The following is a 55113-nucleotide window of genomic DNA, read 5'->3' on the forward strand; positions in this document are numbered from 1 at the left end:
CCTTTGAAAGACTCATAAATTGATGTGCCCCCAAAAGACAAAACCTCCAGCAGCAGCAGCAGGAGAAACACAAATAGATAAATATGTCAACGGCAATACAAAGGGAATCAAAGTAATCCCCCAGCAGCCAAGCAGCCAAGCAGCCCAGCACCCCGGTACTGCGGATGGAAGACGAAATCAGAATCGTGACAAGGCAATTACTCGTCCAAACGCAAAGCAAAAGGGGTGCCGAGGTGAGGGAGAAGCCAGATGCAGAGCCTTCGGGCCAAATACTCTTTCGGCCGGTCAGAAATGTGATTGCGGGGAGGAGCATATAGGATTTTATTGACCAGCCAAAGACCATAGAGAGCCAAAGACAGAGCTCAGCAATGCAACCGGTTCGGGAGAGGGAGAGGCCCGCCGACCCGGCCAAACCACACCCAAACAAGAAAGCGCGTTGAAGATTACAGGCCCGTGATTAGGCCAAACAAATTTTGTGTGTGTCTATGAGTGGGCAGAACTGCAGCCCCAAAAGAAGCCCCCACAGACCAATATAGCGCTGGACGAGCGGCTAAGCTGCAGAAATCAACGAAGCGCTGCAAAAAACACACAACGAATCCAGCAGCAGCAGCAGCAGCAGCAGCAGGCGATTGCGAAAGCCTGCGAAGATACTCCAAGACAACCCGAGTCAGCACAGTCACAGTCGCCTCCTCGAGATGGGCACGTGCGCCTCGGAGGAGCACGGACAGGAGGCATCGTAAGAATTGCGAGTCTTTGAAATCTATAAGGGAACAGATCTGTGGAGATCCGTATAGAAGAGATGTTCCTCTGAGAATCGCCAAAGAAAGCTACGCGCTGGAAGTGGTTTGCATAGATTTGATTCCTCCCATAGCTTATATTTCTTATCGTGATATTCCAACTGCTTTCTCGTTAATCACGACCCACCTGACGGCCTCCTCACGGCACGGAATCGCTTTCATCTCTAGTCGCCACTAAGTCAGTAAGTCAGTCTGTCAGCCGGCCCACGGTATGCGAGCTCTCCCCCATTCCAAGCCATACCATGCCATTCCACTCCACTCGAGCCCACTCCCGCCGCGGTCCCGCTCAGGTCCCGCTCCCGCTAGTCCCCAGCTGCCATCCCATCCCCAGTTTGGCATACATATTTGCTAGTAGCTAGGTTTTGTTTTGTTTAGCGCTTTTGGCCCGGGCCTGGTTATATCATCGAGCACTCTTACGACGTGCCGCAGCCAAATGGTCAACAGCTTGGCTGGAGCGACCGACTTAAGAGCTCGGCTTCAGGTTCGGGTTCGGGCTTGGACTTGGAATCGGGCTCCGGCTTGGACTCGGACTCGGACTCGGACTGAAGCTCGAGCGCGCGCTTTATGCATTTTCATAGCGGGACGGCAAACGGCGCTAAATGGCCGAATGGCCGAGTGGCTGACTGGTTGCTTGGCTGCTCAACGGATCGTCCGAACCCTCCGTCTCACTCTCACTATTCATTCATTCAGTTGTGCGTCGCTGTATTTGAATAATGTTTGACCCAAATTTGAGTTTTGTGCGCTGGCTCTGGCGCTGGCTCTGGCTCTGGCTTTGGCTTTGTTTTTTTTTTTTTTTTATATATTTCCGTCCTCTTCAGCGGACAAGAAAGTTACTAAACAAAGCTCCTTGTATTTTATTTTTTGCATTCAAAAGGCTTTTATCATTTGCGGTAACAAACAAAAAATCACCACCTTTTTGTGTTGGCTGCGTGTGAAAAGTTGTCAAAAACCAACCATTTCGTCTGAATAAGGGGGGCATTAAGATATCACAAATCTGACACCAAAATGCTCTAAACGGATTCGGTTCACCTGGCGGAAATATTCGAGAAACGTCTAGTCGCTGAGTCAAGCACTGAAAGAATGGTTAGGATAATAGGGTTATTAAAGCTGGAAAAACTGCTCAACATCAAAATACGATGCTATACTTAAATACTAATTTTTTTCAAGATCCTCGGCTCTAGAAAAGCTAGCATTGGGCTAAGCGTTGACTTTGAATTTCTGGAGATAGTATGACCCAAAATGTATTCAAAACGTAGCCCCACCTATAGAGCTATCTTATAACTACGAAACATACCGTTTAGTGAACGTTCACACCGTTTTTGAATACCCGGTACTCAAAGAGTACCAATAGTTCAGGCTGGAGGCTCTTTGCAATGTATCCATGTGATTCAGTTCTTTGCTAGACTTTGGAACTCTTAATATACAGCCGTTCCGTTAAGAAACAGCGACAGAAATCCGCATCATCATCGAATGCAGACATTTTTACATATGACATACATAAAATAATATAAGCCAAGAGTCATGTGATCGTGGTTAACATATTTGGCTTAACTTAATGTTGTGGTTGTTGTCGTTGTGTGTTAGCTGTTGACTGAGAAGGGAACACATTAAATCATGGAAGGAAAAAGAGAGCGCTCGCTGGCCTGGCCGGGCTCTTTACAGGCAGTTAAGCTTGATGAAAATGTCAAATGTTTGTAGTTTAGGACAAAGGCCACAAAGTGACAACAGCAACAACCACGAGAGCATTCAACATTCAACAATCAAAGGCGGGAGATACTCGTACGTGAGCTCATGAAGGTGGTGTGGTGGTGGCTCCGAGTGTCAAACGTCGGCCACTTTACGTACAAAGATGCACCGAAACTTTGAGCCCCAGAGTGGGTTTTGAATGAATCATAAATCAGGGGATCAAATGGAGTCTGTTACCCGAAGGTAGACTGAAGGGAAGTTCTGAATGAATGCAGGATTCGTCTTCTGGAATAATGCGACAGCTGAGTCGGCATTGGGTGAGTTGATCAACAGTGAATCAGCTGCTTTTAATATCCACCAAGATACTCCTCAAAAATAGTTACACAATCATCACCAACTCCCAAATGGCTTGGCCGAACAATTGATGGAGTCAAGCTGTAGTGTGTTGTGGTTCCTAGCGTTATCTGAGCAGAATAACTTATAGAAGCTGGAAACTTATATACTTGTAGGTTTATTGTGGCAAGGGGAGTTAACTCTTCCCGCGATTCACTTAGTGGGTTGTTTTCTGCCTGCCATGGGCTGGATAATTTCACATCACGCCTGAGATTGATGCCACAAATTGGTTCACATGGCATGCCTCGTACACGTACTCGTACTCGCAGTGACTCTGCCGCACACACACACACACACACACACACACTCGTATGTAAAGCTCTGCTCTACGCTACTGTTGTAATCTTACAACTTTAATTTCTGTTTTTCTTTAGTTTTTCTTGTGTATTTCTTCTTCTTCTCTTTTATTTATTTGTTGTTGCTGTTTGCTGTTTGCTGCCACTGCCGCTGTTGTTATTTTGGCTAATTTCGGTGCATTCTCGCGCATTGAAGTGCCGACGCCGTCGTATAGCTAATTTCGTATGTTTTTGCGATTATTGCCAAGCTCTTTCTGTTGTCTCTCCTTTTCTTTTAGCCAAGTTAGTCGCAGGTTTTACAGGTGTGAGTCGTCTGTGTTGATTGTGTGTTAATTAACTTTGGAATCAAGTGGCAGGCGGGGCAGTCACTCTGTACACTTATGCTATGGCTCATACAGTGGTTACAGGTTAAGTGCATCGATTGCCAGTATAAACTGTAGTTCGAAATTCCTAATTGGCATCGGCATAAGTCCACAAGTAAAGATTACCAATAAGATGAAGAACATATGTATAATGTTAAGGAGATCTTTACAGATCAAAAATCATCTTTGGGGGGTCTGTGGCATCTCTAGGGATTCAGGATAATCACAATTTACTATGTTCTTCCATTGTAGCAGTCGATTCCTTTGGAACCGGATTACTACAGTAAATATCTGTCTGGTGGTGTCTTCTTTTTTTTATCGCATGCCAATTCGTGGAATCTGTCCATAATGCTCGTAATGTTCGTCTGCTGTCCGGTGTCTGGATGGATGGATGGAGTGTCTGGACTGGTCTTTCGGGCGGCGTTTAGTTTTTGGCTGACCAGGGGTTTATTAACCGTTGACATTTGTATAACGCACGTCGCTGTCTCTGTCGCTGTACAGTTATCCCGTAATTTACTCGTAATTCGGAAGCCACAAAGTACTGCGTCGTCGTGTGCCGTTATGTCTGGCACATTTTCATGTTTTACGAGTACTAAATACAGATGTACAGATGTATGTACGTACTTATGTACATATATCTATCTGTGTAAGGTATTCCCAGGAAAGGCAGGCAGTATTCCAGCGTGCTCCAGTTTCTGCTGGACAGGCGACAGAGCATTACAAAACTGCGAGTGAGTAGCCGCAAGTGGAGATACTTTTGCTGGTTTGGCCATTTGTTGTAATTGGCATTGCTGCAAATCAATCAAATCACATCGGAGCCGGGCAATTTGTCTAATGAGTGTTGCCACAGGTAGCTGCAGTAAGTAGGCAACTGCGAGGTGCTAATAACCATTGCAAATTGAATTAAATGTCCAGTTCTCGTCGACGCAAATAGGACATACTCTACTCCAATCGCTCCCCCCAATCCGAATCGTTAGCACGGTAGCACAGCACCTTCTGCGCCTGTGCTGCGTTGCGTCGTCTCCTCCATTTGCAATGCAATTTGATGCAAATGCTAATTTGATTGCAGCTCAATGCACTGTTGCCGCTGCCGCTGATTGATTGCTCTGCCGAATAGATACATAGATATATAGATATGGATGAACAAAACCCCCACCGAACAATGAATGCGCATTTCAATGAGGCCGCTGCCGCCGCGTAAAAGGAAGCAAGTAGGAGTCGAGTTCTTTCCTTGGACTTATCTCTGGCTGTGGCTGTGGCTGCCATCGGCATGGCATAGATTGAACCTTTCGGCTGATAAACAAAATAGATATAGACATGGGCATGGTGCATATTTATGAGTGGATCACTGTATATATTTTAAGCCGCGCAAGGTAGAAGCTGCGGAATAACTAGAATTTACCAGAAGGAACATAACGTTTTGCTCACAATTCGGAATTCGGAATTCCATTTCACATATTTGAATAAATTACTTCTTGTAAACAGCCACTAGCCCAATGGGGAGGGGACTTGTTACGTCCTTGACTAGTGTTTGTTTGGTTTCCGATTCACTCAATTCCATTAATTTGCATGCACTGAAACAAAATCCTTTATCTACGACAGCTTCGAGGGTTCTTGGGGTTATTAAACACTTGACGGGCCGAAATCCGGCAACGCCGCTTAGTCAGAGCCCAGGCCCAGGCCCAACCCACCTGGGACTCCACCTGAAGCACTTCCGCTGCACTCTATTAAGCACTTGTCTGCCACACGGCGGCACTCGACTTCGACTTGGCCGCCGAGAAGAGAAACTTGGCAACGCCGCAAGTGAACGTCTGCTAACATGCGATGGGGGGCTTGGAGCTTGGTTATTTTTTTCGGTGCGGTCGCATCAATGACCAAGTGATGCGGCGCGCATGTGTGTGGGTCTCAGTGGATTTTCCTAGCTGCAATTTGTCTTGTTATTGTTGTTCTACTCGTGTTTGTCTGAAAACCACAAAAGACAACAGCGAAAATAAAAGGAAAAACACAGAAACACACACAAACACACACAAACACACACAAAAATGAAAATTGATGGCAGAAAATCAAAAAGCAAAAGCAGCAGCAGCAGAGTCAGCCCAGAGACAGAGCGTAGATCGGGTCTAGTCAACGTTGTTGTCTAAGTCCAATCTAAACTAGTCGAGGCGTTTGCGGTGGCTACCATAGAGTGCATTGACGTGTTGTTTGCATGTGCCTCTAGCACCATGCCCCTGCCACTGCCCCTTGCAGCACCAGCTCTCCCCACCACAATCTTCTCAAGCAAGTTTCGTTTTCAGCTTTCTGAAGAATCGGCAACTTGCAGAAAAAACAAGATTTTTTATTTGATTTTTGTCTGTTTCTTTCGGTCGTCGCTCGGCGAGTACATTGCACTTCCCCCAAAAGCCAGCTCCAGCTACAGCCCGAGCTCCAGCTCCCGAGCTCCCCAGCTCCCCAGCTCCCCAGCTCCCGAGCTTCAGAGTCAGTCAATGCTGAGGAGGATCGGTAAGGTACGGTACCCGAGTACGCTGTGGCTGTGACTGTGGCTGTGGATACTGGGGGCACGTACACGTAGGTAGGTTGTTGCCTCGGCGCGGTCGTTCGTTGCTTGTTGGTTGTTGCTGTTGTTGTCGCTGTTGTCGTCTTGGAAAACTGGGTCAATCACTGCCTCGCTTCGTGTTTTCTTGCATCTCTGGGGCCTCCTTTGGTTGGACTGGCTTTTTGGATGACGATGACGGCGCCAAATGAGTGTAAGTTGGTAACTTTTTATTGCTTTTCCATTTGCCTATTTCTTCTTGACGTTACTGCTGCTGTTGCTGCTGCATTTGTACGTGTAATTGCTGCAGATTGATGCCGATTTTGGCCCAATTTCTCGTTTGGGCTCGGGCGATGTGCGCATTCTCAGCCAAAGTCGAAGCACTTCCGCTCTGCATAACCTTTCCTTTGACCTACCCTCAGATGGTCGGCTTCCGTCTCAGTGTGCAGTGTGACATAACTAACGGTTAAACGCACTTTAGCCTGTCGGTCACTCAAAAGTCGCAGACGGAAGAACGTGTTGTACTGTTGTTGCCGGCTCCGAAAGGTTCTCATTCTCAGCCAGCTCTCATACGGAAAGTCATACAGAACGCCGGCCGGCTCCGGATCTCTCGATAAAAAACTGGTTCTCTCTCATGCGTCTTGTTCCGTATACGTAGGTATTGTGTGTGTAGTACTATGTTTGTTCTTAGCCGACTTTTGTTTTTGTTTTGTGTTTTCTCATTTTTTCTTTTTGTTCGGTGATTTTTGTTCGTTTGTGTCACGAGACCGCTGGAAGTCATTTAATGTCTTTTAATTCCACAGAATTTGTGGCATATGAGGTCTAGAGTCAGTTAATGGAAAGGTCTGTGCGACTGTGAGATTCGCTGAAGATACTCCGTCTGGCAGCCGAGCTTTTTGTTCGTATTTTGTGACAAGTCAAGTCAAGTAGATTCTTAGATGGAGAAGATTGCGGCTGAAAGATTGGGTTTTGTTTAAAGAAATCTACTCGGCCACTTATGCATCTATTATTCACATTACGGAACTTTTCCTAAGCGTAAATACATCTCAAAGACTACTGGGTTTGAGCAACAATTAACCGACTTTTCTCTGGAGAGGCTATAAAAGTTATATATTCATATTAGATTTACGCATATTCTATATCAATATATATTTGACCAATTATTCTATATCAAAGCATTCACACCCAGCGTTCATTTAAGCAGCCAAATCAATAAACTTTTTATTTAAATAATTACAATCGGCTTTGAATTTGAATAACCGCCAAAATACACACTGTTCTCGATAGACATATCGATAGTACTATCGTATTGCACAGTGGCACCATTAGCAAATACACAAACCAAACAAAAAAAACTGGTTGATGTCGCGGCTAATGTAAGGAAATGGCACAGTGTCGCCCCTGTTTTGAATTCCGACTGCGGATGTTTGAGGTACTATTCAAAAGTAACCACATTTCAAAACGTTACAACCTAGAAACCATCGATTTAATACTTTATGTGTGCTTTGTATGACAGATACTCTGATATATTTTCGGGAAAATGCCCTTCAAATTGGATATAATAGAGGGAAACCTTTTTTTTAATTTAAAAAAAATTATATTTATTATTTATCAAAAATGTTTGCCATCATTAGTTTATTTATTTGGGTAAAATTGTTTTTCATTCATGTTTGTATGTATGTAAAACTACTAAAGAACGATTTTGCACACGAATACAAATGTTAATTAATTTGTGCCCTAAGATTATGTAAATACAATTGCGGATGATTTGAGAAATTGCCTTCGTTACGAGTACGATCTGATCTCTTGAGAGTGTTTTATTATCTTTGGATGAGCTTAGTTCATTTCATTTCATATCATATCGTTTATATATCGTTTAGATATACATGTATTGCCAAACTGTTTTCATCAGTCTTGAGTGCAAATTTTTTGTGGACATTTCTCGAGAATTTCGTGTAAATTCGTTTTTTTTTATTTCAAAATACTAGATGCTTATTTGTGGTTTGCTAGAGTTGCATATATGTAAATAGGTATATAATAAAAATGGGAGATTGATTTTGTTTCTTTGTGCCCTAAATGAATGAAACGTTTGATTGAGAAGAAAAATTCGGGGACTTTTGGATGGAAAGTGGATGAAAATGGCTGCGAGAAATGCGATAGACGTGCCTCCGGTGTAGCGTAAAGTGTAGCGTAGAGGAGGGGTTTAGATGAAAGATGATGAAGATGAGAAGAGGGTAAGAGATGAGCATGAATTACAGATATAGAAAGAGATAGATAGAGTAAGAGTGAGAGTTAGAATAACACAGGGGCAGGGGTGAGTGAGATGGTAGGTAGATGGTAGGAGGAAGAGCTAGAGCTTTGGAACATTTCCGTTTGATGCTCTAACTACGCTTGACCTTTCCTGTCTGACTGTCTGTATGTTTGTCTGTCTCTGTGTATGTGTATATCTGTGTGCTGTGCTGTGTGTCAGTAGTGGTGATTGTTTATTCGTGTGTGAGTGTGTTTGTGGACTGTTTTCAGAGAATGCTGCAGTGCTTGGCAGACAGCTGTTGCCGCATGCCGCGCAGAAACACGCGCTCCCCCTCACGCACGCACCTCATTCCTCTGGCCACACCATTAAATACAATCGCCCTCGACCTCCTCCTGGTTAACATCGGGATCGAACTCGTCGTCGGCCGTTGCCTCCTGGTATTGCTGGTACTCGGAGACCAGATCGTTCATGTTGCTCTCCGCCTCGGTGAACTCCATCTCGTCCATGCCCTCGCCGGTGTACCAATGCAAGAACGCCTTGCGTCGGAACATGGCCGAGAACTGCTCGGAGATGCGCTTGAAGAGCTCCTGGATGGCCGTGGTGTTGCCAATGAAGGTCGACGACATCTTTAGGCCCTTGGGCGGGATGTCGCACACGGCCGTCTTCACGTTATTCGGTATCCACTCGACGAAGTACGAGCTGTTCTTGTTCTGCACCGCCAGCATCTGCTCGTCCACCTCCTTCATGGACATGCGGCCCCGGAAGACGGCAGCCACGGTGAGGTAGCGGCCATGGCGTGGATCACAGGCGGCCATCATGTTCTTGGCGTCGAACATCTGTTGGGTAAGCTCCGGGACGGACAGGGCGCGGTACTGCTGCGAGCCACGCGAGGTGAGCGGCGCGAATCCAGGCATGAAGAAGTGCAGACGCGGGAATGGAACCATGTTGACAGCCAGCTTGCGGAGATCGGCGTTCAGCTGACCGGGGAAGCGCAGGCAGGTGGTCACCCCGGACATTGTGAGCGAGACCAGGTGATTGAGGTCCCCGTAGCTGGGATTCGATACCTTTAGAGTCCTGAAGCAGATGTCGTACAGGGCCTCGTTGTCGATGCAGTACGTCTCGTCTGTGTTCTCTACCAGTTGGTGTATCGACAGGGTGGCGTTGTAGGGCTCCACCACCGTGTCGGACACCTTCGGCGAGGGCACCACCGAGTACGTGTTCATGATGCGGTCCGGATACTCCTCTCGTATCTTCGAAATGAGCAGCGTTCCCATTCCGGAGCCGGTTCCGCCGCCCAGCGAGTGGGTCAGCTGGAAGCCCTGTGGATCGTTGGAGTTGGGTTACATTTCTGTTCGATTCGGCTCGGGGTGCTGCACACTCACCTGCAGGCAGTCGCAGTTCTCGCATTCCTTGCGCACCACATCCAGGACATTGTCCACCAGTTCGGCACCCTCCGTGTAGTGACCCTTGGCCCAGTTGTTGCCGGCGCCCGACTGCCCAAACACAAAGTTGTCTGGACGGAAGAGCTGGCCGTAGGGTCCAGAGCGCACCGACTCCATGGTGCCCGGCTCCAGATCCAACAGGATGGCACGTGGCACATATTTGCCACCCGACGAGCGCGTCACAGCTGCACAGATACATTAGATATTATAAAACGAGAACTGTTTGGGTGGAGGTGGCGTCGTCTTACCTGATGCCTCGTTGTAGTAGACGCTGATACGCTCCAACTGCAGATCACTGTCGCCCACATAGATGCCATTTGCGTCAATGCCGTGCTCCTCCGAAATAACCTCCCAGAACTGAAAAGAAAGGAAATGGACGGCATTCAGATATGAGTACTTCCGGGCTCCCGCATCTTTATTATATCTCAGTCTTATCTGCCAGCCAAGAGACCACCAAGATGTCTTTATGGACCAAAGCCGACATCCACTATTTATCAAGCACTTGGCAATCGCCAGATATTTTAGCACACACCACACACAAAGTGTTAGTATGCTTCTCGAGTCGTTTATCAAATTGAATAATTGTGCCTACCCAGCCGTGTCAGAGTTCATGTTGGGCCTGAGCCCGCTTGACATATGGCGGCGGCCGCAGAGACCGCCCGAAAAAACAACAGCAACAGTAACGCCAACAACAATAACGGGGAAAAGAAAACAATTCTAAAAATGTCTGTTTTTGCCTCCTCCGATGTGACAATGTGACAAACAACAAGGCGCAGCCGCAGCCCATAAAGTTTGAGGTTTTCAAAAAAATATACTCGTACATTTGGAAAGTCCATATATGGGGCCCTGTGGCATCAAAAGTGAGACAGATTGCCCAAAAAACGAAACAAAAAATAAAAAATGAAAAAATGGGGAAAATAAATTTATGTTTAGTTTTTCAAACCGAGCCGTCAGTTATGGACGCTCGGGACATGCCCTGATTTAGTGCTAAATTTAAAAGATAGATACGTCCGGGCCAGTAAAAAATATGGTACGTATAGTTTCCCTCTCGATGTATGGGACGAAATTTCCAAGCAGAGTCGCATCGCTCCTGGGGTGCAACCTTAGGCAGCGAAAAATGCATTTAAAAATAGCTCAGCCCGTGGGATGGGATGGGACCGACAGAGAGGCCACGACTCCGGCTGCGACTGGGACTGCTGACTCATACACGATATATAGAATCTTCTGGCTGTGAATCTTCTGCAGGCCAACGACCCAACACGAGGCAGAGGCAGAAGAAGCATAGGGCAGGGGCCAGGGGCTGGGGCTGGGCATGGCGACAACATCATTAGACGGGGCCCCGGATTGAATTGCTATAAATTAAGTATATCATTCTGTATCCAGTAGATTTATTGAGGAAATGCTCTGCAATAGTCTTGCTGCGTTTAACAGAGCCAAATTGGGGAATTGCTGCCAGAGTTAGTTACACATTAGCCTCTCAAATTGGGGAATCGAATGGGGGAATCGAATTGGGGAGTCGAATGGTGTAGAGCTGGACTATTTTCGGGCTCGTCCACGGGGCTCCAGTGGAGCGAGACGTAGCCGGCCTGACCTGGCAACAGCCCAGAGTCTCGATCTCTTGGATACCATACCCCAAAAGTCGAGAGGAAATAATAAAAATGTTAGCGATTCCCCAACCCGATGTCTGAGATATTTCCCTTTAGCACTTGAACTTGACGGGTGAGACTATAAACAAGACAGGGACTGGGGACTGAGGTACTGGTGGACTGGTGCTGGTTCTTGTTGGCACTGCCCATGGCGTCTGCATTTCGTTGTTTGTTTAAAAATGAACGAGAAGGAAAGAAACTAAGAGCAGCAACATCTACAGAAAAATGAATCTCAAGCAACTGCAATCTTAGCAAGATCATCAAATTTAATTGGAGTGTGGCCGCTGCAATTATGGAGCTAAACCATGGCTGGGGCCGCAACAATAAAGCTCACTATATAAGGCCGAACGGACGGATGGACGGCCGGCAGAGGAAAGCCACACAACAACGAATATGAAAACTAAATTAGCACACAAAACTGTTGAAGTGAAAAGTCGTTTTTCATCTCTCTCTAGCTCTGTCTTTCCACTCACTTCCACTTCCACTTCTTGCCCGACAATCGCTGATCGCTTTACTTTTACATTCAACCAATTTTTCATTTCGGATTTTTCCTTTTGATGATAATGGTCTTGCCGGAAAATTGCCTTTTTTCGGTGAATGTTAACTGCAGTGGATCGTGAGAGTGGTGGGGCTTGGAGCTGTAAATGTGGCATACAGTTAGATTGTAATTATAGATGTATCGATGCTGAGGTTGGGATTGTTTCCTTAGTGGAAAAGAATTCAGCTTGGAGAGGGAAATTCCTGAACAGATCAGGAATCCCATTGCGTTTTTAACATTTGATTGTATGTATACTTTAATTATTAATTTAAGTTGAAAGGTGTTTCTCTTTTTCGTAGATTTTCCCCATCTCGACATCTGTTCCAAAAATTTCGTTGTTCATGCCGCTGTTCACGTCCACCTCCCCTCCTCACAAAGTCTATAAATTTTCTTTTGTAATTAATTTCAAAAGCTCTGCTGCATGGCAACTGTTGCAGTTGCAACTCCTATTCGGTCCCCTCCGCTCCCCGCCTGGCCCCACCTCTTCCTTTAAACCACCCCGCCCGCCGCACCTACCGCGCCTGCCACGCCTCTTGCATGCGATCATCTGGCGACGGGCAATTGAGACGCCCTCATTAAGTGTTGCATGTCTGGAAGCCGCCATGAAGTAGCCAAAGACTCGACTCCTCCACGGCTGCACTGCTGCAGATTCAGACCCCTCCGTCTCTCCCCATTTCTAGTTGTCTTTCTGGCTCTTGAAGAGAAAATCACTCGGGCATGAACTTGGAGCCAGTCTGAAGCAGAAGCTCCATCCAATCTCTCCCTAGCCCCCCTCCCTCCCTCCAGAGGATCACTGACTTCCCGGGCTGTACGAGTACTCGTAATGCCTCTTCTGCAAGTTCTTTCAAAAGAAAGAAATATACGTATGCAAAAAGACAGAGAAGTATTGCCACCAGATACAAAACATTTGGCATCAAGAGGAATTCTTTTGATTGAAGGAAGGGGGCACAACCGATCTTGGGGCATTTGTCTTTTCTCCAGCTGCTGTGGGGTGTCAAAAAGAGAGGCGATAAGAAAGAAAAAGCGAATGGGTTTATTGACTCTAGCAATCAGTTGCAGTCTCTTTCTCCCTCTTGAATTCAATATAATCTGGGCTTACAATTAATATGCATTTATCGTCGTATCATGTGCCAAAAACGGAAACGGAGAACCAATTCGGAATTGGTATGCAGCCCCGATATCCTGTAACAGTATACCCCAAAGGGTGACTCACTTCCTTCGCACTTGTGAGGTTTTCCTTTGGCCAAAAGCATTCGCATCTGTAGGCATAAAGCGCTGCCTGTCACATTTTTGAGTGTTTTAATGTCCACTCAGCTGTTCTTGCGGCTGTTTTTCTTCGGGCCGACCCCTTCATTCTTCTTGTTTTTGGGGTCTCACATTACGAGGGGGTTCGTTCCTCAAATTACCAAGTCAACTGCTCATCGTAGTCGCCTCGGACTCGTACTCGTACGAGTCTCTCCGTGTGTCTGTCTGCCTGTATCTGCTTAAGCGTGTATACAGCGGAGTATTGTATACTCGTACTGCTCCATAAAACCATTACTATTGCCGAAATTCCAAGAAGCACAAAAGGCAGGCGAAATTTACTTTTAAATTGACGCTGCCGCCGTTCTTTGCTGACTTTGAATCCGAATCTGCCTCTCGATGCCGCTCTGCCCCCCACATTCGCTCCTAAATTGAGTCACAACAAGTGATGATGATGATGTGGGGCCTAGGCCGCTTATCTTTTATTTTCTGTTTAGCCATACTTTAATTTGCTAATAATGTTATCAGCAATAGTTGTTGGCTGTTTCCAAACGTGACACACATTGCAGTAAGTATCTGGAACTGGATATTAATCAAAGTCCCAGACGGAGGCGCAGACGGAGACGGAGACGGGGACGGAGACGCTAAGCATTGACATTGATTCCACAGAAAAATCCACTCAACGGGGACCCACTTGTCAATGCCTCAAGCAAAAATGTACAAAAAACAAGAGTAAAAAACTGGTATTGCCAAAAATCAAAGAGTTTTGTGGCAAGCCGGTTACCTGGCAGTCTCCTTTAGCTGGTGGCAGAGCGGGAGGCTGCTGCTGCTCTGCCACCAGGGTCTTGGATTCGATGCGATGCACTTTGCACACTGCTGAGGCTCGTGTTTTGGGGCATGTCGATTGAGTGGACCGTAGGGTATATAGTACATACTCGCATGTACAGTAAAGGCTTTAAGGCAAATCGGAAATTGGACCGCATTATTTATTTGCTTTTACTGAGCTTTTCCGGTTTGCTTTGCAAACGATCTGCCCATGAATGAGGTTTGAGAACCTGCTGGAACCTTTGTGACTCATTGGGGTTTCTGGAAAACGATTCACATCTGAAAAACACCTTAAAACGGATCTCATTCTATCAATTCAGCTTTCCAACCAATATAATTTTTAGTATTTTCTGCTCAGTCTTTCCATGCTTATTTATATTGCAGTTTTTTGCGGTTTCTTCGGTAGTAAGTGGAGGAAGGAAGCTCAAGCACAGCGAAAAGATTTCACCGCAAAGATAATTCAACAGATTTCCCTTTGCCACCAAAGTCAGTGGCAGAGTGGCAAAGGCAGAGCTCAAAAAAGAAATCTCAAAAACGGTTCCCTGGCACTTTTCTTGCCGATTTGCGCCTTACATCAACATGCCATAATTCTCCTCCGCCTCCGCCTCCGCCTCCTCGGCCCTGTTCCTGGGCCTCCCTGGAAGTCGACAATGGGTTCACAATGAATCACTTTTCTGGATCTGCAGCCGGCCCAACCCGTTTTCTGACCATTTAGAAAGGGCATGTGGAGTGCCGGACAAAGTCGAAATACATTTCTTTACTTGATAAGTTTTTGTTGCACTTTGCATTTTATTTGAAGTCTGGCTTTTTGTTAATTTTCTTTCGCTTTAATTGCTGAATGCGCTGAAAAAGGCGGAGACGGCGCACTGGGTCCCAGCCCGATCATTTTGGAAACTCATTGAAAAACGTTTTCGGTCATTGTGCATAAATTAACAATCGAATCGAATTGGTCAGCAGCAACAAAAACAACAGCAACAACGAAAAAATGAGCCAAAGCAAAGGAAAATACAAAAATAATGAGGCTTACCTTAGCGCCAATTTGGTTGCCGCACTGGCCGGCCTGCAGATGGACAATTTCTCTCATTTTCCGACTGGGTGGATGGGGGACTTGTTGCTGTGGCTAACAAATGCGATTGGGGAGCCTGTGAGCCTGGAGCTGAATCTGCTGAGCTGCGATGTCTCTGGAGGATGCACACTGCTGTCTGCTGTTCCTTTGCTCTCTGGTTGCACTGGTGTTGCACTGTTGCACTGGCGTTGCTCTGGATGCTCTGGTTTGGGCAACTTTACCGCACAACGCACAAAACTCAACTGATCCACAGACGACGGCTGGCCGAAGTCGACGATGGTTCTGGCTGTCGACTGTCGACTTCAGGCAAGCGAGAGGGAAGATCACTCACACAGAAACACACAGAGTTTACAGAGGCGCGGCACACAGACGCACACAGGCACAGGCACAAGCCACCGTGACTGCGAGGGGCAGCAGTCAACTCACGCACGCAGCAGCAGCGGCCTGGAGCTGCCTGTAGCTTTTTATTGTGGCAGCTTTAATCGCACGAACACGACAGGCCAACAAGAATATTATGAGTCGGCTATTTATAATCGATGTGGCGGGGGAGGACAGAAAGGGAGTCCATAACTCTAGGGATGAGTCGATATTAACGAACTTTATGGCTTTCAGAGAGTCGTTCCACTAAATAAGTGGAAGATGTTAGTTTTCTGCAGGTTAAATCGAGTACATATAGTATTTTATTCTTAATTGGAAAGTTTAAGGTCCAAGTCTATCAATTCGTTTGGCTTCAATATTTATTTCCAATTCGCAATACGCTTTTTCTCTGTATCTGCATTTGATCTGCATGCCAGGCACAGAAGTAAGTATCTATGTATACTCGTACATCTCCTTGTGTATCTTATCTGTGTATATATTAAGATGTCTGTCTGGCACCCCGCCGTCGTTTTCCTGTTCCTAAGTTCACACATTTTTATGCTGTCAACTGCAGCGACTTTCACGTTCTAATTTTATCAGCCAGAATGCACAGGTATGCAACTCCTCTTCTCAGCTATTCCTCTGTATCTCTGTATCTGTGTATCTCTGTATATCTGTGTAATTGTATATGTGTATATGCATCAGAGTGACTCTAGCTGTGTGTGTGCGTATGCACGCTTCCACAAAAGTGTCACCGCAATCATTAGAAATGTTTCGTCCGTCTTCTTACATGTGTTTTTCCTTTCATTTTTGTACTCCTAATGCATTCGGAAAAGGAGAGATGTATTTATAGTCGGACCTCTAGATCTTCCTCTTCTGCTAACACTTATTCTACTGCTGCTGTCTCTGCTGCTGTTGGCTCTGGCTCTTGTTCGCCGGAGATTCTCGCAGCTCGGCGGCGTCTATTTTCCATTTTCTTGGGAAATCAATCAATGCCCCAGCAAGACAATTTGTAGTCGTTTTACTTTCAAATTGCATTCAAGTTGAAAGAGCAAGAGCACACAGCTTAAGTAGAGTGAAAAGTTGGAGGGCATAGTGGCTAAGGGGAATGGGGAAGACTGCACTGCACACTCCTCAAGTGCCTTCGTCAGGCCTTCTATTCCTATTTCCATCCGAGGCAGTCAAACCGCAAAATTCACTTTAATTTCGAAGGCATGGCACCAAGCAGACATCACTTACGACTGACTCTCCTTTACCGCTCTTCTGTTCTTGCCCCACAGCCTCTTGCTTGCTAAATTTAAATATGCCACAAAATAATCTCAAATTTACGACTCTGAATAGATAAAATGTTGTTTGCATTCAGAGCCGACACGATAACTACAATCTAAACGATCAATGTGGCTATGGCGACAACCACACAAAGGACATGGCCTCACCAGAACACAGCAGGACCCACCAGAGCAGTACAAACTTTTCCAGGACAACAAATAAGTTTGTATGTATGTACATATGTATATTTGGTGACATTTTTGGCTGGTCAAACGGGAGCAGGCGAGCGGTGCACATTTTTTTTGGAACAGGCGTAGTCAGCAAGGGGTCTTTTTTTGCAGGAAATGGAAAATTGATTGGAATTCTAATTGGGCAATGAATGGGCGGAAGATTTTGTGAATGAACTGCATTTGAAATGACTTTTGGAGATAAATCACTTCAGCAAGTAATATCCGCAGGTGGATGCGAAAACTTGCGACCTGTCTTATGGTTAGGATTCTCTACACATAGGGACTATACATTTCTGGAGTTCTTATTTGTTGTGAATGTAATAGTTTTGCTTCACAAATTCCTTCCGAACAAAAACATTTTCTGTTTCCCTTTTTCAAAAGAAATGAATTCCGTTTCCAAGAAACTATCTTAAAGTTTTCAAACAATAATAGAGAAATTTTGGGTTGGTTGCTTTTTCAGGGTAAGCTTTAAAGCTGTTTCCCATCCCCCTCCAAGGGTGGGGCTACGCCTATGTCAACACGCACATCCCTGTATTCTTATAAAGCCCACCATTGCCACTTGACTGCTTTGGCCTGCATCAATGGTGTTGTGTGTGTGGGTCTGTGGGGAGGGGGGAATCCTCCTCATTCCTGGGAAACCCTAACAAAAAGTAACAAATGTTTTTTTAGGATTTGTGCTTTGGGAATTTTTGCACTTGTGTAAATGTAAGAGCCGCACACACACACACGCACGCACAAAAACGATACAGGGCCTACAAAAACGAGAATACAAAAATATATTTTAGCAAAAATTATACGCCCCCAATGTATCTAGATTCAAATGTATGTGCATATCATGTGTAAACAGAAAAATTGTTGCAATCATTGTCACTATTTCTATTATTATTGTTGTTGCGCATTACCATAGTAGTATTTATCCTATAACCATACTCGTATGTGCGGACGTGTAATTGCAACTGTTATTAGCATGTTTACATAGAGGATTCTGATCCTGCCCCGCCCACTACTGCATGTTTGATTGATTTGGCCAGCGAAGAGTGGAATGAGTGTTTAATTTATTTTCCAACTTCTCCTGCCTCCCCTTTTTAGCCATTTTAACTATGTACATATCTGTAATTATCATTTTTGCATTTCTGCCACTGACAATCTCGTTTTGTTCTATCTCATTTTGAAATGAAATTAATTTTGCATAATTGCTTTTTGGTTTTCACGTTTTTCTAGCCGTTGTGCGGCTGATTTTTGTATCCTTTGGCTGCATTTTAATTGAATTTGATTGATTTTTGCTGATGTTGTTGATGGAAAAATAATATTGTTGTAAAATCGTTACCCCAACCCCACACCCTATTGTATCCTGCAGAGAATTGGCAATGCTTCGTTTGTGGGCAAAAGCCTGAGGCTTAAGGGCACATCGAGAAGGGCACAAACAGGTGTGCCGCAGAAGGGGATTGGATCTCACTCTCTCTCTTTCTCTTTGGGCTGTGAGCTTTCCAAATAACACGTGTGGCATGCCCTAAGACGCTTTTATCACAGATGAAAACCTGCCATTTGTTGCACTACAGAGTCTTAAAGAGAGATTTTAAGGAAAACATACATTCATTCAATCTTTTTGCTTCTCCTTTTCAGCTTTTACCTCAAATGTCAGGAACTTTTAGCTGAAAATTTATGCAACTAATTTATCTCATACTTTTTTATGATGCCCAGAGTCAGGCCTTACCCCTCCTTCAGCCTTCAGCTCTGCTTTCCTGCAACAGATGCTGCAGCGCTGCTTCTGGCCAATAGTTTTTGCTTGCCAATTAGTTGTTTTAATTGCAAAAACGTTGCCAGTTATGCAACACGAGGCGAGACAAGAGCCAGCAACAAGCGTTGCAACTACGAAATGACAATTTAATTGTCACCTCCCTGTCTCCCGCCCGCGTATCCCATCTAACCAACTCCTTTCCGCAATCACGTATACGCCATGTGGGCGATGGCTGATATTACCCGTGAGGGGCGGGGTGGGCAGTAAGTGCTTGCACCTTTTTGCCACGCGGCAATCTGGCAGATATCTCCAGCGTTTATGGACGATTCGAGCCGCAGCAATTTCAATAAATCTTGACAATGCCCTAAAAATATTAGCATAATAAAAGGCGCGACAACAGAACAGAAGGGTCAAGTCAATATTGTGGCAGCCTCCAGCGAGGCGGAGAGGCAGCGAGACACCGAGGGCTTCCAACGCAGTTGCCACATTTACACAGAGCACAGACAGCATCCCCCCGCAACAGAGGGGCAGCAGAAGCAGCAGCAGCAGCAGCAGTGGCAAATTTATGTCAGCAACAAGCTATCAGCCCGCACAGATACTACCCCCCAAACGACCTTAATACGCATAATTTTAGATGAGGGGGTGGGGGGAGGGGAGGTGAAACGAGAGGTGGCCGTGCCATATAATGTGGTGCAGGCATCGATCAGCATAAAAATTCAAATTTCGCACAGAGCGGCACAAAAATGTACGATGTCAAGCAAGGCTGGTCTTGAACGAATACCCTGGAGTGGAGTACGGACTGTTTCGACAGATAGGCATTTGGAGCAGAATTTGAGAAGTGTTTAAAAGGTAAAAGGACTACAGGGTGATGTTAATTTTCATAGCATACTTTTAGGAGTGAGCTAGAGGGCATAGAAAACACCATCATTGAGAGCGGACATTTGGCCCTTGTCTCCTTCCTTTCTTACATTAGATAATATATTTGATTGCATCCGAATATATGTGTGTGTCTGTGGTACATTGTAAGTATTGGCTGAGAGAGAAAGCTCTGTTTCGCTCAGCTGACTTCGTTTCCCCCCCTCTATCACTCTCTCTCTCTCTCACTCTCTCTCTCTCTATATATCGTTCTGTGGCGCCTTCACATTTTTGCCAATTGGCCAACAAGTGTTGCCAAATTGCGTTGCGGTTGCTGGTCATAAATAACGGTACTTTTGTCATTTATACACATAAATTGCAGCAGACGCTGAAACGCGAAAAGAAAAAAAAAGGAACAGCCGAGAGCCGGGCCTGGTCGTGCCTGGCCAGGCTTGGCCTGGCTCGGCCCATGTCCTGCTTTGGTATTCCGTTAAACAAAAAACGAAAGGCACAAAACACCGAGCACTCTCTGGCCATCGCATAGGCCTCCTGCTATCCATCCAGGCGATGCCCGATTGCTGCTGCCAATGCCACTGCCGCTGCTGCTGCCCACACTAACGACATTGGCGACAGAACGCAGCTGTCGCTTGCCATTTGGCAATAATTGTTTAATATGCGGGCGCATAAAGGCGGTCGGCGAGGTGGCTTCGGCCCATAAAAAACAACAGCAGCGGCAGCAGCTGCCCGAGAGCAGCCCAGAGAGAGAGGAGAGAGCGAGGGATTGGTCCAAGGCTTAGCCAGACCCACGTGTGTGCTCTGTCCTGTGTCCTGCCCACTGATGCAGTACGTACCCCCCCCAATCTGAGCAGCTGCTGCAGGCTTCCCTCCCCACCCCACACGTACTAAGTATCCAGCTCCCATTTCGAATGGAACTGAAGTTGGTCTTAAATATGAAATGAATGCGGAGTGGCGGGGGCAGGGGCAGTGGCAGTGGCAGGGGGAAAAGTTTTGAAAAGCAGGAAAAGCTAATTGCGTTTCGGAATGCCAAAATCTTCGCGGCGTTCGGCAATCGCCAATTTGTTCAATCAAGAGCCCGAAAGCATGCAGCACATTTTTGCTGATTGCTGCGCTGCCGCTGACGGTGTTGGCTGACATCGCACTGCCTGCCTGCCAATGCCGCACATGCTGACTGCAGTTAATTACAAAACTGTCAAATCCAAAAGGTGCCACGAATCAACGAGGCAGCCAGGCACTGAGGCAGCCAAGCAGCCAGGCAACCAGAGAAGTAACGAGGAAAGCACCACACCAACACACACGGTAAGCTGCTGCCACAAGCAGCAGCAGGTCACACAAGCAGAGATGGGGCAAGGAAGTGTGGGAGTGTGCCACGGAGAGAGAGAGAGAGAGAGGGAGAGAGAGAGTGAGGCACACCAAATAGGCAGATCAGCCAACAGCTGCCGAACAAACAAAAAACCCAACAAAACAAAGGCTGCTGCAGGAGTAGAAGAAGTGGCAGGGGCAGAGGCAGGGATTGGAAGTTGCATTGTGTGAAGTTTTTGTTGTAGGTGTGTGTGTGTGTGTGTGTGTGTGTGTGTTTGTGTATGAAATATAATTCTGGCGTATTTTTGTATTAAATGATGTCAACAGCAGCCGTCCAGCAGAGCACCAAGTCTGAGTCTTCAGTTGCCAGGCGGAAGTCGGCAGTCGAATGCCCGGACGGACCAAATCGAATTTAATTGCATTGCCGCCGCACGTTGGCTTTTAATTAATTTTTGCTGCCTTCTGCTGCTGCTGCTCCTGCTCCTGCTCCTACTGCAGCTTTTCCAGGATCCCAAAAAGGCCAAAACCAAACAAACTAAACACACACCGACACATGCACATTGGAAGCCCGACAGGGCAACATCAAACGTCATGCACAGGTGCAATGTAATTAGCACGAACTGACATCGCTCGCCAAGGACCACGCGGCGTGGAGTCGGGGGTCGAGCGTTGATGGTCGAGAGAGGGGCCGTGCAGTGCGGGTGGCAGTGGCAGCATGAAACATAAAAACAAAAGCAAGCAAAACCTTTAAGCCCAAATGCATACAAGCAAAAGCGAGGCAAGCCAAACCGATTCGGCCAGGAGCAGAAACACGAGAAGAGACTATGAACTCGGAGCATAGTCGAATCGATGTTACCCTAAATAATATTTGATTAAATTTTAGATAATAGCACATGCTGATCCTTAATCATCGCTGCCTTAGCGTAGCCAACAAGTATAGAAAACTAAATGAAATAAATAATACCTAGCAACAAGTAATAAATATTCATTTAGCCATACCCCTTTTTCTGTAAGTGTACATCAGTTGGAAGCCAGCAGAAACATTGGTGCCCGTTTGGTAGTAGCTCCACTGGCAGCGTTTTAATAGCTTTGAAATTCCAATGGCAGCTGTGCCACCGTCGCCATCGCCATCGCCATTCCCCTGCCTGGGCTTGGCTGGCCTTGCCTTGCCTCCTGTGTCCTTCCACCGAAAAGCTTTTCAAATGAGCCCAAAAAGGAACGGAAAGAAAGGCCAAGACCAAGGCGGAACAATGGAAGCCAGTGCCACACGATGTTCGTCGAACATTTCGAAAAAATTATTGAAAATTTTTTAATTTCCCCACTTACGCAGGGCCGTTGCACGCGAAGTTGCAACAACAGCAGTAACCATCTGCTAGCGGCCCTGCAGCTGCTGTTTCAGTTGCTGTCGTTGTTGGTTTTATTGTTATTAGCTATGCGAACGTACGAATAGCAGCAGTATTCATGCACTCTGCGCCCACAACTGCCATTTTGTTTATGACATCGACGATGGCGTCGCGAAAAACGGAAATGAGAGGAAGGAAAAGGGGCGCTTGGCAGCTGCTGCTACTGGTGCAACTTTATGAGCAGTTTTGGTAGAAAAAGAGCGAGAGAGAGAGACAGAGAGAGCAAGAACCTGCCACACATTGTTGATTGGGAGCGGAAATATATGTATATCTGGCGGATGGAAAACCCATACCAATTAAGATGCAGCATCTTGTAAATTATATTTAGATCGGGGAAAAGGTTTCGTTTCCCTTACCTTATTACCTTTTACCTCGTTTAACATTCTTGCCACACTCAAAATGCAGCCATGCTGCACCCACCCATTCCTCCCCCCTTTGGGGCGAAATAGTGCTCAGCTTTGTTTGCCATTTCTTCGTTTTTTATGATTGCCTGCCACAACTTTTTCGCCATTGCCATCGACATCGATATTGGTGGCCGTCGACGACGACGACGACGACGACGACGCTGCGTTGCGTTGGAGCAAAGCGCTGCCTGCGGTTGCCACAACGGTTCCTTGTTGTTGCTGCTGTTGCTGTTGCCGGAACCGTTGTTTTGTATGGATTTTGCACATCGTTTATCTTAGACGACGGGCAACGGAGTCGCAGCTGCCGCCAGCGAGCGGAAATGGCGTTAATGTTGCAACAGCAGCAACTGCAAAAGTAGCAACACCAATACCAACTCCTGCAGTAGAAGCAACAGCAGCTGCCAATGAGCGAGAACTTAATCTTGGGGATTTAACACTTTCGATATATCTTGCGGCGAGGGTGGATACTGGATAGTAATGGCAGCGGCAGTGGCAAAGGGAGCATCTTCTGGCCGTAAAACGTATTGGCTGCCATTATCGGTTAAGCTCTCACTTTATGGCCGAGAAACGCGCACGGCTTTCGGCTTTCGGCTTTCGGCTCTTGGCTCTCAGCTCTCGGCCCAGAAGCAATAGCCCCTTCATCATCTTTGGTATCAGTCGTTGGTTGGTTTAGTGTTAAAAAAACAATTGGACTCACAAAACATTAAATATCTTATATGTATAATCGGGATACCCCCGGATTCCCCCGCGTTCCTCAGAGTCCCGCTGTTCCCGCTTGCAAGGACTTATATTGATCCCTGCTCAAGTGCCTGTAGACTCCATCGCGATTCAAGTAAAATATTGGATCCGATAGCCGGGTCAGATCGTAGCCCTCATTGGCCAACTCGCGCTTCTTCAACTTGAAGGTGGCCGTGCGCGGAATCTCGTCCAGCAGCCGAATGAAGAGGGGTCGCGCGTAGGCCGGCAGGCTACCCCTCAGCATAATCGACAGATAATCCATGTCCACTTTGCGGCCAGGATCCACAATCGCCGCCATGCCAGCCTTGCCCTCCACATGGGGGATCTGAAAAGATAACGAGAATTTACCAACCAAACACGTTTTACGCGTATTTTGTGCGTTATCTGACGTTATCAGGCTCTGACTCAACTGTGGAGTGATCCGACCGCCACAACAGGCCCGCGGCATCAAAGAGCTGACTCACCTCCACGCCATAGACTACACAGTCCTCGAGGCCAACGCAGTTCGTGATGATGGCCTCCACCTCTTGGGTGGCCACGTTCTCGCCCCGCCAGCGGAAGGTGTCACCCGTGCGGTCCTTGAAGTAGAAATAGCCGAGAATATCGCAGACCACCATGTCACCGGAATTGAAGAATACGTCGTCCTTGGCAAAGACATTCCGCAGTAGCTTCTTCTCCGAGGCGCCCTTGTCCGCATAGCCATGGAAGGCGCTGACCGCGCGTCGGGAATCCACCTTGCCCACCAGCAGACCTGCCTCCCCGGGTCGACAGCGGATGCAGTGGCCCCGTGGGTCCTTCAGTAGCTCCCCCGTCTCCTCATCGCAGAGCAGCACCTGGACGGGATAGATCTTCTGGCCGTAGACGGGCACAAAGCCAATGGCGCCCACGCGGTTCGTGATGTTAATCAGATTGGAGTTTCCTTCCGTTGCGCCGTAGATCTCGCCTATCTGCGGTATGGAGAAGCGGCTGACGAACTGCGACCAGATCTGTGGCCTCAGCCCGTTGCCGTACATCATACGAAGGCGGTGATGCTGCTGCTCAGGGGTGTAGGGCGTGGCCAGCAGGTAGCGACACAGCTCCCCGATGTACTGGGCCACGGTGCAGTCGTTGCGGCTGCAGTCGAGCCAAAAGTTCTTGGCCGAGAACTTCTTGCGCAGAACAACAGTGGAGCCGTTGAGGAGGGCCATGCCCACGCCAACGATTCCCCCGGCGGTGTGATAGAGGGGCAGAGGATTATACACCACATCGTCGCGGTTCAAGCGTAGCATGTAGAACGTTCCGGCGGCCATGAAAAGGAAGCGGAGGTTGGTAATGACAGCCGCCTTGGGCAGTCCCGTGGTGCCGGATGTGTACACATACAGCAGCTTGGAGCGCGCTTCCTCTGCTGAGGATGAGGGCGGCAGGGCCATGGCCTGTTGCGTCGCCAGGGCGGCACTTAGGTCCACGGCTCCTGGCAGTAATTCATGTCCGGGAATGGTCCTCAGCTCTTTATCGGTGTACTGATAGACGGGAAGGCATGGCAGCTGCTCCTTCTCGATCAGCGATTGTAGAACATCCATCAGTTCGCTTCCGAGAATGAGGGCCTTGGCGTTGGCCACTTTGATGGAGTGCAGCAGCGACTCTCCCCGAAGATTCGAGTTGATCAGAGCCGTGATCACGCCCAACTGCGAGAGGCCGAGCCAAATGCAGGGATACTCCAGGCGTGTCTCCATCAGCAGGGCCACACAGTCGCCCCTCTGCAGTCCTTGCCCACTGAAGAATCCTGCCACCTTCTCGCTGAGGAGCAGGGCCTCGGCATAGGTGATCCTGCGATCGTCCATGACAAAACAGGCCTTTTGGGGCTGCGCGCGGGCCAGTTGCTGGAAGCATCGCGCTATGGTGAAGCCACCTCGATCCCGCCTCAGGAGATACAAATTGAGGGCCAAGAAGCGCTGCAGAGCCCTGCAAGAGGAACCATTTAGGTAAGTGTCTTGGTAACTTTCAAAACATACTCACATTATGTCCCTCTGGGCGGTCATTACCAGGGAAAACACAAATGTGGGACTCCGCAGGAGTAGACCCAAGAGCGCTGCGAAAATAACGCTGGCCACGGCACTATCACAGCAGAAGCAGACATAAACCAAAGATGCCGCAATCAGAGTGCCCAGACGGGTGGTAAGCTTTTGTTTCAGGTTGAGCTCCAGCTGTATCTCCATTTTCTTGCTTCCAGGCTGCTGGTCCTCCTGGTCGCCGAGTTCTCCGTTCTCACTCACTGCAAAGGCAAGGCATTAATGATTTACTCAACATTTTCATGTTTAGTCTGACAGCAATGGCAAGGCCAGACACCAGACAGCAGACCAGAAATCCCCACACTAACCCTTCGACTAACGCCTAGGGCAATTGTCTAGCTTCGACTGGAATAGTGATAGTGGGCCTCTGATAGCGTGACACGGAGCTTCCCTGATAGCGACTAAGTTTGTGGAGCCAAGTTCTTATCAATGCTGTGAGCAATGCATGGTGCCGGGGACGTTAAGGAGTGGGGTATTGACATAGTCTTAAGATAGTTGGGGCGTGAAAAATCAAACAAGTGTGAAATATACACTGTGAAACAGAGTTGAGCTACAATGTTGTTGATCATTGAAATGGAACCATTCCGCTGAATGAATTCTTTGTCATTCTACTCAAATTACAAATGCAATTATAATTACAGCCGACTGGCAACGAGTCTGCTTTACATTTCATTTAAATATACTATACATATACTGAAAAACCAGTTTAGATACCATGTATTCCCCTGGGTTCTGTTTAAGCCTATCTTATAGTCTCTTATGTGACAGCTTTTCTTGGGCAAAAGCGCTAATTGACTCGAACACAATTTATTCACTTAACTTTGACGACCTAACCTAATGGCTTACTAAAAATAATAGTGCGCGAAGGGGTAGTACTCGACGTAATCTCAAGACTTTAACCCATTTGGCTTGGAAACTTTTAGGTCTCAATGAGAGTGAAATCTTAACTAATCTCCCAACATGCCATTAAGATTAGCTGCGTCTGAAAGTGAAGTGGAAGATATCGGCAAATAAAAACTGCACTGGGTGACTGCCATAGAACCTGGGGCTGGCCCCAGCAAAACAGCTGATATCACAATGGGGCAGACAGCTAATGGCTTAGAGGGAAACATTTGGCAGGTGGGAAAAAGGAAAAATTGCGCTACCCAGAAATGAGTGATAAATCAAAGAGAAAATAGCAGCCACAGCTTTCATATGGGGTGCGAGCGTACCTAGTCAATTCTAGGTTTACAAATAAATTACTTTGTTTGCTTTTTCAAATGAGTCTATTGCTCAAAATTGGAGCAGATTTTCGTTTGTTTCGGGCACAGAGGTTCCCTACACGAGTATAAGGGTTAACGAAGCTAGCAAGCACCACGGACTGGGACCGGAGACAAAGTTCATTGCTACTCGCGAAACATCCAGTATGGACATGCCCGACTCTATCTCTATCTCCATGTTTACACAAACACTACTGCATATGCTTGTGACTGTCGCTGTGTGTATGTGATTGGGTGGCGTCTATGCTGGGACCTTGACTTATTTCGAATTCCGATCACAGAACGATCGCCACGCACTTCTTGGCACTGTCTTCCGCGGGTTACGTGAGCCCAGCCCATGGACTGCGAATGGGTTCTACGAGCATTATTCCACATTTACACTATTGTTCTGAGCGGTTCGTGGTTGTCAGCGTCAGCCCCCGTCATGATCAATGCAATTCACTTTTCAATGTCAGTGCAGCAGCGCCTACTGTGTTCTCTTCTCTTCTCTGACATACTTTTTACAGCACGAACGTCAACGGTTCTTTGGGACAAGCAGAAACACGCAAAATAACTCGAAAACAGTGATCGCGAACGCTAACTGAACGGACGGCTGCGGATCGTGGAATTGAGCAAAACAGAGGCCATCCGTCGGCCTTTTATAAGCGAAGTCGGGGAGAGAGAGAGAGCGTAAGCTCCAAAGTGGGAGAGTGAGAGCATGATGTAATTATAATATATAATATAATGTATAATTTCATCATGAGTGAGAGAACCCGCAGCATCAATTACCTACCCCAAAGCATATTAATGCACGGCGTGGCTTCATGAAAGACCGCTCTCACGACATTCGAATATGTTCTTTCAGTTGAGTTGTTTGTTCGGTTACTAGCGAGAGCCAGAGAGAATAAAAGTAATGAAGAGAGTGAAGGCCTTACCTTTCATAAATACACCTTGGGTAAGCAGTTAAGACTACTAAAACTCCCTTTACAAACACCTAAAGAAAACACTATTTGGATATCCAATGGCCAGCCGTAGAATTTCTTCCACCATTGGAGAATTGTTAATCACTTCCCAATCGCATGCAATCTTCAAAGTTTTTCCATTTCCCCAAACACCCGATTGACTGTTACCACGTGTTGCAGCACCTGCTAGAATTTTCCGGCTAAAATTCTCGCTTGTCGAATTTTTTTAATTAAACATTTTTTATACGACATTGGCATGGCCTGCGCGATGAAAAAACAAAGCGAAAACCAATTTGTCGCTGCCCCAACTTCTCCCTCCCCCTTAAAGAAACGCCTATGTCAAAATAAATTAACATAGAGCAGCGCTGCAGCAGCGGCCGTGGTGCCGGCAGCGCCGTCAGCGTCGCTTCGCTGTCAAATGCCGGCAGCAGAAATATAAAAAATATGTGCATACTTTTGGGCGCGCATATAAAAAGTGTGCGCATACTTTTGGCAGCTTTTGAGTTATAGACGGTGTGAGGGCGAAACTAAGTGAGCGAATGCATGTGTGTGTGAGAGTGTGTGTTTGAGTTGCGATTGTGGCAGTGTGTGTGTGGGATTGCCTGTAATTGACACATGTTACGCGCACAAAAGCGGCACTGGCAGCGGCAACTTGCCTCGCCGCTTCTCAGCCCAGACCGTGACCCGCACCCAGAGACCCCGACCCCCGACCCAGACGCATGGCTCCATCCCGGCCATCGTTATTATCGACAATGGCGCCGCCAAAAACACACTCTCATCTGGCGCTCTCTCTCTCTCTCTCTCTCCCCCTGCCACTGTCTCGCGTGTTCTCCCTGCCTCTCAGCCCCCATACTATACACTCGCATGCCTTTGCTGCACAGCCTTCAAATGCAGGCTCAGGACACAGAGAGAGGCAACCTCAGTCAACTTTGTTTGTAGCCGGCAAAAACAAAAACACACACACAAACTTACAGAGGACACACACAGAGCACCGTTTGCTGATAACGTTAACGTCAGCTGTGCGGCACTTTGGGGCACGGCACACGTGAGTTCTGGCTATGAGTCTGACTCTGGTTTCGGGGGATGAGGATGAGGACGAGGGCAGCCAGAGTCGTGCGCAGGCAAGCGTCAAACGTTTTGTACCTTGGACCCCCAGGCGACATTCACCTCCCTTCCCTCCTCTCCCCGCACTCACTTCGCCAGGCATTTGTTTGTGTTGTCAACAAAAGTTTCTTTGAAATCAGTAACAGATGTCGATTGAAATGGCACAATTGCTGCCTGCTCGGTCCCCGTCCCTGGTCCTGGTCCTGGTCCTGGTCCTGTGGCCTACCCATGCTCTGGCTCTGGCTTTGGCTCTGCGTTTGGGTCTGTGCCTGGTGGAGCATCGCCGGGCGCCCGGTACTTATGATGAATATTTTTACGCCAGACACAACACAGGCCCAAGATATCCCGAGCGGCGGGCACATTTTAATTAAAATTCTGTGCTCAAGTTTTAATGTTAATGCATTGGCATCGATGGAAGCTGGAAAACAATGGGACGGAAAATCGGGACGGGGTATATCTGATAGGAAGGGAAACTCTGAATAGTATGCCTTTGTTTGCAGCACGTTATAGAGTATCCCGGGTACAGTTTTAAACCCCAGGCTGCTGCTGCTGCTGCTGCTGCTCCCTTTCAGTGTCCCTTTATTGACATCGGACTCTGTACATCCCCATCCTTATGTGTGTGCACGGAGCGCCTTGTGGCTGCTGGCGATAACAAACGATAACTGCATGTTAAATAGAAGCTGACGAAAGGAAAGGCTAGCCCGCACAGGGAGAGGGCTAGGCTGCCTGCCAGAGAATGACAGCATATGCAAGTTGGACGCCGGACGTGCAGCCATTTCAATGTGTACAGGCATCCCTCTGTCCCTGCAGATCAAAGCGGAGGTTGAGGGGGTGAGTGGTGGGTGGTATGTGCGAGTGGGACTTTGGGAAATCACTCAGGTAGCAAAATGCCATCATCATCATCATCATTGTTGTGGGCTGAAGGGTTGCTAAAAAGCGCACAGCATCGAGACAAAAGCAAAGTTAAGGCAAGCTGCTGTCTGTCTCACTGTTCCAGTATCTGTGTATCCGTGTATCCGTGTGTATACGTGTATGGGTTAGCAGCCGCAAGGCAATGTGTGCGTGTGTGCAACAAATGTTGTGGGCGTCCTTCAGGCGGGAGCTAGGGAATGAGCATGGTGGTGGTGGGGGGCGGGGTCTAACGAGCTTTTACTTGCTGGCTTGCAATGCGACAGCAGCAGGTGTGCCATGCAGGCGGACACCCGCAGACACACACACACACACACGGAAGAGTCAGGGCACAGCTGAGTGACGATAATTGAAATTTCATCACAGTAGTTTGTGGTTTTGTAGCACTCACACACATGCACATGTGGAGACGCTGCCACTCACACTAATGCGCAATTCATGGCCAGTTCCGTTCCGTGCCTGCCTTCAACTTCTTCCAGGAGCCACAGCCACAGCCACAGGCACATCGAAATGTAATTTTCTAATTCGGATATACATATATCGAATTGGGTTTGGGTTTTGGGTCTTTTGTTTGGTTTAAAACACTTTATTTCTTGGGTTTTCTTTTGTAGCCTTTTGCTGGTTTCCGTTTTTTGTTTTTGTTTTCGTTTTTGTAGATGCAACATTTACGTGGTTTGTTTGTGTGTCGTTTATGGAAAAAGTACATTAGGTATTAGTTTAAGAGATACAATAAATACTAATCAATAAATTAAATACAATCAATAAATTAGCCATATAATAATTGTTACTTTATTGTAATAATAATAAAATCTACTATGTTCAGTTGTTTTCCATTACTTGCTTTGGGGTTTGCGGTTTGCCTAAGTACTTACAGACCTATGTTTTCGTATTTTTTTATTCTTTATTCTTTTACTGCTTTGAGAGTTGAGCCTTGAGTGTGGGATAACATTTAATATGGTCTATAATATTAAGTTTTTTTCTTCCGTTTGCGATTTCCAAAAGTGCATTAGCTGAAGTGTGCCGGAGATTCTTCTTGTAGACTGATTACCCTTTTCGATTCCATGTGGAATGCCCTTAATAAATTCCTCTAGAGGCTGGGTTACTCTTCCCTCTATATCCTAAGACCCCTCCTACACTAATTGTTGGCTGCATAAAACATTTAAATGTGGGCACATCTACATATGTATGTGGTATCTGTATCTACGGCTGAAGCGTCCTCCTACTCCGTGTATCTTTAATTGAGTTTAGAAATCTATTTGCTGACGAATTATTCTTCTTGCTTTTTGGATTATGTTTATAGTAACTGCATAATTATGTATGTAAGTGTGTGTGTGTGTTTGTGTTTGTGTGTATGTGTATATGTATTATACACTTCGCACCCCTTTAATTTGACTAGCACAAGTACTTCTTCTTGGGTTTCATCATGCGAATGCGTCATTTGGAGCCCAACCCATTGGCCACCAAGGCGCTGGGCGTGGCAGCGGCCACCGCGGCAGCCCCCGTGTTCCCCCCGCCCGATCCGCCGACGCTTGCGACACCACCACCCCCTGCCCCACCACTGGCCGCAACAATCGCCTCACGGGCACCCGCCGCCGCTGCTGCTGCCGCTGCCGCCGCCTGGAGATGGGCTGAAGGGGTGGGCGTGGGTGGGGATCGAGTGGCCATCGCAGTGCGGATGGTGCCGGCGGGGTGCAGATGCTTGGCACTCATTTCGCTGGCCCTGGTGTTGCCACAAACCTTGAAAACACAGAGAAACAGAAGGAGAGACAGTGTTAAGATCAGTCCGAGGCGGAAGGGAATGGAAGGGGATGGGAGGGGGTAAAGTGGACACCAACCTGGTGATGGCTATCCCAGTCTCTGTATTGGCACGAGGCGCTGCAGTAGCGAGCCATGTTGCAGCCCGAGCAGGTTTCGGTGGCCTTGCGGCCGCAGTTCCAGCACTGCTGCTGCAGAGTCCCGTTCTGGAAAGCGAGGAAGGGACAACTTCGGATTAGCGAATAACTTCACTGCTTTGGAGGAGCACTCTACACCTACATTCTGTGCCGTGGTGATGGATGGCGACTTGTTGTCCAGATCTCGCTCGCCGCTCGAGTGGCGACTCATTTCCATGAAGAACTTCTCCATGCGGAGCCTCTCCTGTGTCATGATCTCGGCGGCCCGCGTTTCGGCAGCCACCACCGCCCGCTGGATCTCGATTACCGCCTGCCGCTTCACCTATGCAAAGAAAAGGGTCTCAAAATTGAGCCTTGAGCGTCAAATGTGGGAGACCCACCTGGGTGACTGCGTCCTCGGCATTCCGCTTGAACTCGGAGACTTTCTCCTCTGTCTGGCGGCGCAGTTCGGCGAGAGCCGCTGGCGTTATCTCCTGGCCGCTGTTGGGATGCTGCGGCTCGATGCCCCGCTGCTGGAGGATCGTGATGGCGCGCTTCGTCTTGTCCACCATGGCCGAGATGCAGTTGAGCATTGTGTGGATGTTCTTCCACTCCTCTTCGCCACCAGCAGCGCCTCCGCCTGAGGCAGGATTCGGGTTCGGATTGGGGTTGGATTGTGGGTTCGGATTGGGATTGGGATTGGGATTGGCAGGCCTCTGGGGAGGAGCCGGATGCCGCAGCTCCCTCTCGTCGCGCTGCATGAAACCAGCCGCCGAGGGGAGACCCTCAGCCACCGCCACAGTGTAGTCGCCGTAGGCCATGACCGAGTGCGCGGGATGCAGGGTCATCCGCTTGTTGGGCGGTGGGGGGTACCCGGAGGCGGGCACACCCCCGCCGCTGGCCATATACTCGCTCCACTCATGCAGTCCGTTGTGGCCGCCGTGCTCCATCATGGAGTCCGAGGATCGCCGCTTGAAGACGCCACTGGCACTGCCGCCGGCCCCGTTGGATGTGGGCGCCTCCAGCTGGACGAAGATGTCGCCGAAATCGGCCCCAAACTCCATCACCGCCTGCTCGTTGTTGGTCACGTACTGGAGGGCGGACTGGTTGGTGGCCCTGGCCAGAGCGAGGACCTCGCGCTGCATCAGGGTTACGCTGTTCTTTAGCAACGGCATCACGTAGGGTCGCAGGGGCAGGTTAATGGCCTCCTGCAGGGCCAGGCGGAACTCCTCCAGCGAGATGGTGCCGCAGCACAGCGACAGGACCAGAGCCCGCACCCGCTCGCACACTTCCGGCTGGCCCAGCTCCTGCGAAAAGTGCACCAGGGCGCCGAGGAACTTGCGCATCTTGCCCACGAGTCGTGCCTGCTCCACATGGGCCGCTGCTGCGGCGGCGGCTGCGGCTGCCAGCGAGGCGGCATGCTGGGCCCCCGGCGTCGGCGAGGTTCCAGACGAACCTACTCCTCCGTTGACCACGGGGGAGACACTGGCATTGCGCTGCGGTCGATGGTGCAGCTGCAGGGGTGAGTGGGGTGAACGGGGGGCGAGACTGCGTGCGGAGTCTGGCGGGGAGTCGGGTGGAGTGCGACACAAGCGGTCCCTCTCCCTCTCCCTGTCTCGACTGCTGTGGGATGTGCAGTTGCTGCTGTCCTTGCTGCTGCTCGACGAGGATGAACTCTTGTCGCCATTGCTGCTGTTGCTGCTGCTGCTGTTGGCTGTTTGGGGAAGGAGAAGGAGAAAGGAGAAGATAGTACAGCTCGTTAGTTGTGTGTTAACAATAAACAAGAGAAACAAGTCCAAGTGCAAGTCCAAGTCCGAGTCCTGGACGAAACATATCACAGGATGTGCAGCCCAGGCGCATTACAAATGCATTAGCAGGAACTTGCCAAAGGGGCAGGGCCGAGGGCGCAGGGAGCTGGGCAGAGGAGTGACAGAGGAACGGAAGTTGCCACAAATATATATGTACATATATATTCCACCGACCACAACACGCTACGGCACTTGTCCTCCTGCCACATCAAGGAGCGGGTGCAACAACCAACTGGCAGCATTAACAAATTTGTTTGAACATGGGAAATAAATTAGCAAACATTTTTGGTCCACGTCCTCGTCCCCGTTCTCGTCCTCGTCCTCGTCCTCGTTCTCGTTCTGGTGTGGTCTTCTGTGCTGTGCTCTGCTGTGGCATGGGAGGTGGGTGGGGTGTGGCAAGTCAGGCAAGCAAATCAAGCACCACATAACGCACTAATTGCATGGGTAAAGAGGGATGCCAAGGGGCAAGTGGGGGGAGGGTCTCTACAGGCAGTGGCTACAACACATTGCGGTACGTGCTGTCCCATCCGATTTCCCATTTCCCATCCGCCGGCCCCATTCCATGATCCTCCTGCCAAAGCGATGCTGTAGCTCAAAAATGAAAAGCTTAACGCAAATCCGCACTGCGCAGATGGCCGGAGGAGCCGCTGGGGCCCAGAGTGCCAGGCGGCAAACGAATGCCAGCGCGATTTCGTTGCTTTCTTTCAAAAGTGAGCTTCAATATGATCCAGGGCTACCTTTGTTTCCGCGACTAATGTTAGTTTAGCTGAGACTTCAGTTCGATTCATTAAATATTCAAAAACCATCCATGGTTATAAATAGGAACCTATTCTGGAAACATTTGTAGCCTGTGCCGAAGCTATAACGCCCAAACACAGACACACACACACACACACACACACACAAACTTTGTTTGCACAAGCTAATGGAAATTGTTTATGGGTCTGTGTGTGTGTGTGTGTCCTCCAGTGGGTGGCTGACAGACACCCAGAGAGGCGAATGTTGCTGCTGACGACGACGACGACGATGATGATGATGATGATGATGACGATGACGACGACAACGACAACGACGATGGGAAATGGCAGTCGGTTGATGTTGCCGCTACTGTTGCTGCTTCTGCTGATTCTGCTGCTGCTGCTGCTGTGGCTGGTGCACAGTTTGCTTTTGTGATAATGATTGTGGATACAGCTGCAACTGGGTGTGTTTTCACAGCCATTCAGGCACGCCACCGCCATGCCAATCGAAGGGACACACAGATACAGTGAGGCACACAGCGAGACAGACAGATATACGGACGGACAAGAGATACGCAGCACATAGTCGCAGTCGCAGTCGCAGTCGCAGTCGGAGGCATCACTCACTCCGTCGGCGGCGCTTATCAAACGCCAAACATAGACAATGATGGATCACATGAACGTCTCCACAGCCCACTAACGAACCCATCTCGCTCCACCCAATCCCACCCTGTTTCGCCCCCTTAATTGGCTGCCTGCCTCCCTGCCGTTCCCAGTCCACCCGCAACCCGCAACCCCCCACCGCCAACCCTTCCCCGCCTATACTCCTTTCTGTGGTACAATTGTAAAATATTGCACTTGACCGGGCTTAAAAGTTTTCGGTTTGTTTGGGTTCTACTCATATTTGTTGCTGCTGTTGTTGTTGTTCTTCTTCTTGCTTTTTTAGAAACCTCAACTGACCAAAAGTTGGTGTCCAGAGAGTCCAGACCGAGGACCAGAAGCAGCAGCAGATGTAGCAGCTGTGGCAGCCAAAAACCCACGCAAAACCCAAAAAACTATTTACGAAAATTTTTGTGTTGACAATTCACATATTTTCTAAAACATTATGTTCGGGGGATCGGGTGTGCCCGTGGCTGTGTGTGTAGCATTGGGCGGCTCCAACTGCTGGCTCAACATTTGCCCGCAGCATGAGGCTTGCTCCGGTTGTGGCATCGATTTAAGGTTACGTATACGCAGCATGGGCCAGTCTGCATCCTCTGCTGCCACTCGTCCCAAAGACTCTATATATGTGTGCTAATGTCTGTGTGTATTGTGTGAGTGTATGTGTGCTAGTATGGGCAACAGAATTTGCACAGCTGCGTCCCATAGATTGCAGTCGAGCGTACAAAACGAAACGTTTGCAAGTTTAGTTTGTTGTTGCTGTTTCTGTTGCTGTTGCTGTTGCTGTTGCTGTTGTCATTGCTGCCACTGGTGCTGCTGGTGCTACTGGCACTGCTGCTGCTTCTGCTGCTGGTTGTGGCATAGTCATTTGGGAAAACAATCATTTTGGCAAATATTCATCATGCGCTGTTTGTGATTATCATCAGAAGAGGCACAGACTGACTGAGATAGAGACAAACAAACAAAATAAGAGAGAGAGACAGTCAGAGACATCACGAGTTTCGGCTCTGTTGCCCATTGTTTGGGGCTGTGGCTCCTCCTCTTTGTTGAACAAAACTTTGCTCAAATCCCACAAAAATGCTAATTAGCGAACGGAACCTTAAGCGTCTTAAATGCAAGGCGGCCACACATCATTTCCCCCTGGGAGTTGCCACAGGTACAACGCACGCACAGCACAGCAACAGCAACAACAGCAGCAACAGCCACAATAACAGTGGCAATCAAAGCAAAGCGCACAGAACGGCGACCATCATCCTCCTCCTGCTCCTGCTCCTGCTCCTGCTCCTGCCGCCTAAAAGCAGGCAACAGAATGTTCGCCTGCGTGCGGGCTGCTGCTGGGAACAATGCCAGCAGCGGTTTCTGTGTTTTTTCTTCTTGTTTGGTTGGCTGGGGGTTGGGGGTTGGAGGTTGGGGAGTGACGGGAAGAGAAAGGTTTTTTGCGGAGCATAGGGCAACGGGGGCCAACTAGGAAATGCTTTTGGCCTTTTCCATTCGTTAGGTTGTTGCCTGCTGTGGGATCTGGGGTCTGTGGCACTGTGGCTGAGGTTGTGGCCCCTGCGCAGAGACCAGTCTCCAATGCTCTCTGCTCTGTGTGGAGAGAGTGTGGATCCACGCTCAGCTGATTCCGTAGTTCTCCTTTCATTTTATATACACTTTGAGGAGGGGCTCGACTCCTTTCTGCTAAAACCATATCGGCAAGGAGGCTGCACCCAGAGGCTCACCCACCGCACAGACACACGCAGACAAACAGCTGCTGGCATTCACACCATCAATCGCCTGAGCCGTCAGCTGGTCGACGCCCGTCCGCTCGCCTCTGTACACCCAATTAAACGCCTTAAAGTATGCTCCACTTCCACTCCCATTCGACTCACCTTTAAGCCTTCGGCAAATGCCTGCCGCTGTGGCTGCTGTTGCTGTGTTGTTGGTTGACGCCGCTGCTGCTGCTGCTGACGCTGCTCCCGTCACCGCCGACACCACCACGGACGATGATGATGATGACGATGACGCGGGTGGCACTGGGACACCTGCTGCTGTGGCCACCGCCAAGGCAGCGCCAGCTGCCACCGCTGCCGCCGCCGCTGCGGCTACGTCATATGAGTCCTTGTCGGTAATCTCCTCCTTAATTATCGCCTTTCCATCGAGCGCCATCTGGAAATAGTCCAGCAAATTAGTTAAGAAATACATATATGTATAAGCAGCAGGGCGGAAGAGGGACAGGGACAGGGACAGGGACTGGGAGGACGAGGACGAGGACCCGCCCACGACCACGGCCCGCGACAGGCAGTCTGCACGGGTTCCCACCAGCGACGGCGATAGACAAAAACATCAAGTGACAAAGTTCTCACATTATGTTTTCAACTTATTTGATTTCAATTTGATTAAATGGTTGTCTGACATGCAAATTGGGTGTGCCCGCACACAGCTACAGAGTCCTTGGACTCCTGGCCAAATGGGGAACCTCAAGCAGCTGTCGCACTTATGTGCCTAAACGGGTTCTCTTAAACAAAAAAAAAAACCACATTTAAAATTAATGCAAAACACAGTGCAACTTCTTCCATATAGAGGGTCTTAAAATATAGCAGCCAGAACATATATTCCTAAGAATTATTCAAGAATACTCGGGGTATTCTTTCTTTGATTATTTTTCAACAACTGGGAATTTTGGAAATTTAAATTCCTCGAATATTTTCAAATTTTCCCGACCGACCATCCATCCTGCCAACAACTGGGCACAGGCCGCACGCTGTGGACACCTGTTCCGTAATTGAGTTGGAGAACTTTTGCCCCGCAGACTCTGCAGCGCCTTCGACTCAATGAATTTCCACGAGGAGTTCTCGGCTATTTTTGCCGGAGGGCGACTCGATTGCTCTATTGGGTGGTGGCCTTGCTAATTGACTCAACAAATGCAGTTCCTGTTTATTGGCAGTGGCAACCAACCCTTCGCCTGTGCAACCCACCAATTAGGACCCCTGCCTCCTCCCGCCTGGCCGTATCCACGCCACCCCGTATCCCCCGCCGCCCGGACACAGCATGTTCATGTCCAGAGCGAAACATTTTTCTGTTGATTTTTATCACTAAAATATGTAAATACCTCTGCGGACTGTGGGAGTTTGTGCAGCTTTGCGAGGCAAGCCCCTGCATAAACAAGAGGGTGGTAAGGTGGTAAGGTGGGAGGTAAAAACAACAAGAAACTGAACAGAAGGCTGTGTGTACGATGGGTGTATCCGAGAGTGTGGTGCGGGCGGGGTGGGGTGGGGTGGGAGGTGATGGGCGGCTCGGAAACCTGTTCATTTTCATTCATGTTTTCGATCAATCTTTGCGGCCTTTTATTTCGCTTGAGGTGTAAGAATCGGTGGAAGCATCATCGTGTGTTTAAAGTCCATCGTCGCCGCACTGGCTAATATGTACGTATCCGAACAATTAGTGCCCCACACAGACCCCTCCTGCACTCCCTACAGCCCCCCTAACAGCTGGAGCAGCTGTTTGGCATCAGAGCAAAAATTACACACACACACACAGCAAATGCTGGCTGCAAATGAAATGAAATTCTATTGAAAACAAACACTTGACACGGCGGCAGCTGCCGTTTTGCCAAATGACGACGAGAGATGGCCCACAGATCGGTCCCCCGTCCCACGTGCCCCGTCCCACGTGCCCCGTCCCCCATGCCCCGTGCCCACCCTCTTCAGCATATGGTAGACATAACACTTGTCAACTGTTTTTCCAAGCTCTTTCCGAATGAAGTTTGCAAAAATACCAACAAAAGACAATGCGTACGAGTGTGTGTGCACACATACAGGGCGGCTGATTAGATTAGATGAGGGGCAAACAACAAGTGTTTTCAGGTGAGAGGGGAGGTGCCACAGGCAGAGGCCAAGGAACCCAGCGTTGCCGCTGAGTCACTTAATAGCCCCAACGTTGCCTGCCACCAGCTGCTGCCTCTGCCAGTGCCTCCTGTTCTGCCACCGCCTCTGTTCTGTTCTGCTCTGCCACCGCCACTGCCTCTGCTGTGGCCCTGGCTATGACGAATGAATCAAATGTCAGAAGCAGCCGTGTCGTTGTCGCTCAAGCAGCTGTCGCCTGTCGTCGCCAGAAGGCGCCCCCAGTGCCTCAGTTAACCCCCAGCCAGCTGCCACCGCCCACACACCGCCTCTCGTACCTCCGCAGGCACTTCAAAGAGATGGCAGCCTCACAAGCTTCCATCGCAGGAAAATGGAAAATGTCGCCCGCAGAAGTTTTTCCCACAAAACTTGGGCCAGCTCTGAGGCTGAAGCTGAAGCTGAAGCAGAGACTGAGGATGGGACTGAGACTGAGACCGAGACAGCAGCGTCTGTGGCAGCAGGGACTGGGGCTTGTGACGGCTGCAGGCGAAATTGCCAAGAGGAAAAGTAATTATTTAAACGGAGGCAAGCAGCAGCAGCAGCAGAAGCAGCAGCCGGCACAGTGGGATGAAAGACTCAATTAGTTATATATTCAACCACAAACTGCAACGGCATTTCCCTGTCTGACATTTTACCTGTCATTATGTTTTGAATTTATTAATTTCCGTTCTGATTCACGCGATATACAAGCTGACACAAGCTATTAATTTCCTTTCCAATCACTGGCCTTTCCTTTGCCACAGTGACCCTGCAGTGAGGCAGGGGCGGGGCGTGGTCACTACTTGACAAGTGGAAAGCTACAACAAAGCATGCAGCACACAGCATTTTCACTGGATAATTTTCAATTAGGCTCGCAAAGAGCATAAAAAAACAGAAGAAAATTCTTAAACGACATTCATTTAATTCTGTGGAGGGCAGGAGGACGGAGAGTATAAAGGAGGAGGAGGAGGAGAGGCAGAGGCAGAGGCAGAGAGCCATGTGCTGGACACCAAAGCATTTTATACTTTTATCCCTTTTGCTAACAAAAACACACCCAGATGTGGATGTGGATGTGGATGTGGATGGGTCCAGCGGTGGGTGTGGGGCAGCCACGCGGGGCGGAGAGTGTTAACGAAAAGGCGCGCCAACTGTAATAACAACAACAGAAGCGTTAGCGCGGCTGTGGAGGCAGGAGACGGATAGGGCCAGGAGCAGGGGTTGAAGGCCAGCGCCAGAATGAGGTAGAGAGGGAGGAGGAGGAGGAGGAGAGGCGAAAACAGAATGAAAGAGCCTGGAAAATCACAGCACAGCTGCATGTGCTTTTCCCGTAAGCTGCCCGACGACGTCCACAACCACGTCCCAGGTCCAGGACCAGGACCAGGTCCAGGACCAGGACCAGGTCCACGTCCTGCCCCTTCCTCCACATATGCCTGCGTGTGTCTGTGTGTGTGAATGACAACCCACTCGAATGCCGGACGCCGGGCACTTTGTAGCGTTGTTGTTGCTGCGGCTCTGCGGAGTCCGCATTGTGCGTCATTATGCGCAAGTGGCGCCCCATTCCTGGGAGAGATTACTGGCGACGACACCTGTGCAACAGCAGCAGCAGTCTGCATATGTGTGTGCGTGCGTGTGAGAGTGTTTTACAGTTAAAAACTTTTTGCAAGTCGCTACGTCAGCTGCTTCATTACACAGGGGGGAGGGGAGGCAGCTCTACAAATGTATGTATGCTGGATGCGAGAGGGGGCGGCAGAATGGCAGGGTGTGCGAGGGAATGGGTTGAGTGAAAAGTTCCTGGGAAGCATTTAATCAGACGAGCCTTGACGGCGGGCGGAAGGCCGCTGCCAAGTCGATAATTAACGATTCAATGTTGTATTTAATTCACAGCTAATGAATGGGAAAGCGGTTGCAACACTTTGCTTTGATGTGAAATTATAGATATGAGTATTCTTGATTTCAGTATCGATTGGTATCTAGTACAGTTATTCCGGAAATTTCTGGTATTTACATCCGCTCATCCGAAAGTGATGACTGGAGAAAGAATGTCCCCATTGTCATGTGCTCAAGTTCAAACATGAGTGAGATGGTATGTATTACGCATCAGGACATCAAGACAGAGCTTACAGAAGATCTTCAGTGGCGACCCTCGTCAACTATTTGCTAAGCGCCTCTCAGTCGTGCAACGTGCCGCAGCATCGGCGTCATTTTAAATTACACATCACGCGCACACACAGACGCCCGACAGACAGACAGACAGACACACAGACAGACGGCAGCATAAGCGATGGCAACATCAACATTTTTGCACTACTCGCCGCACGTGTGAGCCTGCCACTCCCTCTCCTGCCTTCCCCGCAATGCCGCACTGCTGGTGCTGTTTGCTGCCTCCGTTCACCCTTCATTTGCAGCCTGTGTGGGGCATAATAAGATAATGGCTTGTCAGAGAGCAGCAACAGCAACAGCAACAGAGGCACGGCACGGCACGGCAACAACCTCGGGGGGAAAAAACAGTTGAACGAGCGAATGTCGCGCTTAATCGGCTTTATGGTCTGTTTTATTTCCGATATGAACTGCTTTATGCCCAGAGAGTGCGAGAGTGCGAGAGTGCGAGAGACAGGGGAGACATAAAGAATGAGAGAGGGGTAGAAAAAACTGGAGAACTTTGGCCTGCCACATGTTGCCCACAAATTGTATTTAGTCATCCCAATTATGCCACATCCAGCAGCTGATGGCCGCCAGCTGCTGCTGCTGCTGCTGCTGCTGCTCTTCTTGCCTCCAGCGGTGCATGCAATTTCCCAATAACAAAACGGGGCCTTGCTGCAATTGAAGATTTCCCAGCTGCCTCAGCTTGTTTCCCGGCTGATTGGAAAATCATTTTGGAGCAGTCTTGCAGCAAGCAGCAATCAGCAAGCAGCAAGCAGCACGTGGCACTGTTCAAGTTTGTGCCGTTTCTGTGTCTGTGTCTGTATCTGTGCCAGTGTCTGAGGCAGAGCAGCCAAGTTGTCTGCTGCTGGCAGCAACAACTTCAGCAACTACAACAGTGACTGTGGCAGAGAGAAGACCAGGCAGCAACTGCTGGCAACACATGGTGGCACGTGTCGACGTTGACGACGGCTTTTGGCCATGGCTGCACTAGACAGCAGTGGCTGCTGCTGCTGCTGCTGCTGCTGCGGCTACTGCTGCGGCTGCTGCTGCCGTTTTCAATTAAAAATTGCGAATGACAGCAGGTGCTGTTGATGGCTTCTCTGGCTTCCGTCTGCTGCCTCTCCTGCCCCTCCTGCTGCTCTTCTGGACGTGTGCACCTGTGTGTTTGTGCGGTTGGATGTGTCTAAGGAGAGCAGAGTCCTTTCCATTAGCAGCACCTGCGTCCAGTTAGCAACTCTCGGCCCTATCATGCCCAAGCATCAAAATATACAAGTTTAAACAGGCAATCCTATGCATTAGATATCTCCAGGGCACAAATCGATCCCCTGGGTGTTGCAACTACCTCCCCCGCCCCTCATGACACTGCAGCAACAATCTTGTTAGCTTTTTTTCCATTTTTTCTACACTTTTTTGCCGAAATCTGTTGCAGACACTTGAGCCAGCAGCTCAAACAACTGTGGCATGACAACTTACAAGAAGGAACGGAATGGAGTGCCTGATCCGGAGGCAGGAGACAGACGACGATGCCGCTGGCGGACGCAGTTTTTCAGTCTCCTCCGATGCGGCTGCTGCTGCTGCTGTTTCTGTTCCTGTTGTTGCCTCGGGTATCATCTGCTTTTCATCTGGCGTAAGAAATATTGCGCCAGCTGTGCCAGCTGCTTCATTTCGACGACGCCCCCTTTTCCCAGAGAGGGGACTAAGTACATCTGTTCGTCAGTGTGTGTGTGTGTGTGTGTGTGTGGCAAGGTCAGCCCTGTCTGGGGATGGAGATTTAAGACTGGCTGTGGCTGTGGCTGCGGGTGCGCGCCTGCCGCAAATCCAATTCAAATGCTCGGCGCCAAGTGGGGGCGACAGTTTGGTAGCCTGCCAGCAAATGGCGTCTGCGATTGCACTGGACATGCCGTTACTCTCGTGGACAGACAGACACTTTTTTCCGAGGGACAAAATGTTTAAAACATAAGCGGGCAAAAGGATTGCAGATGGCATAGGGTGGGTGTGGGCTGTGGGGAGGGATGAAGGTTAATGGTTAAAGCATTGAAACAGATTACGATGTGCCAAGGCGTTGCAAATGCAACATCGACAACGAGGTGGGCAAAGCATGGCTTCGATTTTCCGATGCTATACATACATATGTATTATTTATTTGCCTCTGCCACTGGCAGGACACTCTTCTCTTTTCCTTTCTCTATTGTTTATACCCAAAATGTTCTTCCTCTTATATTTTTTTTAGAAATTTTCCTGGTATGACATTTTTTCGTTGTGCCCCCGAAAACGTTTCGTGCTGCTCTGGGGCCCACGTCTTTTTAATAAGCTGCCACTTGCAGGGACAACAATTCCGGTGGCGGTGGCAGAAGCAAAGCCACAACAACGGACCGAATTTCCCAAAAACCAAGAGAGAGAAGGAGAGTGAACCAGTGGGGAAACGGATGGCAGCCAGGCGACCAGAAGAACTAGGAGTAGGAAAACGGAAAACCGAATTTCGTTTTTGACTTTTTCGATTAAGTGTATGCTCCATAGAGAGACGGAGAGAGAGAGGGCGTACCGTTAGTTGCTGTTCTGTGCGTGACATTTTCGCGCTTTTTTAGCTTCCATTTCTTCCCTCCCCCCTGTGGCCATTCCCCTGCACATCCCTCCTTCTAGGCTTCAGCTCCTACTATAGCTTCCAATGTTTGCCTTTGAGCTTTGAGGAAGGTTTTCCTTTCTTTTCTCTGGTTTGGTTTTGGTTTTGGGTTTCTTTTCTCTTAGCAGGCCATTCGTTCCGTTCCATTCGTTTGCTTTAGTCTAATAAGCAAATTGACTTATTTCCGGTCGCCATGTTGTTTGTTGTCTCAGCTGCTTCATGCCGCAAACAAAATGGCGTCTCATTAGTCAATGTCGTCTAGGCGGCATCTTAATTGCCAAAGGTGTGAAAATCCAAAAGTTTTTTCTGTTTGCTTTTTTCGGATGCTTCTTTTTTACGAGGCTGTGCCGTGCCGTGCCGTGCCGCAAAGTTTGCAGTACTAATGATTGATTGAGCCCTTGATGGATTGCCGTTTCTCTGGATGGCAGGCTGGCTGGCTGGCTGGCTGGCTGGCTGGCTGGCTGTATGTTTGAATGCCTGACTGGTTGCTATTCCGGGGCGGGGGTGGTCACGAGAGGGCAGGACGGAGCGAAGCACATGTGGCCCTTGGTAATTTGATGCCAGCTGCATTTGTCATGTGCATTTTCACCTGTTCCACCGTGCCTCACTGCCGACTATTACGCTAATAACTTTGCCCTTTTTCGCCGCCGCTGTCCATTTTAAATTCCATAGCCATGGACATACACATGCAAGCTCGCAGACCATGCCACACGCCTGTCCTGGCCTGTCCTGGCCTGTGCAAGCCCGTATGTCCGTATGCCGTTGCAATGCATTATTCAATAGGACATTGTCGAATGGCTGATTGCCCGATGATTACTGATTAGATGAGGGCCGGCACTCCGATTTGCCCACGGGCCAAAACAGAGCCAAATTGCTGACACACTAATTGAACGGCGCGGCTGCCGGATTGGATTGGATAGGATTAGAGTGCAGGTCAGATTCTTGGTGAAACACGAGCAATGCCATTGCCCGCATTTGTACACATGTCCTTCCTGGTCAATCCGCTACATACATTATTGATCGTTGAATTAATTTCCATTATTGGGAAAATATTTGAGGCAATTAATTCTGGGTTCAGGCTGTTAAAGGCCGAGTAAAATTTCGACTGCGTTTTGGCACATTATCCGTTCTATCCAAGTGCTAGGGTATCGATCTGTCCAACCCCTTATTATTATGGCATAGTTGCGGGACGGTTTTCGACTCTTTTCTTCATTGTTGAATGAATAGCGGAAAAAATGAGAAAAGCACAAAACAGATCGAACCGCGGCCAGGGCCTCCAAGCTGGTAAAATGTTTATGCAGGTGTCATGCCTGCATGACAGAAACCACACTGTGAGAAAACACGGAGAGCAACGGAGGTATGGCGCAGGTAAGGGGAATGGCAACCGTAATAACAATAGCAATACCAAAAACAATGATCTGCCAGACGGTGCGACGGGTAAGAGAGCAAAAAGGCCGAAAGACAGCTGCCCTGTCCTCACACTTGTTCCGATCTCTCTTCTCCTCACTCTCCATCCAGCTATCGTTCTTTCTCTGTCTCTTTCTTTCAATTGTGGCAGCTGCAAAGTCAAGGCCACAGCTGGCCAGGCGATCCAGGCTGAGTCACGGACTTCACTTCTGTAGTTAACCCCAGAATTGAGCGATCTACTACAGCTGATAATTATGATACTCACATGTGCTTGAGTATTGATAGCTCCCAAATATTTGACTTGTGGGTAGGTTTTCCCTCTTTTTATTAAAACATTTGTGACATTGAAAACATAAATATATTATTAGATAGACTGTATATAAGAACTTAAGATGTTTCCACATGTTTAATATTTGATATCAACCGAAGACCGTAAATACCAGTTATTGCATCAGAGGAACAAATTCCGTTTAAATTTTCGTTTGATGCCCTTTGGTAATCGTACTTCTATTCTCTTTTAGGATATCCTTCGCATCAGAGCCTTGGGCAGTTGAGTCGGCTCGAAAAAACACAACAACAACTACACAGTCTTTGGGGACTCGCAGAAATTGATGGTCGAGACCAAGAACGATGCCTGGACCCGTTGTCGGACCCACTCGCGGAGAAAACATGCCTCGTCATGCCCAAGACATACAATTGCCTTTAACCAGAGTTCGAAACGAATCAATTGAGAAACTTATGAATATTTTGCCAGTATATTATCAGCACGAAGCCTCTACCAAAATCTAGGCCTAAAGAACTGCCCAATTATTCTAATAATTATTTACAATTTTGCACTGGAGACACTTTCCGCAGTAAAAGTTTGGGATTTCGGGCACTTATTTACAACAGCAGTCACAGATGGAATCGACAGATGGCAGCAGGAGGCACAGGGCAACAGGGGAACAGGGGAACGGCACAGGGGACACGGGTTAGCAGCTGCGACACATGGCAGCCAGCTGCAATTATTTGCAGTTGGAAGTTCTGTTTCTGTTGGGAACGCGGGCGCACAAGGCCATCAGAAACAGACGGCCGCCAAAGTCATGGACCAAAAACCCAGTCGAGGCAACTTCCGACCCCAGCCCCATCCCCATCCGCATCCCCTGCCCCGGGCAAAACAGCAAAAAGAGGGCAAATAATTTATAATTTCGCACGTGAAACTGACAAAGCAGAGGGAAAGCGAGATTTTCCTACACATCGGATCGTATCCCCTTCCGCCACACAGCGCCCCACTATCCTCTATGTCTGTGTTCTGCTAAAACTTTTATTCGAGCACTTGACAAACGAATTTGTATCTGCAGTTGTGCTCGCCGAATGTTTGAGCAAATAAAAAACAGATGCGTCTTGGCCAGACTACCACACTCGAATATCTTTGTATCTACATACATCGCACTGTATCTTGTGGGGCCAAAGACACTTGGAGTGGCATGAGACAGCTGGCCCTGGACCTGGACCTGGACGGAAGCCACAATCAACATGTGTTGGCCGTAGCTCATACGCGTAGCATCCACAGATGCGAGTGATGCGGATGCCGATGATGCGCATCTGTGGTGTACAATTTTCAGCGGGGGGACTTACCATTTTATCTGATCTATTGGTATTCTTGATTGTTTGGCTCTATAAAAAAATTTAGTTCGATTGAAACTGTTGTTTGCTTTGGCTTCTTTTGTTTTTGATGAATATTCAGTTCGATTGCAGCATCTTTATATCAAACTTTTTGTTATCTGTTAGTTTTTTACTCCTGACTAGTGTAATCAATTAGTTTTTCTTAATTATTGTTTTGCGTTCTTTCATTTATTCATTATTTACAGTTTTCGACGATAAAAAAAACGCGGAACGGACACTCGAACCGGCATTTCGAAGCATTGCAATGCCGAGCAAATATTCTGAATGGCGCGGCATCGGAGGCAAGCAATCCACGCGGAAGTCGAGAACGTGGATAAAGAGTGCGGAGCGAGAGAGCGCTCACGTCCGAACTGGCGAAAGTTGGATTTGTTTGTGAGAAGAGCAGCCGCCACTCAGGTAGCTACGACCGACCGCCTCTGTTTCGGACGTGTTCATTCGTGTACAGCGCTTCGGGTTCGTATTCGTCGTTGCCTGCTTGCAGTCGGGCGCCTGCGCAGTGGATTCCATTGCAGATGGAACAGCTGTTTCCCCCTCTTCGGCCGCCTGCCTTTGGTCTTATCGCAGGGCTGTGGCAGCGGCAACAACTGCCAGACATTTGTTCTTGTTGGTCGTCGCCGGCATTCGGCCGCTGGGCTATTAACATCAGCTGCTGCTGCTGCTTCTGCCTGCCTCTCAGCCTCCCTCTCTTCGTGCCTTTCGTGCCCCTGCCACTTACTCGTCCCTCGGGTGATGCCTTCTGCTGGCGGCAGCTGAAAAATTCCTTTTTGGCAGCAGCTTGTTACGTTCTCGTCTCTGTTGCTGTTTCATTTTGGTCCCCTGCCACTGCCACTGCCACTGCCACAGCCACAGCCATGAAATTCCAGTTGGCATTGCGTTGCGAACTGCGTGCCGATATTTAAATAAATTGCCAACCAATTGTGCACACACACCCCGCAGTGGCGGCCTTATGCGCGTGTTCACACCATGTCAAACGCTTGGACCCCCAACCCCCAACCACCGCCACCCCCACACACAAACACACACACCACGCACTCCCCCCTGGACCCCAGGGAGCACCGGGCTTAGCCATGGGAACGAGCGGCAAGCACATCAGAAGCGATTTGGTCTCTGCTTCGTTCTGCGTTTGGGATCTACCAATCCTCGGAAATTCCAATCGGAGAGGGTAGGATCAAGGCAGACTTCAATTAGTACGGGAACCACCCTATAAACATATCCATGTTTGCTTTATCTTACTCTAAGCTCAGTTAATCTAAGCACTTACGGAAGGCTAATGGGAGATATTTTTAAGGCCATTAATCCATAGATTGTACGCAGATTATAGATTATGTTCGTCGTTTGCACTGCCCACTGTACTATATTGTCATCTACCTATATATTAACATATGTATATTCTCATGCTCGGCATTATCCTATGCTGCTCTTCTTCGATTTCGCTATCGTTCTCTCGATCTGTCGGGCTATAGTCTAAGCCGCGCTTGCGATAGGGAACGCCTTCCCTTGGACAGTCTGAGCCCAGCACTTGAGTATCGCACATCTTATGGGAACTGTTATTTAATTCGGAACTGTCCTGAACCCGTCTTGAATCGAGCTGACTCTTAAGTCTCGACTGAAATCTAACTCGAACCGATCTTAGGACTAGCCGGATATGTACAGAATACGCGAGAGCCGAAACGTCAATAAGAAATATATATTGAATTAGTCACACTCCATTAGTATCATCCTTAAACATACATAGTGGTTATAGGCAATTAATTCCCCCTTTCCCCTGCTGATGATTAGTAAGAAATCGACAAAGCGTATACATACATATGTGCATATCTGTCATCTGTTTGCATTTACCAGCTGGTGGCAGCGGGGAAGACGTTTCAATAGATTCCTACAAATTGACCACCGCAATTTAAACAAACCCCCGCTTTTGGCCAATAAGTGGCCATTCATCTTGTCCAGCCGCAGTTCTCCCATTCCCCCAATCGAAGCACGGATCCCTGCCCCCACACCCACATAAGCAAAACTTGCCACAAACGAAAACCCAAGCACCCTAAACCACAAACTTGAGCGAACGAGAGGGGGAATCGTGGCAGAGAGAGAAAAGGAACATTTGGCACCCAAACCAAGTCCAAGTCCAGAGCAGGGCGATACGGGAAATCTATTGGGTTGGCGGGGATGGGGCGGCAGAAAGCGGCAGCTAGCAGCCAGCAGCCAGCAGGCAAGGCAGAAGCGCTCTTCTTTTACTGCTGCCACTTGGTAGCAGTTGGCAATGGCAGCGACGCTGCCGTCTCCGGCTCCGGATCCGTCGTCGTCGTCGTAGTCGTCGGGGCAGCATCAGGCGGCAAATAATGTAAAACGCCATTAGGCGAGATTTTCTCATACAAACAACAATTGTGCATTGGCACACCAGCCTGAAGTCGTCTGCGATTCTGGTGGCAAGGCTGCTCTGTATGGTGAGGGGGAGGGCTGCTGGGGCACTGAGGGTGGGTGGGTGGCTTGTGGGCGTTGGACACAGTATTTTTTATGCGCATTTCGCACAAGTAAATGGGAAAGAGAGGGCGAGATGGAGACAGAGACAGAGACAAGAGACAGAGAAACGTAGCGAACGAAAACAATTTTGGGGCCGCGCTGCCTGCCTGGCAAGTGGCAACATTTGTTGCTGCTGCCGCCGCTGCTGCTGCTGCGACAAATTGAATGAAATCACGGCAATTTGGAGTGGCATACATCGGCAGGGAACAGCTGCGGCCGGGCCGTGTCCAAGTCCGTTCCCAAATGGCCAGTCGCAAAAAAGAAAGAGGAAAAAAAGAGGGCAGGCAGAGATGGGGCAAACAACTGTTTGCCCTGACTGTTGACGCATAATTGAATTATTAATTTTTATTTTAAACAATGTATGACATATTGTTGCCGCTGCTGTTGCAAGGGGTGTTGCTGCTTCTGCTTCTGTTGCTGCGGAAGCTGCTGTTCTGTTGCCGTTGCGCCTGCCCCGCGTGTTATCTGTCGGCGGCGTGCGCCGTTCCGATAAAGAAGTTGTTTGCTCAGCGCCGATTCAGCAGCAGCAGCAAACAAAGTGAAAGTCGGGGAACGAACCCGAACCCGAAGCCACCCCCCACCCAGCAGCCACCCACTTGCGGCGTCCTTTAGGCCAGGAGGTCAAAATGAAGCTGTTTGTTTGGGATGTGTGTGTGTGTGTGTGTGTGTGTGTGTGTGTCTGTGTTCGTCTGAGTGTCTGTGTGAATGGGTGGGTGGCTGACTTTTGATAATAAGTACGAATATGAGTACAAGGGAGATGGGTGTTTGGAAAACAGCCGGGGGCATGGGAATTGGCAACTGAGTGCGAGCAGATAACACTCCATGGACGGAGGATGGTAATGGCGAGCGATGATGTTGATGATGATGCGACACCCATTTCAGTCCCACTCTCACTCCGACTTCAATCCCAATCCAATGCCAGTGCAATGTTGAGCTCCAAATCGTTTGAGGCTCAACTCTTCTTAACTGCTAAGGGCTGCTTCCGGCTGACAGCAGACTGTTGGATGCCGTCCTCAGGCCCAGCGGTTGGCCTGGCCTGTCCACGGATAAGACGCGCTAAAATTGTCGCCGGCAGTGACAGGCCGCCTGGGAGGCACCGATCCGATTCTCAGCTCCGTCCTCCGTCCTCCGTCCTGTCTTGTGCTATGCTAGCCTGTCCCCTCCCGTCCTGTCCTGTCCCGTCCTGTCCTGGACATGAATAGCCAAGAAAGGACTTGTCTTGTCTTGGCTTGGCTTTTTGTGCGTGCAAAGTGAAAAGCGTAAAAAGTGAGGCAGAGCTGCAACTGAAGTGTGGACAATGGCGAGCATTTGACGAGGAAGGCGGCACTAGGGCGGGATAGTTGTGGCAAGAAAAGCGTGGCCCTGGACAGGGACCCAACAGCTGCAATGTCTGAAAATGTCTGCAAAAATGGTCCAGAATAAAACCAGAAACAAATTCGATATTAATTTGTAAAGCCTAGATTTAAATTCAAATCACTGGAATTCATAGTTGGAGATACATTTGCGTCTCTAGATTTCAATTGAAGGCAAAGACTCAAAGGAATCATTTGAAAGACAGATTATGACAGCAGCAGCAACAGCAGCCACAAACATCTCTTTACGTAAAGCTTCTGCCACACAACATTTCTATGCCCCACAGACACACAAAAACTGAACAAGCATTGGGATAACTAAGGATAACTAAATTGTCTGCGTGTGTGTGTGTGTGTGTGTGTGTATGTGTGGCACCACAGAAATGGCAACTGGCAGCTCTCAGCAGCAGCAGCAGCAACAACCCGGCAGAAGCACCAGCAGCAGCAAGAGTAACCGTTATTAAAGATTTTGAATACCTAATTATGAAAATGTCAGTAGCAAACTTTTTTTGTGATGCTGACGCTCAAAGAGAGAAAGAGAGAGAGCGTGGGAGAGCGAGAGAGACTGACAGGGACGGTACAGAATCACAGCCAGGACTCTACCGCCAGCAGCTGATGTGGCTTCTGCTATTTGCTGCTGGCTGGCTGTTGCTTATACCCTTGAAGAGGGTCCGATAATATTACAATACAGAGAAGAAGGAGCTCGCAGAAGAGCTCCAGAAGAGGATCAGCAGACACATAAGCGATCGTTTCCGAAGATATTTCCACCAAATGTCATGTGTTTTGCCAAAATGTTTCACCAAACAATGACTATATATAACAGATATGAAAGGGTATCCACTGCTTCGACTCACAAAGCTCTCCATTCTTCCCGCCTGTTGTTGGTTGGTGCTCGTACTATTATTGCGAGAACAACAAAGTTGTTTGTGATGTGCCTGGCAGCCAAACACGGGTTGCTTCACTCTGCATTCAGTTCGCTGCTCAGCAGTTGCCCCCAACAATAACAAGAAAAGCAGCAGCAGCAACAGCAACAGCAACAGCAACAACAGAAAAGAAATATGAAAAATTCCATTTTCATGTCACTCAATTGAATTTCCATTCAAAAGTTCCATTTTTGTTTTCTTTTTATTTTTTTCCTTCTTCTGCTGCTGCTGCTGCTGCTGCTGCTCCTCTCTTTTTTTTTGCCAGTGACTGACGCTGACGTCGACGGTGGGGCTTTTCTATTTTCCCCCCATTTAATATTTTTGCCTATTTTCTGCGAGTGTAAGCCTCCAATCCCCTCGCCGCAAAAAACCTACATTCTATACCCACACATCCATATGTGTGCGTGTGTGTGTGAGCGAGTGCTTTGTATTTTTCGGGTTTTCCAGCTAAATTAATTGCCTACGGATTTGTAGTTAGTTGCCATCGTCATCGCTATGGTTGGGGCCTGTTGTTGGTGTTGTCATTGCTGTTGAAAGCTCAAACACAAATACAGGCTAACCAAAATGCCTGCCACACACCCACACACCCACACGCAGAGAGAGAAACAGAAGGACGAACAGAGGGAAACACCAATGGACATACACAATGGCAAACCAAAAGTCCCTTTTTTGCCTTGACTGCATTCGGGTTTTATGGTAAAAATAAATAAATTTCGGGTTTATCTCAATGGCATACAAGTCATTTGCAGCTGAGATTTTTTTGTTCCTCTTCTATCTCTATCTCTACTACTACTACTACTACTACTATTTCTACTACTGCTATGGACCCCTGTACTCCCTTACCCACCTGCCACGTTTTTTCCACCCATCTTTATGATTATTTTTTTCCCTATTCCATTCGCTCCTGTGGTTGCTTTTTGACTGCAAAGGTGAGGACCACATATGTACGTATGTATGTGTAATGGTTGGGGGCTGGTTTGTGGGTTGTGGTTGTGCTGTGTGTGTGTGTGTGTGTGTCTCTCGGGCACAATATGCTGGGAACAATTGAGGCATGACAAGGAGATCTGTGGGAGCTGGACATGAGCTTACATTGGATTAACATTGTGCTCAAGGCGTTCAGGCAGTTCTGGTAAATCGATGTCATTCGATTCCAGCTGCAACAACCACAAATGGCGTTACTACAGCCATTCGGAGTATTGGAAAATTCTCCTGAAACAACCACAAGTACTATAGTAATGTCGATAGATGCAAGCTTTACTGCATACCATTGACAGCTAGATGCTTTTAATCCTCAGATAGTATAATTATAGAATATCGGCTTAATAACTTTGTCCAGATTAGTAAATTAAGAATAATTGGATTAACAAAATTGAATATTCAACGAATTCGTTCCCGAACTCCCTTTAGTTTTCAATAGAGTAATTATTCAGTAAATTAATTATTCACCTCATTTAAAATTATTACTCGATCAAAGTAATTATTCATTATATTCAATATTCAACCAATTTCTACTTCAATTCGTTCCCTCCCCCACCCCGACACTTCCCGACAAACTACGGGACCGCAAGAGAACGTATCTCCCATTCGAAAAAGAGAGCGACTCCACCTCCACTGACCCACGCAGACAGCCCAATGTCCCCATTGTCCTGTGTGTTTTTTTGGCAGGAGAGGATTGGGGTTGGGGTTGGGGTTGGGGTTGGGGTTGGGGTTGGGTGTGGCACAGTTCTTGCCTTTGTTTAGTGGCCAACAGCGATGCCAACTGCAGTCACACTCCACTTGGCCATGCTTATGGCCAACATGCTTCTTGTTTTCATGCAGATTTATTTACAGAATTTAAATTTAAACAAAAGCAACAACAGCAACAGCAGCCACAGCAAGAGAAAAAAGTGACCAACCAACCCGCCAGCGGCTATGGCATTGGGGCCTGCTCCTGACAAGCTGTCAGTCCTGCCGGTTCACGCTTCTGCCTTCTGGCTGCTGGAAGCTCGATGCTCGACTCTCAGTCAGGTCAGGCGACATCCTCCATTGACATGATTTTGCTTCAGTAATTAAACAATATTTTCTTTCCGCGCGCAACACGGAAAGCAGGAGCAACAGTCGGGAGACATTTGCTAACAAATTGGACGACCCTGTATTGAAGGAAATTGAAACCATCCGATGAATCTTAAACGCTTTGAAAGAATGGATTCCCCCGCTCTTATATAGAGTTTTGGGAGTGTATTTGCTAAAACTTCATGGTGTTTATCGACCGACAGAAGAGGAAATTTTTTTCAAATTCAAAAGCGCCGTTGAATGCTTTTTCAAAAAAACCTTATTTTTGCAATATTTTTCCACTAGAGGTTTTGACAAGGTTTTTGAATTTGCATCCTCTTCCCCTCGCGTTTCTATCTAGTTTTTCGCATTTTCTTGTAACAATAAATAGTGGGTGCAGCTGCAACAACAAGAGCCAGAGCAGCAACAGCAGCAGTGGCATCGGTGGCAGCAGCAAAAAAGCACATCAGCAATGGCATCAATTTTTTGTAACATGTTGGCAAACAAGGTCTCACCCACGCCCACTCCCACGCCCACAGGCGGCCCCACGGCATACTGGCCATGGCTGATATGGCTGCTGTGACTGTTGTTGTTTTCTGTTGGTGTTTCTGCTGCTGCTGCGGTGCGGCCACTTAAATGTCGTTATGTTGTCGGGTCACGTGCCACGTTCCAATGTCCAGTCTGTCCCATGTCCTGTCCCAAACTCAGCTTTGGCCAGCGGCACGGCTAGCGGCGAGGAGGAGAAAACAACTTTATTGCCGCAGCAATTATGCGTAGCTAATAAAAATTTTGAGAGGTACAGGACTGGCAGGACAGGAGTCTAGGAGCAGGAAACATCGACAGGCAAACGATTTATGCATGAGAGAATAATTAATGCGTTGATTTATTTTCAAACGTGTTTTGGCATTCAAATAAAGGCGCGAATGTCAAAAAAAAGCAAAAGCGTGTTCAATGGCTGGCAGTATTAACCCATTGTCAGGCAATTCCTGATAGTCCTATAGAAAAAACTCCTCAAAAAACTGCTGAAAATGTTCGAAACATAATCTCTTGCCTATCTTTGGGGGTTTTAAAAGGATTGCGATGCAGCCGCGGATGATGGGGCATTAGAGGGTTAACATGTGCGAATTCTGGCGCTTTGTCGAAATGCAAATTTATATCCCAACCTGACAGCAACAACAACAACAAAAGCAACAATCAAACAACCCAAACAAACATTGCTGACAAAAAATACACATACAATATGGCTGGGAGAAAAGGGAGCCGGAGCCGGATCCAGAGCACCGGAAGCAGGAAAATCAAATATGTTAAGCGGCATTTAAGAGCGACATCGTGCCTGCCACATGAGATAATGCCCCATCCCCCAGCAGCTTGCAGCAAACCAGCACGCAATCTCCCCCCCTTTCCACCAGTGATGAGCTTTTATATTTTTCTAAAAATTTGCACGCATTGCATTGTTTGTTCCCATTGTTGTTGGTGTTGCTTTTATTTTTGTTGTTGTTTTGGGAGTGCTGCTTGTTTGTTTGTTTGTTTGATTGTTTGCTCGGGGTACACACTCGTACACACACATGTGCGGTTCCCAGCGGCTGCTTCGACGGCAGCGTCCCCTGAAAGTATGGAAAGCAACAAAAAGGACATGAAGGAAAGGACATCACCGAGGCAGAAGCTTTTGATACACTTGCAGATATAAATAATATGATTCTAACAATGTGTGCTCGAGGCTTAGGCGTTTCGGCATTGCCAACATCAGCGAAGAATCAAACTCCCCTTCGGAAGGGTACAAAAAGCGGGAAAAAGAACGGTGGCACACGCCATTTGTGTGTGTGTGTACGTGAGAGGGAGAGGGCGAGATGTGGGAAATGTAAACGGAATTG

General features: G+C 48.3%; 3 protein-coding genes across 6 annotated transcripts; all 3 read right to left on the reverse strand.

Moving 5' to 3' along the window:
• Window positions 1-7664: 7664 nt before the first annotated feature.
• Window positions 7665-15328, reverse strand: LOC117188092 (tubulin beta-3 chain). Its single transcript, XM_033391421.1, has 4 exons — window positions 15036-15328; window positions 10006-10114; window positions 9698-9942; window positions 7665-9634 (listed from the first exon to the last, which is right to left on the reverse strand). Exons 1-4 carry the CDS (start codon window positions 15090-15092, stop codon window positions 8681-8683), a joined length of 1365 nt encoding a protein of 454 aa, XP_033247312.1. The 5' UTR covers window positions 15093-15328; the 3' UTR covers window positions 7665-8680.
• A 7966-nt stretch (window positions 15329-23294) lies between these two features.
• LOC108160099 (long-chain fatty acid transport protein 4) lies at window positions 23295-27309 on the reverse strand. Of its 3 annotated transcripts, none has more exons than XM_017293885.2 (4): window positions 27193-27309; window positions 25384-25639; window positions 23853-25329; window positions 23295-23713 (listed from the first exon to the last, which is right to left on the reverse strand). In XM_017293885.2, coding segments are annotated over exons 1-4 (2043 nt in total). In that variant the 5' UTR covers window positions 27194-27309; the 3' UTR covers window positions 23295-23404. The 3 variants fall into 3 exon arrangements, with proteins under 3 accessions (XP_017149374.1, XP_017149375.1, XP_017149376.1); XM_017293886.2 differs by lacking the exon at window positions 27193-27309 and adding an exon at window positions 26993-27049; XM_017293887.2 differs by lacking the exon at window positions 27193-27309 and adding an exon at window positions 25745-26006.
• A 3106-nt stretch (window positions 27310-30415) lies between these two features.
• LOC108160098 (protein CBFA2T3) lies at window positions 30416-46813 on the reverse strand. 2 transcript variants are annotated; one of them, XM_017293882.2, is made up of 6 exons: window positions 46372-46813; window positions 36597-36873; window positions 31922-33234; window positions 31684-31863; window positions 31485-31610; window positions 30416-31386 (listed from the first exon to the last, which is right to left on the reverse strand). In XM_017293882.2, exons 1-6 carry the CDS (start codon window positions 46372-46374, stop codon window positions 31084-31086), a joined length of 2202 nt encoding a protein of 733 aa, XP_017149371.1. In that variant the 5' UTR covers window positions 46375-46813; the 3' UTR covers window positions 30416-31083. The 2 variants fall into 2 exon arrangements, with proteins under 2 accessions (XP_017149371.1, XP_017149372.1); XM_017293883.2 differs by having other exon boundaries at window positions 31294-31386; window positions 31485-31632.
• Window positions 46814-55113: the final 8300 nt, after the last annotated feature.

This window comes from Drosophila miranda, chromosome 3 (assembly GCF_003369915.1).
Source record: "Drosophila miranda strain MSH22 chromosome 3, D.miranda_PacBio2.1, whole genome shotgun sequence".
In the NCBI taxonomy this organism is placed as follows: Eukaryota; Metazoa; Arthropoda; class Insecta; order Diptera; family Drosophilidae; genus Drosophila; species Drosophila miranda.

What these genes read in the sequence shown, in the direction of transcription:
- LOC108160098 (XM_017293882.2), bottom strand. An exon ending in CATTTGCCGAAGGCTTAAAG is followed by an intron (nt 33,235 to 36,596) that starts GTGAGTCGAATG and finishes TTCCCCAAACAG; the next exon opens with CCAACAGCAGCAGCAGCAAC. An exon ending in CCGAGGACGCAGTCACCCAG is followed by an intron (nt 31,864 to 31,921) that starts GTGGGTCTCCCA and finishes TTCTTTGCATAG; the next exon opens with GTGAAGCGGCAGGCGGTAAT.
- LOC117188092 (XM_033391421.1), bottom strand. Translation starts at nt 15,092, where the DNA reads ATGAGAGAAATTGTCCATCTGCAGGCCGGCCAGTGCGGCAACCAAATT. An exon ending in GCAACCAAATTGGCGCTAAG is followed by an intron (nt 10,115 to 15,035) that starts GTAAGCCTCATT and finishes CTTTCTTTTCAG; the next exon opens with TTCTGGGAGGTTATTTCGGA. An exon ending in CTACTACAACGAGGCATCAG is followed by an intron (nt 9,943 to 10,005) that starts GTAAGACGACGC and finishes GTATCTGTGCAG; the next exon opens with CTGTGACGCGCTCGTCGGGT.
- LOC108160099 (XM_017293885.2), bottom strand. An exon ending in ACCGCCCAGAGGGACATAAT is followed by an intron (nt 25,330 to 25,383) that starts GTGAGTATGTTT and finishes TTCCTCTTGCAG; the next exon opens with GGCTCTGCAGCGCTTCTTGG. An exon ending in GTGTAGTCTATGGCGTGGAG is followed by an intron (nt 23,714 to 23,852) that starts GTGAGTCAGCTC and finishes TTATCTTTTCAG; the next exon opens with ATCCCCCATGTGGAGGGCAA.